A 72,089-nucleotide genomic window follows, 5' to 3' on the forward strand; every position below is an offset into this window, starting at 1 on the left:
GATACTTTGCCACACAAATGATGGTTCAACTAATATTTGTTAAACAGCTTGATTCTAAATATATCTGATGAATGCAGATGTACATTGCAACTCCTTTCTTCCTTCTTGTCTGAATTGTTAAATTATGCCTACAACAATAGGCACAAGGTTGTTCCAACCTTGAAGCAACAAGCCAATATCCTAAGGATGATAGAGCAGAAAGACGAAAAAGATATGGGTCCTTGAAATTATTGAGGAACTTCTTCCTCCAGATGTTTTGTTATTTGATATCATTAAATGTTTTATTCTTTACTTCTGAAACAATTGTTATTCAGGTCATTTATTACTTGCATCAAAAATCATTCCTAATTAATACACTTCTAAAAGGAAGAATTTATATTTTTTCAAGATCCTCAAAGAAATTGTGGTACATATATACAATGGAGTATTAATAGTCATAAAAAGAATGAAATCCTACCATTTGCAACAAAATGGATGGAACTGGAGAACATTACATTAAGTGAGATAAGCCAAATATAGAAAGACAAAGCTTGCATGTTCACATTCATATGTGGAAGCTAAATATGAAAGCAATTGATTTCACAGAGACAGAGAGTAGAATTATGGTTACCAGAGGCTTGAAAGGGGAGGGTATATAAAATGGGCATGGTTAATGGGTGCAAAACTATAGTTAGATGGATAGAATGAGCAATATTTGATAGCACAACAAAGTGACTATGATCGACAATAAGTTAGGTTATACTGTAAAATAACTGAAAGATTGGAATTGTAATGTTCCTAACACAAAGAAATGACAAATGCTTGAGGTGATGGATACCTCAGTTACTCTTATTTAATTAATACACATTGAATGGCTGCATCAAAATGATACATGTACCCCATAAAGATATACAATTATGTACTCATAATAATTACAAATTATATTTTAAAAAATGCCCAGTCTGACTTGAAGGATCCTTCACCACAGTAGCCCCAGACAAAACAAACAAGCAAAATCACTTGCTTGCTGTTATCTGCAATTCTTCATTTAATAGAACACTTTATCTAGAACATGTGGTATTGACTCATACTTGATCGTATAGTATTTACTTTTGACATTGTCTTTGGGTCTGCTCCAAGAGAGAATTTCCTGCTCTGAAAAATTTTTGTCTCGTAGATTCAGATAATCCTCAATATATCTATTTTTTAATTACTACAGGTTTCCTGGTTCAGTCATTACTAGGCTTTCATCCTCACGCTATTACCCTGTATTGCTAAAATAACCACTTCTGACATTTTTCCTCATAAACCATCTTTTTGCTGGATTCTGCTCTCAAATAGTCACAAATCACCATCTGTGCCAATTATCAATTGATTCCCTCTCAGTTCCAAATCCACCTTTGTCTTGCTTTGTGATACAGGAGCTGGACTATGGAAACTTTTTCCCTTTGTCAGTGATACAATGTTGGGCTTTGTCAGCAAGGGGTGTGGGAGGGATACTGCAAGAGGGAGAGGCTTCTGGTTTTGCCATTCCTGGTTTCTGGTTTTGCTCCCGTAGCTCTTGACAGCAAGCAGTTATGGGAGACACCCAGTGCCATTCATGTGCCAGCAAGTTTCACCAAGTCTTTTCCTTTCATGGGTACTTGGCCTCAGCTGTTGAGGTAGTTGTAATCCCCAATATCTGCTATTTTTGTTTTTCGTTTGTTTGTTTTGCTGTGTTTTGTTTTTTGAGACAGAAGAGTGCCATGGCATCAGCTTAGCTCACAGCAACCTCAAACTCCTGGGCTCAAGCAATCCTTCTGCCTCGGCCTCCTGAGTAGCTGGGACCACAGGCATGTGCCACCATGCCCAGCTAATTTTTTCTATATATTTTTAATTTTCCAGGTAATTTCTTTCTATTTTTCAGTAGAGACAGGGTCTTGCTCTTGCTCAGGCTGGTCTCGAACTCCTGAGCTCAAACGGCCCTCCCGCCTCAGCCTCCCAAAATGCTAGGATTACAGGCATGAGCCACCATGCAGCCTGCTATTTTTGTATTCTGTAGAGTACTCTTTATTGCTTAACAGTTAATCCCCTGTTATTAATGAATTATTAGTTTATTATGAGATAATAATTCTTTATATTGAAATGTTCCATTCAAATTTCTGAGTAGTTTCTGTCTCCTGACTAGACCCTGATTGATACATTTCTCTACGTGGTTCATAGGAATTCTGCATGGAGGATCTTTATTTTACACACATGTCAGGAGCTTACCAGACTTCAAAATAAATTAACCTATCTGTTGTAATGTCAGGCATATAAGGCCAGATTTCCAAGCCTGGTAACCTAGAACTTAAATTTAATCAATGTATATTATTTTGCAATGGTCCAAAAATCAAGAAAGACTCAAAGAAATTGAATTTCTATTGTAGTGGACTTTTGTTAAACCAATTAACATTTATTTTAATTGTGGTTCCAAAGTAAGATTCTGGACATCACCCTGAGAACTAAATTGTATATCTAAATACTTCAATGTTTGGGGGGAAGTGCTTAGATATTAGAAATGGACTCTACTTTTGCCTACAACTCAAGGATTTGAAATATTTTTTACTTCTACTACTATTGAGCCTACAAGTAAACTACATTTTTAAAAACCACACTTTCAACCCACACAATTTAATATGAGGATATTTGAAATTTTTAAGCTTTTTGCTATCTTTTCTCAAAAATGACCAATAGGCCAGGCGCAGTGGCTCATGCCTGTATCCCTAGCACTTTGGGAGGTTGAGGAAGGAGGACTGCTTGAGTCAAGGACTTTGAAGTTACAGTGATCTACGATGACACCACTACACTCTAGCCTGGGTGACAGAGCGAGAATCTGTCCCCCCCCAAAAAAAAAGAATGACCAATAGTGGAGAAAATATTAGCAAATATTATAATATATCTGATAAGGAGCTAGGATTGAAAATATTTTAAGAATGCATACTCCTCAACAATAAAATGACAAACAACCCAATTAAAAATCAGCAAAGTATTGAATAGATAGTTTTCCACAGGTATCTTCCATAGATGATAAACAAATGGCCAACAAGCACATGAAAAGATGCTCGATATCATTTAGACATTAGGGAAATGCAAATTAAAACCACAATGAGATCCCATTTCAAATCTACTCAGATGGATAGAATTTTTTAAAAAAAGAAAATAACAGGTGTTGGTGAGGACATGGAAAAACTGGAACCCTGATACATTACTGGTGGGAATACAAAATAGTGTAGCTGCTGTGGGAAAGAGTTTGGCTGTTCCTCAATAAGTTAAACACAGAATTACCATATGATCCAGCAATTTCACTCCTAGGTATATACTGTAAAGAACTGAAAACAGGTGTTCAAACAAAAACTTGTACACAAATGTTCATAGCCACACTATTCATAATAGTCAAAAGGTGAAAACAACCCAAATGTCCATCAACAATGAATGGATAAACAAATTGTGGTAGATCCATTCAAGGAAATATTATTCAACCATAAAAAGAAATGAAGTACAAAACATGCTACCATGTGGATGAACCTAAAAACCGTTATGCTAAGTAAAAGAATCCAAACACAAAAAGGCACATATTGTATGATTCCGTTTATATGAAATATACAGAATAAGTAAATCCATAGATAGCAGTTGCCAGGGGCTGCAGGGATGGGAGAATAGAGAGGGATCACTTAAGGGGCAGAGGGTCCCTTTTGGGATAATAAAAATATTGTGGAACTAGACAGTGGTTACCATTACATAACATTTTAAATGGACTAAATACCCCCAAATTGTACAATTTAAAATGGTAAATTTTATATTAAGTGTGTTTTACCACAACACAAAATAGATTATGAGAGGGGAGGGATTGGAGGCAGAAAGCACGGACAATTCTCTTAAGAATTTTTGCTGTAAAGGGGAGCAGAGAAATGGTTCTGTGGATGTGGGGTGAAGGGAAAGGCTTTGAAATATTGAAAATAGTGCCATTATATAATTATTAAATAGACGGTGTTGAATGAATGAATCGCTGTATGGTTACCAGACAGGCATAGAGGGCATCAGAGTTCACCTTAGGACAAAGAGATGAAAATTGCCATTGAATCTGTTAGATCCCTAACAGACGATTATCATGACTTACTTTTTCCAGTGATACTCACGGACTCCCTATGTCTAAAGAAATGAATGATGGCAGTAGGGAAGCAATATAAAATACAGAAGATCGTAGAGACTAACTGATGCATTGCTTCAAATATCGAGACAATGCATAAAACTCATTAATTTGTGCTAACAGTGAGATGTGTGCATGGCAAATCCTATTTACAATCAACACATTGTTGGTGAATATAATGGATGAATAGCTCATTAAATTGGATGGTTACATATAAATACACTTTAATAAATTCCAAATGATCTAGAATAAATGCTAGTTGAAAACATTCTGTGAATCTTTGGAAATCTGCTTATTTAAGGTTAAAATTATTCTTCATGTCTCAATCTCTTTTTTAAAAAACTTTATTATAGAGAATTGCCATAATAAACATATATTAATACAAAAGTAGAGAGAGATATACACAAAGGTAGAAAGAGGATTAAAATGATCCCCTATAATACGTATCACCCAACTTCAACAACTATTAACTCACAGCCAATCTTGTTTTATTTATTCTCCCACCCACTCTTCTTCCTTACATCTTGGGGATTATTTCGAAGTAAATCCCAGACAGTGTATCATTTTACCTTTAATTATTTTGGTATGTATCTCTAAATGATAAAGACATTCTTTAAAAATATAACCACAGTATCATTTTCTCCCAAAACATAAATAATAATTCCCAAATATTATCCTTTTAAACCTGACCTTCCACTATCTAGTCAATGAAGAGTTTGGCCAGTGTGAAAACTCTTATACTGCAATTTAAAATCTTATCAGTGGTTGAAGTAACACTTTAACATAAACCAAATCCAGTTAATTCAGTTAATAATCCAGATAATAAATACACAGTGTATAAGAAAAGAGTTTTATTAATGTATCAGATGCAACTTTGCCAATGAAGAGTGATTGATTCTGGACCATCCAGAGAAGCAGCCATAGTTACCCATAGTCAATAATATGCTAAAGAGGAAGAGGAGCTACTAGAAAACTCTATCCCAGAAATAATCCATGCACCCTGTACCCTGCACCCTGCACCCTGCTCATTCTTCTGAGGTGCGCAGTGACTTCCCTACCCAGAATTGACATGACCAAAGAGAGATGTTATTTGGTTTTAAAGGCAGCATCTTGGAGACAGATATAATGGAGAGCTTTCCAGGATTCATCAAATCCATTAAATACTAACCATTTCAGATAATATTGTCAGGAAGACTAAAATCACCAGACTTTAGGTAACTGCAAGTCCTGAGATTAAATATGTAAATTCTTCACTATGGAGCTAGTGAGTCTGAAAAGAAAAGAAGGTGGGTAAGCTGGCTATATAAGTATTGATTTACAGTCTTGATTTTCCCTCCTGATTCATTAATAATATGCTATGTTTTTAAAGAAGAAACAAGTATATGACAAAGACTTAGCAGAACACATTTGGTGAAAAACTTATCTGTATGTTCAAATAATAATAATGATGATAAGGTTGGAGGAGTGTTTGAAAGTGACGTTTATAGGAGAGATAGTTTCCCCAATAAAATCGTAAAATGGTACTCTATGAAAGACAATTGATACAGCAGGGAAGATCAGGATACTTAAAGTTACAGACCAGGCATTGATTTTTGTATCCCCTGAATCTTGCCTTTACTTAAACCAAAGAAGTACTTGTATCAGTGAGGATTAGATACAGTTACATGTAACAAAAACAAAAACAAAAAAACCAAAGAACAAAAATATCAAGACAAAACATTCCCTTTTACATAAAAGGAGTCTAGAAGTAGCAGTTGTGGTCTTACAGGATAACTCTACAAAGTTATGAATTCAGGCTTTTCCATCTCACTGCTTCTCTATTCTTATTTTAACCTTTGTCCTCATTGTCCGGCATGGCTACTGGAGCACTGGCCATTACATCTATGTTACAAGCAGCAAGATAGAAAACAGAGAAAAAGGACAGTGTGCTCTTTTTAGAAATCTTCTAGGAATGTTCATATAACATCTGAGTAAAACATATTCACTTGGGCAGGCCTAGATGCAAGAGACTAGGGGAAATAATCTTTTAGCTAGGTGCCATGTACCAAACTAAAGAAAAGAGGCAAAGATACTGGGAAGCAATTCTCAGTTTTTGTCATAGAACTTAATACTGAATAAAGATCAATAGTGAAAAAGAGAATGAGTAGACCTCAGAAGAAAAAAATAGTAAATATGTTGAGGAAAATAAGTATGTGAGTAGATATCTAAATATCAATAATAGTAACCACAATAACATTAAAATAATAACCATTATTTACTGAAATCAAACAATGTGCCAAGCACTATTCTATATGCTTTATATATATATCATCACATGTAATGAACACTACAGCACTGAAGGGGTAGATATAATTAGCCTGATTTTGCAGATGAGAAAATTTAACTTTACAGAGGTTGAGCAACTTGCTAAATGGAAGTTTCTAATGAGAAGAGCCATGATGCAAACCCAGGTCTACCCAATTCCAAAAAATCTTCAATGTGGTCCACACACCAACAGCCTTGGAATTACCTGAAGCTGTTACAAAAGCAGACCCTCCGGCCCCACTGCATACTACTGAATTCAAACATGATTTAAGCAAGGTCCCGAGGTAAGTAGTAAGCCCACTGAAATTGGAGAAGTATCAGTGCCACTCTGCCATGAATATCTCAGACCCCACTAATAATAAAATCCCAACATTAGTCTTAGGGACTAAAGTACAATGTGAGTTTCTATAATAATGCTAATTCCTCATATATGATTAGCAAATAGGAGAATGATTTCCAAATAACATGGAAGTTACACTGACACAGGTATGATTTCTTTTCCCAGTATGTTAATTTTTTGACCCCATCAAGTTAATGCAAAGCCCATGTACTGAGCTCAGCTAGCCACGGAGAACAGAGTGTTGTACATGATGTCCATTCACTTCAAGTCAGCTCATGGCTCAGTTTAGCTCTGTGCTGAAGTTCCTGCAGTAAGCACTTAATCTCTGCATTTTGCTCTTTTCTCATAACTCCGCAGCCTTTATCTGTGTTTACACCCCTTCCATCAAGCACCTTCACCTTCTTGGTAGTAAAAGTACTATATTTGCTATATTACTTCCTTGATTGGTGGTAATTTAAAATGTCTTTTTAAGTTTGCAATGATTTTTATTAGGATTGTTAGTATTTTTGTTAGCTGTATTGGTTTTGAGAGATCTACTTCAACCCTATTGCCCCCCGGTTTGCACAATAATTTTTCTAAGCAATTTTCACAGGATGAAAGGAACAGTGTGTATTGTATTAAAACAACAACAAAAAAATGCCTGCATTCTGGAATGGCTAGAGGGTTTCAGAGGAAACACTATCTGCTTTTAGTGAGCACCCATTATTTTTCTTCTTTTTTTTTTTTTCTTTTTGTTTTTCCTCTGTTTTTAGAGATGAGGGGGTGGCATATCTCACTACGTTGTCCATGCTGGGCTTGAACTCCTGGGTTCAAGTGATCCTCCTGCCTCAGCCTCCTGAGTAGCTGGGACTATAGGCATGCACCACCATGCCCAACTAGCACCCATTATTTTCAAAGATGCAGCACATTTACAGAAGAGATGATGGGCTTGAACATAGAGGAAATACATGAAAACAGTCACTAACAAAAATCCCCAGCTAAAGAATTAAACGTGCTCCCAGTACTGAGATGTTGTTAGCATAATGACATTTTCTGGAAAACGTCCAAGTGATTAACATAGATCCTGACCCAGCTTCTGCCTCCGAGGCTTCGCCTGGTCTCCACCATCAGTAATTGACAAACTCACATTCCCCTCTGGCCCTGAGACTAGCCCTCTATTATCCCTGGGCTCAATCCAGGCCCCTGGTAATGTTTCTTTGCTGACATCTACCTGCCCGAGCAGACCCTCAGCCCAACCTTGACAGGAATGTTTGCAGTCCCTCTCTAGAGTACTGACTTATTTAAATCCCACAGCTTCTACCTGAAGCTGAGGATGGACTATGAATGAAATCTGCCATTTCTAAGGCTTACAAAATTTTCTTCCTCTCTCTCTCTCTCTCTAGCGTGCACACACACACAGACACACACACACACACACCATTATCACTCATTTACTTAATATCTAGTGTAATAAGAATTGCTGGGCATGGTGGTACGCACCTGTAGTCCCAGATACTCAGGAGGATTGATTGAGAGTGGGAGTTTGAGACCACCAGCCTGGGTGACATAGTAAGACCCCTATCAAAAAAAAAAAAAGAGTTGATATTTCAAATAATGATGTTTTTCCTTAATTCCTCTATTTCTCATACATTAGTAATTTCTGTGTCTGATTATGACATTTTTACTATGAATTTTGTCCTTAAAATGCATTCCCTTTTTGATCAAAGCCCCTTTTATGGAAAGACAAGATATTGTTGGCACTAAAAGGAAAGCTGGAATCTACAATTCTTTCTCAGTCACTTTCAATCCATTTTCCTTGGCTTAACCCAAAACCTTAAAAAACTATTTGTTCTTTTTGGTCTTTTCTTTGATCAACTTTAGAAACCTCATGCAACAAGTATTTTACATTTTGATTTTTTTATAAACTTTTAAAAAAAATTCTGGTGTAACATATTTAACATTCACCTATCACTAACATTGAAATACTCCCAAAAATCTTTTTACCTTATTCTTTTCTTCATCTGACCCATCCTACTTACTATAATTCTTTTAATGTTATAGAGAATCCTCTTTTAAAAATTGGCCAGTTCAGAGGAACAAGTCTACAAAACTATGTGTAAATCTTAAACAAATCTGCTATTATGTGTTTTATCATCTCTTTCTATATGGTTTTTAAGTCACAAAAAAGTCTCAGTTGTGTTGGGGAAGTTGTCATCATAAAATAATATGACATAGACAGAACATAGGTATTTTTATAGACATACTCATGACATTGGCAACATCCAGTTTCTCAGTCATTGCCCAAAATCATACAAGTTATCAGAAAATGAAAGCAGACCATTTCCAACTGAAAGAAGACTAAATCTATAATTGAAATCTGTCCTGTTAAGGTTTTAGTCAAACAAATTCACAATTACTAAATTTGACAAATGCACATTCATCAGATAAATATGCCCAGGTAGAGGAGATACTGCAGCTAACTCCTGCAGTAAGAAATTTAACTTGACATTTTAGTACAAGGAGATGAATGAGTATGTTGATGAGATGGGACTCAAGTCAGAACAGAACATACACCTGTTCAAAAGAATCAAATCCAGCAGGTTTCAGGGACTAGGGCTGTATGTGAGGAAACTATATTAAAATCCATGAATGGGAAGGTAGGCTCAGAAATAAGAGCTATTGAGTAAGAATAAATAGTTCAAGAGAAAAGAAATGTAGTACCTTGGGAGTTGAGTACCAACTGGGGGAAGATGGAAGTGTGCAAGAGAGAGAAAGAGAGAATAATTTTCAAATATGGGCACAGAGCAAAATATAGTCAGGATGGGGCATTTAGAGTATCCAGGTATTTACTGATATTCTTAAAAGTTGAAGAACTGATAAATATTTGCCATACTTTACTGGCAATTTAATAACTCAGAAAGTAGAAGGAACTAGAGTAATTGCCACCATTTATTAATTACTCATTTCCAAGCACTATACTAAGCACTTTGTATATGTGATCTCATTTAATTCTTTCAACAATCATAAGTATTATCCCCATTTTATAAATAAAGAAATCAAAGCCCAGAGACATTAAGTAAATTGCACGTGGTAAAACAGCTGTGAGGTAGAAGAGAAGAATTTGAACCCAAAGCCCATATCAATAACCATCCTTCAAAGGTAAAGAAATGAAAGTGTTAAAGAAAAGGTAAGCCTGTTGACTTAAATGTTAGAATCAGACTTGAAAACAGAATTTTGTTCAAACTCAGAGAAAATACGTGTGATTCCAAGGACAAAAACTCTAAAAACTAGTGTAATATAAGAGAGACAGGAAGTGGCAATGCATATTCATCTGACCATTATTTGAAACTGAGATATTTAAACTGTGATCCTTAAGCTGACAGGAGACTTTAAATTTTAGGTCATTTAGCAGCTGATACACTTAAATTATTTTGAAGAAAAGAATTAAATCCTTCACTGACATAAATCAAATTTCCTGTTGTAAAGAGTTTAATTGTTAATGAGACAGTGTGTGTTTTTTTTAGATGAGGCAACAACTGTCAGTGTTGAGTCTGCTTAAAGCCACACTAGCAGAAAGGATGTAAATGTTTCAAGCATTTAATCTGTATCGGTTGAGAAAAAGCATATTGAAAATAGTAAAAATGCTTGCACCCCTTCTCTCCCCAGCTTTGGATTTTAACCACTCTTAATGACAACTTCTTAGAATCTCCATTAAAAAACAAAGAAAATAATAAAAAAATTGTCAAACTAAAACAGGAATTCACTTGATGAAGCTTTGAGTTCTGGCTACCATGGCCACGTGGCTAATGGACTCCAGTCAGTGAGAACTCTGATACAAGCCAAAAACATTTAACCCAGAATGAGTGTAGCACAAGACTGCCCACTTTCTCATGCACCTGTTATAGCAACATAACAAGGGTAAAAATAAGTTGTTTTTTGTGTTATTAAAATCCTGGAAGGATACAGCACTTAAGGGTGGGGGTTGCTGACCACGAGGAGCACATGTGCTTAAATGTCTATTTTTCCTACATATTTTACTTTAAAAATGAATCTAAACCCAGAAACTGGACACAAAAGTAAACTATTCCCTCATCTATATCTGTTATCTGTCACTTTTTTATGCTACAAAAAAGTATTTGTAGAAATTTTAAGATTCCTCCCTAGCTATACTGCAAGTTTGATGACAGCAGGTATTATCTCTGTTGTATTTATCATTATATCCCAGAGTCTAGCTAGCACGTTGTGCGGCAAACAGAATACCCTCTATTATTAATACAGGTTGACTGAATGAATAAACTCCCACATTTTAAGGAGCTAGTTTGAGGTTTTTATGTTACTTTCGTCGCTGTAGAGGCATTAAAATGATCATTTTGTGCGTCGGGGGCACACAAAATTGCACAACGACAGTTTTTTTTAAAAAAACAAGCATAAGAATAAAGCTAAATCTAAAGTGACTGTACTGATAGGCACTGCGCGTGCGCTATTTGCCAACTCCGCCACTCTCGAAGACCCTCTAACAGGAGGATCACCTTTGCGCTTGCTCAGTTGCGGGCTCCACAACCGGAGGGCTGGTTCCAAAGAAAAGGAAATAGTCATTGCGCCTGCGTCGCTCCGTCTGAGGCTTAGGCTGGCTGCGCAGGCGCACAGGTACCATTTTGACCGTAAACATCCTGCCGATTTGAACCGAGGATTTGGGCGGCAGGAAGAGCCGCGGCGTAACGGCCGCCATCTTGTTTGTTTGAGTGAATCGGAAAGGAGGCGGCGGCTGTGGCGGCAGCGGGAGCTTCTCCGAAGCTACACTTCATAAGGGATTCCCCCTTTCCCCGCCCCCTCCCCCGACCCTTTTCCCCTCCCCGGGCCACCCAGCCCGCCCAACTCCCAGCGGAGAGCAAGGTAAGAAACTCGGCCGACCCCTTCTTTTCCTCCAGCTCCCTCCCCCCACCCCTGCCCCGCAGTGCTGCCTTCGGGGAACCGGACCCCGGGGGGGCGGGAGCAAAAGGGAGAAGGCCGCTCTCGCCGCGCCCCCGCGTGCTGCCACCTTCCGTGCCCCCGAGCGGCGGCGCAGCCCGTCCGGGCCCTCCCTCGGCCGGGACCCGCGCAGGCTGGGCCCGCATCATCCCTTGCTCGGTAACAAATGGTACTGATCCTTTTTAACACCTACGAAAGCCATTACGTGGCCAGTCCCTCGGGGAGCCGGCCCTTATCATCTCCTCTAGGAGGCCGAGGAAACCCTGGGCCGCGGAAGGAGGTTTGAACGAGCCCGCTCTGGCGACCGGGCCGCCTACTCCTCGGGTAAAAATGGCTGTCTTGGAAGACGCGGGATTCCGGGCGGGGGGAGGCGGTGGTGGGCCCTGCGCCCGCGATGCCAGCTCAGAGGGGGCAGCAACCGTCCGCAGAGCTCGGCTGCGAGGATCGGGGACGTGTGGGCCCTGCTGTTGCGGGCACGGGGGTGGCGGGGGCCCCTTGGCCAGAGACTGCTGCTATCCCCCCTTTTTTTAAAGGAAATTTTTACGTTGGGAGTACTAAGTATTGGGAAGACCAGTAGAAAACGGGGTGAAGGGAAGTTGCTTCTGATTCTTAGGAAATTAGCATAATTGGTTTTCCTTTCAACTTTTCCAATCAATTTTTTTTAAATGATTAAGCATGTCGGGTGTTGTAGAGACGGTGGGAGGTGTGTGTTTCTGGTAAATGCTTGATGCCTTTTTCGTCGCTGAAAAATGCTTTGCGAATGATCGGCTCTGATAATGTGGGGTGACACCGTCCCGGGGTTGTGCTGCCAGACTTAGCAGCCTCCTTCAAATTTAAAAGAAGGAAGCGGTGGGCGATTTGTTTGGTCACTCTGGTTTGTTTTGGCTGTCTTGAGCGTTCAAAAACGCGTTTGTATTGTAAAGGGTTTCTGGTAAAGGCTTTTGTTTATCGGTTTGTCTTTGCAATCCAAAGTTAATATTTGCTTTCATTATATGCTGTTTAGAATAGTAATTGATTTCCGCGGCGGGGGGACCCTATTTTCTTAAAATGAGTGTAAATGCCAGTGAGCCATGTGTCTGCAGAATTTTGGAGAACAGGCTGAAGAAGCTTTCCTAAATTGTAGTCATTAAATACTTTTGTTTAATGTTGGAGGCAACTAATTATTTTTGGAAAGGCATTGATGAGGACATATGCCATATCCAATGATTAAATTACTTAACAGGTTGTGTAGTTGAGGTGACAGCAGTGCATAACTAATGGGCTGTATAATTGAGCTGACAGCGGTGCATAACTAATGGGCATAGTGCTTTTTATACACAAGTCAGAAATTACATTGGTGGAACATAACCTTTACCCTTACTGTGTTTATAAAGGCCATAGGCTAGTATACTGTAGAATTAAGCTTTCCACTTGGAGTGGTATATGATTAAAGTATTCTTAAAATTGAGAATTTCTTTCCTAATGAATTCTTATTTAGCAAAACATACAAATTAAGAGAAATTTTATCTTATACAGTTGGGTATAAAAGGGAAATTTTCTAATTGAGAAATAAAGATTGTGATTTTTGTTTAAATGTCAATGTCAGAGTTATTAAGCATGACATGCTGGCTGGTTAATGTTTTACTGCAAGATTGTTTTTAAAGCTACTGTTTGTATTTACGGTGGCACTGTGTTGGGTATGCTGTTCTATTTGATTTTCAAAATCCTTATTGGTGAATATTATCGGCACTTTACAGTTGAGAAAGCTAAAACTCAGATGTTAAATAACTCATTCACCGTTGTACAACAACTAAGTAAGGAGGGAGCTGAATTTGAACCTGGAACTGTCAGACTGTAAAACCCTTGGTTCAAAAGATGTTAGAACCAAAAGGGAGGAGAGCTCTAGTGTGCAGAGTTGGAAATAACTTCTGTCTCTGAGATCCGTCTTCTACCCCCTAAAGAGATAGTTCCATTCTTATCTAAGTTAGATATTGATGTTTTCCAAGGTTAGTAAATCACCAGACTTCAACTTTTCAGGATTTTATAGTAGGGAAACCGAACTATGTAGAGGTTAAGCAGCTTAACTTGCTATTTAATGGCAATGCAGGATTATGTCTTTACTCCCAGTGTAGTAGTTTTTACTTTGAAAGGTGTTATATATGAATGCTAGGAGTTTAAATAGAAATCAAACAGTACAAAAAGGAAGGCCTCACTTTCCCTGCATACTCTTTCTCTATAGAGGTAACAGATGTCCCCCGTTTTTTCCCCGCATTACCTTTCCAGAGGTAACCAGTGTCACCAGTTTTGTGCATACTGCACAGATATTTTGAACTTCAACTGTTCTGCACTTATCCTGGAGATTTTCTATATTAATACAAATTTTGTATCCTTGTTTAAGACTACAATGTACAGTTGTCCTCAGGGGGATTGGTTCTAGGACCAAAATCGTGTGTATTCAAGTCCCTTGTATAAAAAGGTGTAGTATTTACATGTAACCAACAAGCACATCCTCCTATATACTTTAAATCATCTCTAAATTAACTTATAATACCTAGTACAATGTAAATGCTATGAAAATATTTGTTATACAATATTTTTTATTTGTATTTTTATTGTTATTTTTGTGTAGGGTTTTTTGTTTGTTTTTTTTTTTTTGCCTCCTAAATATTTTCGATCCCCAGTTTAGTCCTCAGATGGGGTGCACATGTATATAGAGGGCTGTGTTCTATTGTATTGGCATATTAATTTTTCATGGTGCTTATTGATGTTTTGCTGTTCTATTCTGGCAAGGCAGCAGCACGGTGTTGTAGTTAGAAGTATGGGCTCTGAACTTCAAGCTCCACTTCCATTAAATACTAGTGACATATACCTGACCTCTCCTTTGTTCTCTCATCTGTAAAATGGGCCAGTATTTACTTATAGGATGGCCATGAGGAGATTGGATACCTAAAACACATAGTGCTTAGTGTTTTCTTTTGGTTCTTCGGTGGGTTTTTTGTTTTTCTTTTGTCTTTAGTATGATACACCTCCGATTATATCTTTTATATTGATTACTGGAAGTACAATTTCTGGCTGGAAAATACGAGTTTGAAATGTCCATAAGATGTTGCCAAATTGTCTCTTCAGAGAGTTCATACCAGTTCACATAACAATATCCGACCATGCTTTCTAGTAGATGTGTGAAATATTGGTAATGACTGATGTTGTCCTGGAAACGTGAGCTTCAGTTGGACTTTGAGTCTTTGGAGTAATCCTGAAGAAATCGCCTTTTTTTTTCATATTCCTGAATATGTTTTAAAATATCAGTCTTTTCGCCATTTCATATCAGACTTTAATTTTTTTAGGATCAGTTGAAAAAAGTTGCTTGCTGCTTTAGAAAAAACTGTTTCAGAAATTATGAAATTGCTAAGCTATGCTCTGGTATCAAATGCAGGTTTTCTGCTAAGGTCTTTTGTAAAGGATTAGAAGAATGTAGAATCTTCAAAACCTACAGAAATTAGTCAACCTTTCAAGGTTGGATAAAGTTTGGTATTATTGAGGAAAAAATTGGCTTAAAAGACAATAATGATTACACTTTCTCTTTGTTCAGATAAGAACCAATAGTTGATGCACCATAGCTCCTTTGACTTCCTTTAGTTATTAGGGTGATTTCCTCTTGCTAATTATTTCCCAGATTAATTTTAGCACCACTCTGCTTTACTTACCTTCCATCCATGCCAAGAAGGCATCTATTTAGGAATCTCTGCCTCTGCATAGCTGGGATATTTTGGGCTTGGTGCTCTGACCAGCAGCTGAAGTGCTGGCCATGAGCTACTGACACCTGTTGAAAAGTGCCATTAGTTTTAATTTCTAAAACTTCTGAAGTTTTTTACATATGTTAATTATGAGATCACTTAGTATATCCTGTTTAATTATTCGTTAAGCACAAATTTAGTAATTGTCATGTGGCAGACAGTATTTTAAGAACTAAATATTAGGGAGTTTTTTGTTTATTTGGAACACAGTTGTTTGCTTCCATAGTGAAACTTGGGGTTTGTCATGTATTAATACAACAGTGACTGTATTTCTCAAAACACTCTGCCATATTGGGTTTCTATAAAATTCTCTAAATTTTATTTATAACATTGTAGGGGCAGCTCAAGTTTTGCAGTAACAAACTTTTTTGAGGTCTGAAGTAGAAACTGTTTGAAACTTAGGAGGCGCTCTTTGATTATGGGAAGTATATTTTGATCTATAAAATAATAAGTGGCAAATAAGGTACCCTTGAAGTGTTGCTATTAAATGCTTCTACATTAGAGAGTTTGATCTGAATTATTCTTAGTATAATATTCCTTAATTCTTAACTCCAAATTTAGGAGAAAGAGTTTATAATGTTAGGCAATTGAAACCTGTTTGTTTGTTTGTTTTCTTTTGAGAAAATTTTCCTAGTATAAATTAATGGTCCCCTGGGAGCATTATGTTCAGAGAATGAGAATTTCAGGACCCATTGTTATTAAGTGATGGAAAATGGAGATGAGATGAACCTGACTGCGTTACTCTTGCACCACCACTCCCTACTCTCTCAGATATTTTTGACATGCTTGAAATCTCTTGCCTGTGATATTTTTAATCAAAATATATATTCTGTACAATGTTGGGAAAAATGGGCACTTTGAAAGTACAATAAATGCAATTCTCATTTTAAAATTTACAGTCTCTGTGAAAACATGAAAATTAGAGTTACTCTATATGTTTTTTAAAAAGTTAATTCAAAAGAGATTTTACATTCCCACCAGCAGTGTCAGAGATCCAGCTTTTCTGTATCCTTGCCAGGATTTGATGTTGCCACTATTTTTTTTTACTTTATCTCTTGCAGTATGTGTGGGGATAACTTGTTTGGCCTTAATTTGCATTTTTCAAATGGCTAATGATACTGAATATCTTTTCATGTTTATTTGTTATTGGTAATCCTCTTCTGTGAAATTTTTCTTCATTTCTTTGCCCGTTTCCTAATTGGTTTTTGTTTTTTTTTTTTTTTTTTAACTCTTGAGTTTTGGTAGTTCCACACATATTCTACATCCAAGTTCTAGTCAGATGTGTGGTTTGCAAGTATTTTTTTCCCAGTCTGTAGCTTGTCTTTGCATTCCCAATGAGGCCTTTTGTAGACCAGAAGTTTTTAATTTCATGAAGGCCAATTTATTGGGTGAGAACTTTTTCTTTGTGGGTTGTGTTTTTGGTGTTGTGTCTCAAAATTCTTACCATGCTTTAGGTACTGAAAGTTTCCCCATTTTTTTTCCTAAAAGTTTTGTAGTTTTACATTTAAGCCTATGATCTATTTTGAATTAATTTTTATATATTATGTGAGGTGTAGGTAGGTTTTTGTTGTGGTTTTTTTTTTTCTTCTGTCCATGCATGGTAGTCAATCAGTCCAGTACCATTTGTTGAAAAATCTATACTTCCTCCTTTGAATTGCTTTTGCATTTTTGTGAAAAATTATTTGAACCTGCTTGTGTGGTCTATTTCTGGGTTGTCTATTCTGTCTCATTGATTTATGTGATTTTCCCTCTGCCAGTTCTACAGTGTTGAGTATTATAGCTATATAGTAAGTCTTGAAATTGGGTGGACTAATTCTTCCCACTTTCTCTTTTTCAAACTAGTTTTAGCTTTTTCTAGTTCCTTTGCCTTTCCATATAAATTTTAGAATAATCTTTTCTATTAGGTGTAAAACATCTCATTTATTTTGATAGTTGTAGTGTAGTAACTAAACATACAGTTATCATAGTTACCAGCAGTCACAGTTTGGAACATTTATCCCACAGAAAGGAAAACTTGTTCAACAAGTCTGTACACGAATATTTATAGCAGATTTATTTGTAATAGCCAAAAACTGGAAACAACCAAATGTCCTTCAGTAGGTGAATGTCTAAATCTAAGCAAATTGTGGTATATTCATCCCATGGAATGCTACCCAACAATAAAAAGGAACATACTATTGATAAATGCAACAACTTGTATGGATCTCAAGAGCATTATGCCGAGTCCAGAAAATCACATACCATATCATTCCATGTGTAACATTCTCAAAATGACAGAATTAGAAATGTAGAACACAGTGGTGGTTGCCAAGACTTAGGAATGGTTGGGAGCAAGGGATGGGTGTGACAGAGCTTTGTGGTGATAGATTAGTTCTGTATCTTTTTGCACGAATCTGCACATTATAAAATGGCATAAAATTATATGTACACATTGAACCAATGTCAGTGTCTTGGTTTTGATACTCTTTTGTAGTTATATAAGATGTCACCATTGGGAGAAACTGGGCAAAGGGTACATGGGACCTCTCTACACTATTTTTATGACTCCTTGTGAATCTATTATTATTTCAAATTAAATTTTTGAGTACTTTTATGTCTTGTAGGTGTACTTGATTTTATTTCTGTAAAAGCAAGACATACCTTAGCCTAGTCATGAACGTTTTAGAAATAGGCAGAATTCATTTGGTAAAGTAGATTTCTTTTAAATCTTCTCTGAAAGAGGGAAACTAAATAATATAAGGGAAATATCACACAGTTAATATACTCTTCCAGATGGGGGTTTTCAGTCTACCTTTCTTTTCTTAATGCATTAGCCTGCAGAAAGAAAAGTAAAATGTCAGTAACATGCTTGTTATTCTAAGACTATTTCAATCATAAGATAAATTTTATATTGTACCGTTGTCCTGGATTTAGTATTTAAATTGTAAGTAGACAAGAGCTTTTCAAGTTCTTGAGTTAAGAAAACTTTGTATATAATACCTTTTTTTGAGCCTCAGTGTTTCTAAACTACCCCTCTAAAATGGAGGCAACCCACCTACTTAGCTTTGCCTGATTGAATGTGAAATACTTAGAACAGTGCTTGTCCATGTGGTAGCAGTTTTACAAAGTATTTAGCCGAGAATCTCAATTTTTAATGAGATTGTAAAAAATGGAAATTTCCACATGGATTATCATCTGTGCCTGGGTATCTTTCTTCTTAGACATTCTTTTGCCGTGAAAAATACATTCTCTAGTTTGTGGCCAGTAAGCAGTTTCCACCATCAGTAATCAGGATAGGGACAGAATAAGGCATGAAAGAGATTAATCTTCTTGTCCTTTTTACCTTTAGCCCTTAGTATTTTGGGGACTTTTTTTAGCCCTCTCAAAATTAAAACAATAGATTGTTTTTGAAAATGCATATTACACATTTACTCAAGCTTTTCGTAGTTCTTGTATTAAAAACAATAGGAAACTTTTCAGATTTCTTATGTTTTGTTAAATATTTCAATTCTCATATGATACTTACGTTAACTTTTTGTTCCTCTCAGGTTTCCTTCTAATTCATAGTGAACCAGAACAATGTTCTACGCACATTTTGTCCTCAGTAAAAGAGGGCCTCTGGCCAAAATTTGGCTAGCGGCCCATTGGGATAAGAAGCTAACCAAAGCCCATGTATTTGAGTGTAATTTGGAAAGCAGTGTGGAGAGTATCATCTCACCAAAGGTATGTTTGATGTTATTTCTATTTACTTTGTTGTTGGTTTATTGATATGTGAAATAGAACTTACAAAACAACTTTTTAAGTAGACATCTGTGTATATTGGAGGCAAGAAAAATCCATGGATTGATTATCCAAAGTTTTGCTCTATTATTATATGAAGTCTTTATCACTGCTAGATATTTGTTACGATCACAGGTTGATTTTTCTCTTTAAAAATTCTCTAAATGCACAGGTATTTTCATTTGCCTGTTTTAATGGCAGATAAGCATAAGGTGGGGCAGTGTCCAAATATTTTATATTTAGCTTTCTCGGTGTTAGAAACATGTACTTAAATATGTGTATAAGTGTTCCTGATTTAGGAATTTACAAAATATTCAAAGTAAGAGACCCATTAATTAGAAAATGGTTCAGGGGCCAGATCTAACTGTCTTATTCACATGGCAAATACTATCCATATCACTTGCTTTATTACATCAGTTTCACAGGCCTACTTGCTTTTTCTTGAAGATACTAAGGTTTTTCCCCTATCTTAGAGCTTTTGGACTTGCTATGTCCTTTCCAAGGAGCACTCTTTTCCTAATATTTGCTCCCTTACTTAATTACTATCTGTCTCCAACTAGGATGGAAGCCCCATGAATGTCCTTATCTGCTTTGTTCACTGATCTGTTCCTAGAGGAGCATTTATTGACATCCTCTGAAACTGTTCTGAAACAGTGGTTTCCACACTTAAGTGGATTTCACAAATATTAATAGTATAACTTAAAGTAATAATTCATGGGGTTTTTGCTTTGCCAAGAAAGGACTTTTAAAACACACAGATGCAATTATCATCTACTATCATTAGCATTTCATTGAAGAACAGACATAGAAGGACTAATCTCAAAGGAAAAACCTTAAATATAATTTGCATGTATATTTACATCTGCATTTTAAAGGTTTTTTTCCTGTACCTTGTATTTACATATACATACACACTTGTGCACACGAATCACATGCATGCACCAACTATTGTCTTGTGAAAATGTTCCATATCACAGCTACATGAACAGGATTGGGAACTACTCATCTTAGGTCACTTTGGACAATGTTGGCATACTGTGTTAGATGAAAAGAGGAGTTTTTATTGCTGGAAGAGCAAGGGAAATCTCAGCAGAATAAAGCTAGGGATGTAGCAGAGACTTATTCAGAAAAATTATGTGGAAAGTGTATTTTTTTTAGGTGGGGAAATAAAAGATTGTGCTTGGAATTACGGTAGAGTTTCCATTTGCATATGAAATTTTGCCTGGTTTTAGAGTTATCACTAATGGAATTTGCTAGTATTAAAGACATTTATATCATTCTTTCTTCCTAAGAATATTAATTTGAAAATTTTAATAAAATGAAAACTTTACAAACAAAAAGAGGAAAATACTTAGTCTGTAATTCTGTTACCTAGAGAAATCTCTAGTGATATTTTGGTATGCCTCATAGACTTTTGTATGTGCATGTATAATACACATAATTTTTTTTTATGTATGTGTACTCAAAAACTGCATTATATTGCAGTAACAAGGCTGTACTCAGGAACGGACCCACCATCATTTTTAATGATTGGAATTTACAATGTCATAGCCTCTTATCCACAGAACTTATATAAAATTTGAAATAGACTTGACCTAAACTGAAGTAATTTAAATATTTATAAGTTTACTATGGAAATGCTTATGTGCGTGATCGTGGGGGGCTGCTCTGGCCCATCTTAGGAATATTGTGTGTATATATTTGTGTGTGTACACACTGCATTGGCTTTACTATAATCAGAAAGCTCTGAATTCTAAAACACCTTTGGCCCCCTAGGATTTCAGGTAAGCAATCACAGACCTATTAATCATTGTTTGGGTTGTACATGATTTATTTTACGTTTCTCTTCTCTTTTGAGCAGTTTACATTATTTCTAATTGTCTGAAATTTGATTCTTGTCCTATACTATGCAACTGTTAAAAATGATAGAAGAATAGTACAACAGAGAAAAGATAGTCTTTTCAACAAATAGTGCTAGAATGACTGGACGTCAACATGCAGAAAAGAAAGAAAGAGAAGAAACAAGCTAAAAAGACCTTGTGCCCTTCAAAAAAAAAATCAACTCAAAATGGATCATAGACCCAAATGAAAAACACAAAAACTGTGAAACTCCTAGGAGATCATATAATAGAAAATCTAGATGATCTTGGATTTGGCGATGACATTTTAGATACAGCACCAAAGGCACTATTCGTGAGGAAAAAGATTCATAAGCTGGACTTCATTAAAATTAAAATTTTATACTCTGCAAAAGACACTGTTAAAAGAATGAAAAGACAAGCCACAGACTGGGAGAAAATCTTTACAAAAAAACGTATGTAATGAGTGTTATCCAAAATATGCAAAGAACTAAAACTCAAGAATAAAACAACCCAATTAAAAAATGAGCCAAAGACTTTTAACAGACACCTCACCAAAGAAGATACACAGAAGACAAATAAGCATATGAAAAGATACTCCCCATGATATGTCATCAGGGAAATGCAAATTATTAGGTCATTAAATATGAAATGTCCAATTTCAAATCAATAGTGTAGTTTATTATATATCAAAGAAGAAGCAGTACGGTTAATCAAAGTATGCACCTAAACTATCAACACAGTTTTGCCTTCTTAATGGTAGCTTGTTCATGCCAGCAATGAAGAAACCTGGAGAGCAAGTGGCAGTGAAATCGCCAAAGGCTTTTTCCACAGCTTGTGGAGTTGAATATTTTTCCTTGCAAGAAATCGTCCAAAGCCTGGAAGAACTGGTAGTCAGTTGGTGCAAGGTCTGGTGAATACGGTGGATGACAGAGTGTTTCCAGGTCCCACCTCTGTAGTTTGAGCAGCATTGTTTGTGTGACATGTGGTTGAGAATTGTCTTGCAAGAGGATTGTCCTGTCTCTGTTGACCAGTGACTACTTAATTGCAAGCATCCCCATCATTTCATCCAGTTGGTTGCAGCAGACATTCGCTATAATTGATTGACCAGATTTCATGAAGCTGTAGTGGATAATACCAGTACCGGACCACAAAACAGACACCATTCGCTTTTTTTGATGAATATGCAGTTTTGGGCTATGTTTTGGCTCTTCATTTTTATCCAACCATTGCACTAAACACTTGCAATTGTCAAAAAGAATCCATTTTTCATCACATGTAATAATAAAGTGTAGAAATGGTTCGCCTTATGGTTCGCCTTTATGTCATGACAGTAAAGAAAGGCGAGCTTCAAAACGATTTCTCTTCTGACACTCATTTAACATGTTAACTGCCATGTGAGTTTTACTTAACACACACTAGTTTTGAGCCTGGGGCCTCTTGAAGCATATATAACTCACACTTCTCTTCACCTCGGGAGCCTCAAGAATTGTAGCATATAACTCACACACAGAAAACAATAAAAAATAACATTTCTCATTAAATTAGAAAGTATCATTTTGTTTTCGAAGTTTTAATTCTATTTTCGTAGTAAAATACCATGGCCCCAAGAAAAAATATTTTTTTCTAGTTTGGCAGTCAGTGTGTTAATTCATGCAGTACCCAACGATCCAGCTTCTTTTCCTTGCCAGTTTGTTTCAAATGATCCAATATTGTTGGAATAGTAACATCAAACCTTGCTGTTAATTCACGTGTACGTTGAGGTGGATTCACTTCCACTACAGTTTTCAGCTCATCATTATCCACCTTGGTCTCAGGTTGTCCATATGGCTCATTTTCAAGATTAAAATCACCAGAACAGAACTTTTCAAAACATCAGCTTACTATGCCTTCATTAGCCACATCCTTTCCAAACACTTAGTTGATACTGTGAGCTGTTGGCTCTTCATTGGTTCCACTACAGAACTCATATTCAAAAATAACTCGAATTTTTGACTTACCCATGGTTTCACAAAAATTGCTCTAAAAAAATTTGAAAGATAATCAAAAGCCAAACTGCTTTTGAAAGAATGAGGGTGTGCCTTCACAATAAAAGTAAAACAAGTGTCAAAGTGAAATGTCAGAGATAACAACCATCAGTCAAACTTAGTATTTAAGGTAATCGGACATTTCATACTTGATAACCTAATAATGCGATACCACCACATACTTAATAAAATGTCCAAAATCCAAAATGCTGACAACAACAAATACTGGCAAGGATGTGAAGAAACAGGAACTCTCATTCATTGCTGATGGAAATGCAAAATAGTTCAGCCATTTTGGAGAAGACATTTGGTGGTTTCTTACAAAACTAAACATAATCTTACCCATACAGTCTAGCTCCTTGGTATTTACTCAAAAGAGTTGAAAGCTTATGTCTATACAGAAACTTACAGGTGTTTATAGCAGCTTTATTCATAATTGCTAAAACTTGGAAGCAGCTAAACAAGATGTCCTTAAATGCATATTACTGAATAAAATAAGCCAATCTGAAAAGGCTACATACAATGTGATTCCAGCTATCGTACACTCTGGAAAAGGCAAAATTGTAGAAACGGTAAAAAGATAAGGGCTTTAGGAGGCAAAGCATAGGATTTTTTTAGGGCAGTAAAGCTATTCTGCATGATACTGTAATAGTGAATACATGTCATTGTACATTTGTCCAAACTCATGAATAGGCGTGAACTCCTGTATAAACTATGGGCTTTGGGTAATGATGTCTCCATGTAAGTTTATCAGTTAGAATAAATGTACCACTCTGATGGGAAATGTTGATAGTGGGGTCAACTGTGCATGTAGTGGGGAAGGAGGTATATGGGGAATCCATGTACCTTCTACTAAGGTGTGATCTCAACCTAAAACTGCTCTAAAAAATAGTTCATTTAAAGAAATGGTGGTAGAGCTTATGAAAAGAGCTTTTCTTGAATGCGGTCTTGCAACAACCAGTATAATATATTTTAATACAGTTTTGATGCATATACACACATACATGAAAAAAATTACATGTATATGCACTTACAAAAACATAAATATAGGAAAGCCTAGAAGGCATACCAAGATATTATTAATGATTTCTCTAGATAATTGGATTACAGGTTGTTTTTATTTTCTTTTTTAAACCATTTACTAAACATTTGTTAAATCTTTGTTCACATCCTTAAGTCTTTCCTTAAGATTGATGTTTAGGAATGTAATTGATGGGCTAAGTGTTACACATATTTTTCAGATTTCTGATATACATTAACAGTTTGCTCTCTGGTGATATTGTACTAGTTAGCACTGCTGGTCAAATTATATGAGAATGTGTTATTTTCTGTTTTTTTAATAGGTATACTTAGGTAAGTAAAGGGAAAAGGGAGAAGTTGTATACTCTTTTTTGGAAATTGATATGTGTGGCTAATGTTTAATATCCTAAGCAAATATTGTGAGTGTTTGGCTTAAAAGCATAAATTTTTTTTGTAGTATGTGCAGAGTGCTTTATATGCCATTAGGCTACTACAAAAGGCTATGAAACAATCTCATATATGAAGATTTGCACTAACAGTCACAAAGCAAAGCATACAGTTCACGAATAATGTAAAAGATTGTAGTGCGTATGAGAGAGAGAGTGAACAACTTCAAATTTTTTAAATTATTTCTAAGTTTTTATTCGACTTTTTTTTTTAATTGTAACAGGATGTAAAGATATTTCCACAGACTGAACTAACTTGAAAATTTCTAATGTTTGCTTGGTGTCCCGTTATTGTAGGAAATGTTGATTTATTTGTTTAGAACAATTGTCATATATGTGACTCGATTGCAACTATAAGCTCGCATGCTTTTTCTCTTTTCTCTCCCCTACTTCCCCATTGGAAGAATCCCTGGCACCCTTCGCAGAGCTTTCCCTGAACATGTAACCTTTGTTCTTTATTATACTTACACTCTGTAACACACACTAACTGAAAAGCAAATTTGCTTTTTACCTACTCCTAAGCTAAATTTGCATTTTACCTACTCCAAGGCTAAACTGTGAACCAGACTAATCCAGAAAGAAAGCCTCTGCCCAAACACCACTTTTCAAAAGTTACTAGTTCTAGACAAGGTAATGGTGAACAGAGATTTTTTTTTTCTCTTAGGTGAAGGTGCAGTTAATATTAATTTTAAATTTCATAAGACCACATAAAACTAGATTCTGTTTTTCCATTAGAAACAATATTTTAATTGGAAATTTTTTGTATCAGGGATTTAGCATCTGTTAAGTCCTAGATTTGATCATAAATTTGGTATAACTTTGGATATCTAAAAATTTATGGCTATAAACTTCATAATTTATAAGTCATATAAAATACCCATAAATGTAGAGCCTGAGAGTCACAAGTGGGGTCCAGAATGCTATAGAGAGTGTACATATAACTTAAAATATAGCATTTTATTTTACATGTAATACACTAATCATAATTTAAACTTTAAGCAAATGTTTAACAATTTTCTTGTTACCTTAGCATTTTATAAGTTTTATGGTGTGATTTGGGAAACTGTCTGGGGAAGTTTGAGTTTGTATTACTTTGATCTTTCAATAAAATTTTCTTATAATAACCAGAGGAATTTTGAATACTTATGTTCAAATTAGGCATGTGTCTCATTTTTTTCCTAACTACTGCCTCTCACCCCATATACTAGAACCACATTAGCATCGATCAAGATCAAGATCTACCTTGAAAAAAGGCTAAGCAGTGTATTTTCTGGTTAAAAAAGATGGGTACCGTTATCCTTTATCAGTTAATACACTTTCCAAACTGTTATTCTTTATCAGTTGGTGTGCTTTCCAATTAAGTAATAGAAACTTAATTAAAAATGGCTTAAATGATAAGGGAAATAACAGTTTTACTTAACTAAAAGTTTGGAAGCAGGAAGAAGATCTGAGATTGATTCAGCAACTTGATGATGCTATCCAAGGACTCACAGTCTTTAGCTTGTGGGCTTTTTGTCCTTGTACTTAAGGTGTTGTGGTTACAGAGTGACTGCATACAGCACCACACCAAGCGCTACCTACTCACAATGCAGGAATGGGTGAAGAAAAGAGGCATTCTTTTTTTATTGGGAAAATTCTCAGAAGCCCTTTGGCATAATTCACACCCGTTTCTCAATTGGCTGATCTGTGTTACATGCCCACTTAAGAACAAGTCTTAGCAGAGAGGAGTGAGATATTTATCTTTCAAGGCTGGAAACATTTGCTTCTTAAACAAAATTTGAGTTCAGTTAGCCAGCAAGGAGCAGTGGCTCTGGATTAGCAACCAAAAGTGCTTCCTAATGGGCTGATGACACAATCCATGGAATGGCTTAATACTACCTTCAGGTTTATATTCATGCATTACTGCCCAGTCTATCTTTTGGTGATACTCAGGGAATTTATAGGTAAAGACAGTGAAAAATAAAATACAGGTGATTATGAGGCAACTTTAAAATAAATGATAAAAAGGTATGAAAAAATAAAGTAAAAATTCCTATAGACAGTACAAAATGCAAGCTTTGAAGTATGATTACCTCTGAAACTATAAAATTTATAAATTAGGTTAATGTTAATGTTCATAGGTGAAGATGGCATTACGGACGTCAGGACATCTCTTGCTGGGAGTAGTTCGAATCTATCACAGGAAAGCCAAATACCTTCTTGCTGACTGTAATGAAGCATTTATTAAGATAAAGATGGCTTTTCGGCCAGGTATTGTTGCACTTTTTTTCTTTTTACTGTGGAATTTTCATGTTTTCTGTGGAAAATAGCTAAACACATATTCTAGATCAACATGTTTTGTTTTATTGCAATATAATAAACCCATCAGAGATAGGGCAGGGCTTGAGGAGGTAATGGTTAAAGGGAGGAAACCTACTTTACTTGCCATCTGTTCTACCTATGAAGTAATGGAAATCACCCCTTTTTTGATCTTCCTTTGGAGCTACCTTTTTCTTTTAACCCTTTTTTCAGCGTTTACGTAGAACTAAGTCATCGGAGGTTGAAATGTTGAAAGCTAATTGTTAACATGATGATGATTTTTTAAGAAAAGAATCTTGTGATTTTATATTTTTTCTGAATAATTTTAGTGTACTCTTAAAATCAGATTCACTTGTTGAGCCTTTTCATTAAATATTCTTTGTAGTTATTTTGTTTTAGGTAATGTTTGGCTCTAAAACTGGACTCTGCTAACCAAACTTCCCTCTGAGTATGGTTATATGGTTATAATGTGAATTCAGCTATCTTGTATTTTTTAAAACATTGATGAAATTTTATTTTAATCAAAATAATCTGAATGTATAGGAGAGATAGCTTATACAATAGATTCTACTGAGGATACATTCTAGTACTTCAATTTATTTTAATATATAAACAGTAAAATGTTTGAGATATAAGATTTTTTGTAAAAGCAAAATATTTAGGCAAAGGCCATGACACTTAGATGAATTCTAACATATTTGGCCACTAAGTGCCTTTTGTTTAAAATACATGCTTTTTTTTTTATTTTTATCTTTCTCTTAAAGTAAAGTGGATATATTATAGCCAGTTTGAAAAATATAGGAGAGATAGAATATTAAAGTTTGTATGATCCTACTCTCTCTAAAATAACCAACTCCTTTTAACATTTAGGGTACTCCTTTGCTGTCATTCTTTGTCCCCCTCGAAAATATCATGCTTAATTAGAAAACTGTTATTAGTATTGTTGGTATGTCCATTTAAAGATTTATCAGGTTAATACATAAGTAGTGCTTTGACCTTTATTTGTAAAGCAGAGAGTATGGGTTATGATGATGGAAAAACAGAAGTATTTGTGCTTCACGGTACTTTTGTATTCTAGAATATAAACCCCTGAAAAGTTATATTGCCTCTACCTCCCTTTGGTCCCTAGGTAATCTATAGTGTAGCTAGACATTCAGACTTAGCCTTTCTTTTCCAGGTGTTGTTGACCTGCCTGAGGAAAATCGGGAAGCAGCCTATAATGCCATTACTTTACCTGAAGAATTTCATGACTTTGATCAGCCACTGCCTGACTTAGAGTATGTGTCTGGTTTGTTTGGTTTTGTTTTATTTTGTTTTGTTAATTGTTGGTGTATAATAAGTAATATTAGCTTCTAGATGTATAGTTTTCCTTGGAATGTTTTTGACACTGAGTTAAGATGTAGCTAAAATGTATATGCTTTCGTTTAGGGTAGTGTATAAATATGAAGCATATAACCTGAAAGTTTTTCTTCTGTAAGAAAATCACGTGGGTGTGAACTTTAATACACCTAAGAGATGAGAATTTCGATGTGCTTAGGCCAAAGCTTATGTAAACTAGTTTCCAGGTGTGTACTTCATTTACATAATATCAGTAAATGTGCAGTATTGCTTCGTGATACTTCTCAGTTATATGTTAAAAGTCGGCTAATGATTATCTTCTTGGTCAAGCTATACTTGGAGCCACAATTTTGAGTTTTTTTATTTTATTTTTAATAAACATATGAGATAACTTTCTGAGAAGAGCAAGAAAGGGTCATTGTCATGACATGCATTTAAGATGAAAGAGTTATACAGAGATGGCCATTGTAGCAGAGTACCATAGTGTGTTGTTTCCCTCTTCTCAAGTCATTAAAATCCAGCTATCATACCATGATGGGGAATGTGGCTGTAGCTTTCCAAGTGTTTGAATAGCACAAATGACAACCAAGAAATTCCCTATGTGAAACCCCATTTACTTTATGATAGATTACTCTGTATTTTGAAATTATCTGACTTCTAATTAGATTAAATTTATAGCCTATTTTGTGTTATGTGTGTGTTAATTCTGTACTCTAGCTATTTTACTTTTTTTCCCCACTCCTTATACTTTTGTCGTTTTATTTTTAAAATTTTTTATCATGGAAATTTTTAAACATAGCTAAAAAGTATTATGAATTCCATGTGTTCCATTATTCAGCTTCTTTAGTTATCAATATATTGCCAGTTTTATTTCATCTATATTTCCTCAGCTCACCTCACAACCCCCACTGGATTATTTTAAGTTAAGTAACAGATAATCTTATTTCATCTCTAAATACTTCAGTATTGTCTCTTAGAGGTAAGGAAGTTTTAAAAACATCTATGATAACATAATTTTAGAAAATTACCAGTAGGATACAAGTAGAAGTACCATTTGATCCAGCAATCCCATTACTGGGCATCTACCCAAAAGAACAAAAGATGTTCTATAAAAAAGACATCTGCACTCAAATGTTTATAGCAGCACAATTCACAATTGCAAAGATGTGGAAACAACCCAAGTGCCCATCAATACATGAGTGGATTAATAAAATGTGGTATATGTATACCATGGAGTACTATTCAGCTATAAGAAACAATGGTGATATAGCACCTCTTATATTCTCCTGGATAGAGCTGGAACCCATTCTACTAAGTGAAGTATCCCAAGAATGGAAAAATAAGCACCACATGTACTCACCAGCAAATTGGTTTCACTGATCAACACCTAAGTGCACATATAAGAACAACATTGGGGGCCGGGCACGGTGGCTCACGCCTGTAATCCTAGCTCTCTGGGAGGCCGAGGCGGGCGGATTGTTTGAGCTCAGGAGCTCGAAACCAGCCTGAGCAATAGCGAGACCCCGTCTCTACTAAAAATAGAAAGAAATTAATTGGACAACTAAAAATATATAGAAAAAACTAGCTGGGCATGGTGGCTCATGCCTGTAGTCCCAGCTGCTTGGGAGGCTGAGGCAGGAGGATCGCTTGAGCCCAGGAGTTTGAGGTTGCTGTGAGCTAGATAATGCCACGGCACTCTAGCCCGGGCAACATAGTGAGACTCTGTCTCAAAAAAAAAAAGAATAACATTGGGTGTCGGGCAGGTGGGGGGGAGGAGAGGATGGGTATATGCATACATAACGAGTGCGATGCGCACTATCTGGGGGATGGACACGCTTGAAGCTCTGACTTGGGGGGGGCAAAGGCAACATACATAACCTAAACATCTGTATCCCCATAATATGCTGAAATAAAAAAAAAATAATAATTCCTTAATATAGACATACATCAGAGATTCTGTGAGTTTGGTTCTAGACTACCACAATAAGGAAAATATTGCAATAAACTAAATCGTACAAATTTTGTTTCCAAGGACATCTAAAAGTTATGTTTGCACTGTATTGTAGTCTATTAAGTGTGCAATAGCATTTTGTTTAAAAAAACAATATTCATACCTTAATTTAAAAATGCTTTATAGCTGAAAAGTGCTAACCATCATCTGAGCCTTCAGTTATACTCTTTTTGCTGGTGGAGAATCTTGTCTCGATGTTGATGACTGCTGAATGATCAGGGGGGTGCTTGCTGAAAGTTGGGGTGACTGTGGCAATTTCTTAAAATAAGACAACAATGGAATTAGCCACATCAATTGACTCTTTCACAAAAGATTTCTTTGTAGCATAGAATGCCATTTGATAGTATTTTACCCACAGAACTACTTTCAGAATTGGAATCAATCATATCTCAAACCCTGCTGCTCCTTTATCAACTAAATTTGTGGAATATTCTAAATAATTTGTTATTTCAGCAGTGTTGAAAGCATCTTCACATTCCATTTTGAGAAACCACTTTGTTTGCTCATTCATAAGAAGTAATTCCTCATTCATTAAAGTTTTATCCTGAGATTGCAGCAATTCAGTCATATCTTCAGGCTCCGTTTCTAATTCTAGTTTTCTTGCTATCACCACCAAATATGCAGTTACTTCCTCCACTAAAGTCTTGAACCCCCTCAAAGTCATCCATGAGGGTTGGAGTCAACTTCTTCCAAACTCTTGTTAATGTTAGTATTTTGAGCTCTTTCCTTAAATTGTGAATGTTCTTAAAGGCATCTAGAATGATGAATCCTTTCCTGAAGGTTTTCAGTTGACTTTACACAGATCATCAGAGGACTCTGCATGGCAGCTGTAGCCATACGAAATATATTTCTTAAGTAATAATACATGACAGTCAAAATTACTCCTTGTTCCATAGGCTGAAGCATATCTGTTGTGTTAGCAGATATGAAAACATTAATCTTTTTGTACATCTTCATCAGAGCACTTGGGTAACTGGGTGCATTATCAGTGAGCAGTAATGTTTTGAGAGAAATCTTTTTTTCTGAGCAGTAGGTCTCAACCATGGGCTTAAAATATTCAATAAACCATGCCGTAAACAGACATGCTGCCATTCAGGCAGCATTGTACCATTTCTAGAGCACAGGCAGGGTAAATTTAGCATAATTCTTAAAGGCCCTAGAATTTTCAAAATGATAAATGAGCACTGAATTCAACTTAAAGTCACCAACTGCATTAGCCTCTAATAAGACAGTCACCCTGTCCTTTGAAGCTTTGAAGCCAGACATTGACTTCCCCTCTCTAGCCATGAAAGTTTTAGATAGCATCTTCCAATATAACGCTGTTTCATCTGCATTGGAAATCTGTTGTTTTAGTGTAGCCACCTTCATCAGTGATCTCAGCTATATCTTCTGGGCAACTTGCTTCAGCTTCTTCTTCAGTACTTGCTGCTTTACCATCCACTTCTGTGTTATGGAGATGGCTTCTTTACTAAAGTCTCATGAACCAGCCTCTGCTAGCTTCCACCTTTTCTTCTGCAGCTTTCTCACCTCTCTCAGCCTTCATAGAATTGAAGAGAGTTAGGGCTTTGTCTCCGGATTAGGCTTTGTCTTTTAAGGGAATGTTATGGCTGGTTTAATCTTCTTTCCAGACCACTGAAACTTTCTCCATCTGAGCAATAAAGTTGTTTTGCCTTATTCTTGTGTTCACTGGAGTAGCACTTTCAATTTCCTTCAAGAACTTTTTGTTTGCATTCACCATTTGGCTGTTTGGCTGAAGAGGCCTAGCTTTCAGCCTGTCTTGGCTTTCACCATTCCTTCCTTACTAAGCTTAATCATTTCTAGCTTTTGGTTTAAAGTAAGAGATTTGCCACTCTTCCATTTACTTGAGCACTTAGTGTCCATTGTGGGGTTATTGACTGGCCTAATTTCAGGGTTGTTGTATCAAAGGGAAGGGCCTGAGTAGATGGAGAGAGATAAGGAACATCCAGTTGGTGAGCATAATATGTATCAAAAGCACGATTCGTGGCACCCCAAAACAATCACGGTAGTAACATCAAAGATCACTAATCACAGATCACCGTAACAAATATAATGAAATATTGTGAGAATTAGCAAAATGTGACACAGAGACATGAAGCGAGCATATGCTGTTGGAAAAATGACACCAATAATCTTGCTCAATGCGGGGTTGCCACAAACCTTAAATTTGTTTAAAAAAAAAATCAACATCTGTGAAGTGCAATAAAATGAGATATGCTTGTATATTACCCAATCATCACTTAAATGTCCCCAGTTGAAACATAGGCTTTTTATTTCCTTCAGTTGGAGGCTACATAAAGTCTACAAACTACATTTGATTGATAGGTCTCATAAGTCTCCTGAGAATCTATAACAGCTCTGCATCCCTTTTATCTTTTGTTCCTCGCCATTTATTTGCTGTACAAACTTGCTCATTTGTTTTGAAGTATTTACATTCTAGATTTGGCCAATAGTATTCCAGGTTGGTGTTTAATGTTACACTTTTTTTAATATTTTTAAACTATATGAGAGATTATTCTTATCAGAAGAAGAAACTGAGCCTCCAAAAAGTCAGGTAACTTCAGAATTCACACAGCCTATAAGTTGTGGTGCCCTGATGAAAACCCATGCCTATCTAGCTTATCATTTCTAATTTTTTCCCACTATATTTACCTTAGTGATTTCTGTATTATTATTAATGTATTTTATTTGCTGATCACTAATGGCTTTGAAATTTAAATACAAATTAAATTAACTTCCACATTATTGGCATTCTTGGATTATATTGGAGTTATTAAATACTAAGGCTTCTAAAACTTGGTAGGTTGTACGCGTGTTTTATTCTCATAGAATTGAAATTTTTTCCTTATAACTACATTACAGTGAGACTTGTGACTAAAATGTCTTTGACTTTCTTTTAAAGTGACATTGATGTGGCCCAGCAGTTCAGCCTGAATCAAAGTAGAGTGGAAGAGATAACCATGAGAGAAGAAGTTGGGAACATCAGTATTTTACAAGAAAATGATTTTGGTAAAAGAGAAACAAATTGGTAGCCACTGGATAATAATGTTATAGTTATGTTGTGGCACTACTAGCAATTTCAAAAGAAAACCAGACTTATGTTGCATTCACACCGACAGAAAGACTTAAAATTTCATCAAATGGATTTTCATCAAGAAAAAAATTTGGCTTACCACCATTATATTAAGCATCATTTCCATACTTAGAGTTCATTCTTTGCCTACCCCTGCTCCTCACACACAATAAAGAACCTATATATTGATTGTGTGAAAAGTCACGATACTGAAACAATGCTCACTTTTAAACTAATCATTTGGAACATTATTGTACCTACTATACAAAAACTTACGTGTTCAAAACTAGTAGCAAGCCAATTTTTTTTTTTTTTTTTTTTTTAAAGAGAGAGGGTCCCTGCTATGCTGTCCAGGCTGCAGTGCAGTAGCTTTTCACAGGCAGGTTTTAGCATACTACAGCCTTCAACTCCTGGCCTCAAGCTATCCTCCCACCTCAGTCTCCTGAGTAACTGGGCCTACAGGTGTGCTGTTGGGCCTGGCACCAAATTCTTTTCGTGATGAACCACATTATAACAAAGTTTAAGCTGTGAATATTAATGTAACTTAATATATATACATATTTAGGTTTACTTAACATATTCAGGATAACATAAATTTGGATCTAAGTTTGAATTTGCTAGTTGTGCCCCAGAATCGTAGCTGTGTAATTAAGAGTCCATTTATGAAATTTAGTTGCTAAAGATTTAAAGTTTAAACTAGATGTTTTAACATTTGAAGATAAGACTTCAATAAGCAAGTGTGACATAATTGTAATAAATTGCTAGTTGTTTTCTTTTTTAGCAATGGTATTTCTAACCTTTTTAAACTAATGACATACTAAAATTTTTAGGCGACTTTGGAATGGATGATCGTGAGATAATGAGAGAAGGCAGTGCTTTTGAGGATGACGACATGTTAGTAAGCACTAGTGCTTCTAACCTCCTATTAGAGCCTGAACAGAGCACCAGCAATTTGAATGAGAAGATTAACCATTTAGAATATGAAGACCAATATAAGGATGATAATTTTGGAGAAGGAAATGATGGTGGAATATTAGGTATGTAATATATATAGGTGGTTATTCTAATATAAACATAATTTCTTTATTCACTCGTGAGGTTTTGGAGCATTTGCTAATTCTGGATCTTGAGCAGCTGTCTAGGTTCTATATGTGAATTGTGATCGTTCAATAAAAGTTTTCAGTAAAACTAGCCTCTAAAAATATAACAAAAACTAAAAGATGTTTGTCTCTGAGAGCTTAATTTTACTAGTCCTTAAAACTACTCTATTTGTGTTTGATAACTATGTTAAGCAAGTGTATTTTTAAATAGAGACTATAAATGAAGAATGAGAAATTGTTTTCATATACTGTTTTATACTTTTCTAAACTACCTTGAAGGAAAACAGATACAAATGGAATATACCTTTAAGTTTAATCCATTTTAACATAATTTTATTATTCTAGTGATTGGCTTTTAATCTTTTACCATTTCTCTTTGAAATTATAACTAACTTACATTTTCTATTTCAGATGACAAACTTATCAGTAATAATGATGGTGGTATCTTTGACGATCCTCCTGCCCTCTCTGAGGCAGGGGTGATGTTGCCAGAGCAACCTGCGCACGATGATATGGATGAGGATGATAACGTATCAAGTAAGCATTTCGTGTTCAGTGATTCTGGGGATGATTGGAAAGACACTACACGTAGAAGACTGAAAACTAGAAGTTCTAGCTTTTAGTGAATTGTAAATGTCCTCAAATACAGTGCTTCTGATTACTCATTCTGATTCTCTTTTGTGTTTAATCCTCTGCTCCTCCCCTCTTTGGCCTTTGGGTTCAACTCTGATGGGACTTACTTATCCATAGAAAAATGGTTTTTTTTCTTAGTACCAGTGGGGTTTCTTTCAGTTTCACAGGTGGATTTTTTTCCCCATTTGTAGGGTCTGTATTATATATCCAAGTCTTTTGTGACTGTATTTGTTTTTATAGTGGGTGGGCCTGATAGTCCTGATTCAGTGGATCCCGTTGAACCCATGCCGACTATGACCGATCAAACAACACTTGTTCCAAATGAGGAAGAAGCATTTGCGTTGGAACCTATTGATATAACTGGTGAGCAAATAAACCTTTACATTTGTACAACATAGAACATAAGGTCCTGTTTCTGGCACTTGCCTGTTTCCTGATCTGCTACTGTTTCAGATAACTACGTTTCTGTCTCTTATGTCACAATCATTTGTCATTGTCTTTATTTTATCCAATTAGAATTTGAGTATTTTGTAAAGTACCTGTACAAGTTGCTGCAAAATATTAAAGTCTACAACAAGCTGTCTGCTAATATGTATCTTAGTCTTTTGGGTTTCCCAAAATGTTTGCAGCTCACATGTGTAACAGAAAATAATGCAGGACATTTTCTAATAAAGTACAAGATTGAGTAATCAGTTATCTTTCAAAGTTCTAGATTCTGTACATTTGGGCCATAATCTGGAAAAACCTAAAAATACTTTAGATGGTTTATGGGGACAATAGAGTAGAATACTTGAAATCAGTCACAGTATAATTTAGACATAATTTTCACTTTTGCGGGGGGCAGGGTGACGCTTTGTCATCCAGGCTGCTGGAGTGCAGTGGCCCAGTCATAGCTTAGTGTAACCTCGAATTCCTGGGCTCAAGTGATTCTGCCTCAGCTTCCTATACTTTAATATTTGACACCATCATGCCCAGCTAATTTTTTTATTTTTTGTAAAGAGAAGGGGTCTTGCTGTGTTGCTCAGGCTGGTGGCCACAAGCAGTCCTCCCACCTCAGCCTCCCAAAGTGCTGGAATTACAGATGTGAGCCACTGTTCCTGGCCAGTTTTCGCTTTCAAGTAGAACAAGATTAATTTGGGGGGTTTTCTACTAAGGGTAATCTGATCACCAAAAATTGTGGCTTTGGCTTCTGGTCCCTAAAGAGTGCTTATTATGAACCTAGTTCTATTTAGGAACCTAAAAATATAATAATGAACAAATCCTTATCCTCATACAACTCATACTAATTAGGGAAACATGAGTAATTAAGTAAAATATGTACCATATTAGATAGTGACAGATAATCAGAGAAGAAAACTGAGTAGCTAGAGGACAGAGGTTGAAGAGAGACCATCACTATATAACGCCTTTTTGTATTTTTTTAATACTGAACTTCATGAATGTTTTATATATAAAAACCTATGGGTTATAACATGTCTGACAGGGTGAAATCTTGAGAAATTTATTTAATCTCATGAACTTTTCTCCTTAAATTGAGATAATGCTACCTACTTTGCAAGGTTATAAGGATTAGAAACAATATAGAAAAGTGTCTAGGATGGTGTTTCAGATCCATTTGACTGGGCTTGTGTTTGTTCACTTTATCAAGTAGCTTCTACAATTGCCATGTATGAATTACAACCTTTCCAAATAAAAATAATAGTATATGTTACCATTTATGGAAAATTTACTCTATGCCAGACACTATGCTGAGTATTTTACAAACACTATAAGTGGTTGGCCCTATTTCAAATGAGAAAATAATGAGCCCAACTCTGAATCAAGTGTAGTATGTTCATTGTTTACAATAGAAAGCTATATGGGCAAAATGTATTGGCCCTTGCATTATTTTACTCATTTTGTACTAAAAGTCTATACATATTCATTCAGCACATTTATTGTGTGCCAGCCTCTGTTTTAAATGTGGTTAGAAAACATCACATTCTGCCCTCATGAGGTTTAACTTTTCTACTAGGGTCTGTGTGTAGAAAAGCAAGGGATACCATCAGGCCACGTCTAGTAGCTATATATTCCAAGCCGGCCTCTCAAAATAACCTTATTTTCTTTTATCATTCTAGTCAAGGAAACAAAAGCCAAGAGGAAGAGGAAGCTAATTGTTGACAGTGTCAAAGAGTTGGATAGCAAGACAATTAGAGCCCAACTTAGTGATTATTCTGATATTGTTACTACTTTGGATCTGGCACCACCCACCAAGAAATTGATGATGTGGAAAGAGACAGGAGGAGTGGAAAAACTTTTCTCTTTACCTGCTCAGCCTTTGTGGAATAACAGACTACTGAAGGTATGTACCTTGCAGAATTTTTTACTCATATACATTTTGGCTGTTTTTTTTTTTAAAAATAAACTTCAAAAACCTTTGAATCATTTCGATCAAGTATTTTTCAACTATACGGCACCTTTCCTTTTTTCTCCTTCCTTAAATCACAGTATAACGGGAATAATCTCATCTGAAATATAGGGATATGTGACACCTGCGTTTCTAAAAGCTGTATTAATAGAATGAATTTTCTCAACATTAAAAAGCCACCAACATTTTTAATAGTAGTTCTCTGTCCTCAGCTTCCTATAAGAAACAATTATGTTGCCTTAGTGTGCTTTACATCTGCATTCTTTAGATGTTGTTTTCTGAATAAAATATAAGTGGCTCTACTTTGCCCACAATAAATAATTCTGGCTTTACAATAATTTAAGGTTCAGAGGTTTCTGATGAGTAAAACAGTGCTGTTTGGCTCCTCTTCTGCCTGAAAGAGTACGCACAGAACCAATTGATTTTATTATGTATTTCACTGTATTCTAAATCTAAAGTATTTCAGAGCAGCAAGTTTATGATGAAACTGCTCTTTATAGGAAGCACTGGCATATAATCACTTTCAAGAAGGTCCTTAAAATATGTATTTTTTGACTCTGTAGTCTCATTATTAGAAATTTTTCCTAAGAAAGTAATTCGAAGTATTGAAAAAGCTATGTCTGTGAAGATACTGATTACATTGTTGTTTACAGTTTAAAGAAACCTAAAATATTTTTTAAAGAGTAGACGAATGGATCAAATATTTTCCCTCTCATTCTCCTTCTCCCTCTCCCCTCCCAGTGGATATGTAGCCAATAAAAATATTTTAAACAGTTAATAAGGTTACCATATAATATGAAGTGAAAAAGCACATTGTATAGCTATTTGGTGTGATACTAGTTAGGTTGAGTTTTAAGTTTATGAATATGAAAATAAACTGCAGGCAGATAAATTTAAAAACTTAAGAGTTGTGAGATAATGGATAAAAAAATTTTTTAGTTTAAAATGGCTGCTATCATAAGTTGAAAGCCCATATTTAAAATCATTTTTGGATGGAATAAAGTGTGAATAAGGTATAACATTAAGTAAAAATCATGTTAAATTATATATATATATATATGCTGATTACAACTACATTAGAACATACTTATGGAAGATAGAAATCAGTGGTTGATTTTCAGTTAGTTTGCTTTACTTTATAATCTCTCTCTTTTTTTTCATAGCTCTTTACACGCTGTCTTACCCCACTTGTACCAGAAGACCTTAGGAAAAGAAGGAAAGGAGGAGAGGCGGATAATTTGGATGAGTTTCTCAAAGAATTTGAAAATCCAGAAGTTCCTAGAGAGGATCAGCAGCAGCAGCATCAGCAGCGTGATGTTATCGGTTTGTTCTGTTGGAATAGTTCCCCGATGAAGTTTAAATGAGTATTTGGCTTAAAATTTACCTTTATATTGTCAGAGTAAAAGAAGTCAAGAGTGAAAGGATATGCTTAAATTTTTGGACAGGGAAATGCATTAAATCTGATTGCCTTATTTGGGTATGAAGTTTATTTTGTTCAGAGAGGTTTAAGGTTCAAGACTGGCTGGGTTGATAGTCTGCTACAGGATTGTCCTACATTGGACTGAGGGTGGGACTTGTCTTTTTAAGACCTCCTTGTCCCTTTTGCTAATATTGTTATAAATTGATCTTGGTGGAGGTAAAATTTTATCTGGCCACCTTCATTAGAGAAAGTACCTGTCTTAGTGTACTTGTTTTAAAAGTAAATGATTCTAAAATATTATTCAAAACTGTATATTTTATGTCTTCTGTTCACATGACCACTTGCAGATGAGCCCATTTTGGAAGAGCCAAGCCGCCTCCAGGAGTCAGCTATGGAGACCAGCAGAACAAACTTGGATGAGTCAGCCATGCCCCCACCACCGCCTCAGGGAGTTAAGCGAAAAGCTGGACAAATTGACCCAGAGCCTGTGATTCCTGTAAGTAAGCAAATCTGTCCATCAAGACATTTGAAAGTGTTTGTACAGTCAGTAGCAAGTAATGTTTTGAAGTATTTTGGTTTAGACAGAAAATGGCAAGGAATAGGTCCAGAGGAAGAATGACAACAACTGAGGATATATGAACACAATCTGCTTTAAGTGGGAGGAGATGTTCTGGAATTCTGCAGAGTCTTTCTGACTCTTCAAGTCTTGCTTCAGGGTGGTCCAGAGTGAGCATCTTTGGCTAATGTGGAATCCTTGACTCTGAACTTGGATCTGATTTATTCTTTAGCAAACATTCCTACATTATCTTTAGTACTAGGCAGTTTTAGGTTATCATATTAAGTAATCAAAATAAACTTGTCAAATACCTGGAAAAAAATGAAGTAATATCTGGCTACTTCATTCATACTTTGGCTACCTTTAAGTTCAGCTGGGATATAAGAAAATTAAATAAGTGTAAAGGAAGAAGTAGAGTCTGGTTTAGGACTTCCCGATCTTAAGTCTATAGAATAAATTAATTTGAGCAAGAGCCGGGTATGGTGGCTCGCGCCTATAATCCTAGCACTAGGAGAGGCCAAGGTGGAAGGATCACTTGAGGTTAGGAGTTCGAGACCAACCTCAGCAAGAGCGAGACCCCGTCGAAATTAGCTGGGCGTAGTGGTGCCACCTGTAGTCCCGGCTACTCGGGAGGCTGGGGCAGGAGGATCGCTTGAACCTAGGAGTTTGAGGTTGCTGTGAGCTAGGCTGATGCCACAGCACTCTAGCCTGGGCAACAGAGCGAGATTGTGTCTCAAAAAAATGAAAATAAATAAAATAATAATAATTTGAGCAAAGGGATTCATTTCAATAACTTTAGTCTCCTGGTTCAGCCTCCACCAAGAATACTTTGCCAATTTTTAAGAAGTAGATCTGATCTCTGTGCCCTCTGGTGGTAGGGAATTGTCAGTAAGAGCATTTTTCTGTGTATGCCCAGGGATGGGAATGGGAATAGGTAGTGAATAGGTGACTCTAATATCACTCTCCTTCTGATAATTCTTTCGTTTCTTAAAGACTTCATTTTTTAATGTTCTCAACTGTTTATATTAAACCCGAGAAGAAGGAAATACCAGAGACACACCCCGGAAAAATAATCTCCTCATTCCTATTTGTTGCCATAAGAGCTTCAAGGCTCTTAGAGTCAAAGCTTATGGCTTTTAGTTACATTATAATAACCTCACAGCAATTTTATGCAATAACAGTTGACAGTACTGGGCTAATTAATATTTTTATTTTGCCATGGGAGAAATGGGTCATTTATTGTTCTTTTTTTCTAAAATGCTACTGGAGAAACTTTTTGCTTTTGTTTTTGTTTTTACTGCTTATCATTTTTATTTGCAAATTTCTTACATAGGCTTTTTAAGTATTTGGCTCCTAAAAAGTAACTATAAATGAAACACTTATGATTTAGGATAGTAAGATAAAAGTTAGTTTCTTTTTGTAAGCTACTTCAATGTAGCTTTACAATAAATGAAAAACAAGAATTAATTTTAGATTTTTGATTGTTGGGAAGCATGGAGATACAACCCCAGTATTTGTTTCCATCCAGAAAGCTTCAACTGTATTCTTATATTTAAAAGAAAATACCTTTAAAATGTGCATCTTAAATTGTCTTTTTTTGCTTTAAGCCTCAGCAGGTAGAACAGATGGAAATACCACCTGTAGAGCTTCCCCCAGAAGAACCTCCAAATATCTGTCAGCTAATACCAGAGTTAGAACTTTTGCCAGAAAAAGAAAAGGAGAAAGAAAAGGAAAAAGAAGATGATGAGGAAGAGGAGGTAAGGAAACTATAAAAGAGATATGTGATAAGTAAATTTTCATTTCAGAGTTAGCAAAAACTTTCAACCAGTTTTTTTTTTTTGCTTTTCATATTGGGACTAAATGAATTAATACTGAGCATCAGAGTGATGAAAAATGTTTGAATTTAACCATATTCTCAGTGGTATAGATTATCATTAAGAACATCAGATTCTGTGCTGCGTTGTAACTCATTAGCTCCTTTGTGGGCTTTTGAAGGATGGGAGACTGCCCTTAAACTGGTTTCTTGCCTGGCCTCTAAATTGCTTGAAGCTGCTTTTATTATCTTGTGGGTCAATGCTCAATTCTTAATACTGTTACCGTCTGCCTCTGATATAACTTCTTCTCTATCTGTGGCCTGGAAATGAGTTGCCGTAACATTTTCCATTTGTCTGGGTTTCGTTTTTGTTCTGCAGTAGACCAGGGTAGAGCGTGACTTTGATAAAATAGACTGAGTGAAGGCTTGGATTACTTTTACTGTTTTAAAAAGTAGAGGTGCTTTAGGAATTGATTTCTTTTTCCTGGGGCATGTTTAAACTGTTTAAGGCCTCTTTTTTTTCTTCCCCTTTTTCTTATTTCTGGATCATTGAGGTTGAACTCTTAAATTTAAAATACGATGTCTTTCAAATAGCATTGAAGCTGTTTAAATTTCTTCCATAGCTAGAGGTTATGGATTGGATACATTTTCATTAGCGTATATTCTTACTTCTAATTTATCAGTATGCCAGCTGTAGATTTTATAACACTTAGTGTTTATTTTTAAGATGAACGCTGCAGTATTTTAAAGGCAAAATTACCTTCAAATCTGCTGTAACCTGTGTACTAGGGTGTGCCATTATCTCGAACTTAGTGTTGAATCAGTATTAAAATTGTTGTGCTTTCTGTTATTTGTGAAGCTGCCGACTCCTGGCTCTTTAGAACCTGGTATATAGTTCCAGCTTAGCTTTGCAGCATCTTAGCTGCTGCCCTGTACCAACTTCAGAGTGCAGAAAGCCATTTAGGCAGCAGGTCTGTAGGTGGCAGGTGGCTGGAAGTTAGGTTGCTTAAATAAACTACATATTACAGATTGTAGCCCATTTCTTATAACATACTATACAGACCAGTGTTAATTACTCAAGTTAGCTAGTCTGCAGGCTGTTTGATATTATTCTATGATAAGATTAGGAGTCTGCCAGAATATATATCATCTAGAAAATCATGCTACAAAAAATATAGTATATTAGTGACATAGTTGGTTTATATTTTTGCATAAGTTCCTTAACAAGGCCAGTAACCAAAATCTCCATGACCAGCAGCAGTCTGTGGACCATACCATGTAGATCACATCCTTATAGAGCAATACAGAATCATACATTCAGCCAAATGTTTGCTTGTGGATACAGGGGACTTTCTTTTGTAATTTAATAAAGACAAACTTAAGAATCCATACTAGATATTAAGTGATTCTTCAGCAACAAGAACAATTTATTAATCAAAGTACACAATCTAGAGCTTTCAGGAGCTATAGAAATGCCTAATTTTGCAGCAGAGTAGTTTTGTCACCTTTTTTTTTTTGGGTCATTTTCATTCAGGATGAAGATGCTTCAGGGGGGGATCAGGACCAAGAAGAAAGAAGATGGAACAAAAGGACTCAGCAGATGCTTCACGGTCTTCAGGTATTGCCAATATAGTCTTAGAGAAAAATGCTTCATCACAGACTTTTGGCATTATGCCCTCAAAAAAAAAAGGTTGCATATTATAAACAGAAGGCATAACCTTTGTGAAACCTTTTTCAAAACTACATTATTTTTAAATGTTTTAATTAAATATGTAAACTGTTAGGCCAAGAGCCCGAAAAGCATTCAGGAGAATACTTTCTCAGAGTTATCCTAAAAAGCAGAATGTGGTGATATTTTATGGAACTCGTTTGTATGCCTACACCTTCTTATTTTCAGTTGAGCAAATTTAGTGTATTGAATCATTAAATTTCTTGAGTCATTATAGAGAATCAGATGTCACTTATCCTTTAATGTACCAGACACAGGATATCTTGAGCATCTATAAAAAAACCAGGCAAGTTGCTCAAGGTTTCCTAAAATAGATTCAAAGGATAGTTGACATTTAAAACATTTTTTTTCACTTAAAAACTGTAACTGCTAGATTTTACTATTATGTCACAATAGATGTCCAAAGAAATGAGTTACTTTGGTAATACACGTCAGAACAACTTCACTTGTTTTTCTTTTGATTTTAGACATCCCATAATAGGCCTTGGCCCTTTACCTTCTTGATTAACATGAGAATCATTCACATACCATTCAAAAAAGTCCAATATTAGCCCTGAGCAGAATATACAGTGTTCTTTTTCCAGTAACCAAAATTGGCATCCTTATTAAATTGTTACTTTATTGTGCAGGTTATTTTAATTCATCCCTATTTTGGTTTTATTTCAGCGAGCTCTCGCTAAAACTGGAGCTGAATCTATCAGTTTGCTTGAGTTGTGTCGAAACACGAACAGAAAACAAGCTGCAGCAAAGTTCTACAGCTTCTTGGTTCTTAAAAAGCAGCAAGCTATTGAGCTAACACAGGAAGAACCGTACAGCGACATCATCGCAACACCTGGACCAAGGTTCCATATTATATAAGGAGCTAGAAGCATTATAGCTAGTGTTCATTTCACTAGTGCATACAAATTGCCCCCATGTGTAGGGCACACAGAACCTTTCAAGAAAATTTAGATTTTTGTCTGTACAAAGTCTTCGCCTCTTTCTTTCTTCATTTTTCCCCAGTATTTTAAATTTATCCATTTCATCTTTAAGGGAAACTGATTATATGGGTTGTTTGTGTTCTGATGGAGAAAACAACACCCCAAGGACTCAGAAGATTATTTTAACAGTTCGGAACAGATGTGTGCAATATTGGTGCATGTAGTAATGTTGAGTAGCAGTCGAAAGTCATGATGTTATCTTGTTCTCCATTACTGCATCGAAAAGGAAAACCTGTCTGGAAAAATGCCTGACAGTTTAATTAAGAGCTATGGTGTGAGTCTTTGACGGGGGAAAAAAAAATGTCTTTCCATCAGTAACACCGGCAATATTCTTGTTAACCACTGTACTTAGGGATGGTACCTAAAACAGCAGAGGTCATCCTCTCGATGTGTTTTAAAGTGTAATTCCATAATGAGCAAGGGTGTATGTGAAATTGTGTTGTGACTGATCCCCTTCAGCTATAAAAAGATAGGACTGACTTGGTGTAAAGTGTTCTATTTTGTAAATCATTCCATTTGAGTCTTTCTGATGAATTTTGCTATCCTGAAATCTGTTATTTTAGTGAGGCTCCAAAATGAGCAGAAATAGACTTAATTAGAGTAGAATGACTATTAAAAAACATTTATAACTTTCCAGGAGCTATAAATCAAAGTTTTAAAAAGATGTTTAGATATATTTGTTTGAGTATTCAGATCATGGAAATAGAAATTGCCCTGCCTACTAAAAGGACAGACTGATGGGAAATTGTACACCTGGTTGACTTAACCTGTAAGCAGACAATGCTGTAAAAACTAATGGCTTCTCTGATATTTATTATAAATTTTAGTACTGATCTTTTTCCAATGCTGCACACTCCTGTGTTTGGAACTTTATTTTAATAGCTTTGCAACTGAAATCCTATATCCAGTTTCCTGTAATTTAATTGAAAAACACACATCCAAATAAAGGCTTTATTCTTAACAGACCAGATAGCACCAGAAATTATGTGACTATTATGATTGTCAAAACATGTCTTAACTTTTTAGGGCAAAATTAACAGTGAAAGTTCTAGCTTAAGTGTTGGCACTTTTGTGGGAAAAAAGATCACTTTTAAAACTCAGACATCAGTGTATACCCAATAATTTTAAATTATGTGAAATGTTTTAAATTTGTGAACTCGTAATTACTGTTTTAATGATTCAGTTTCTTGAGAGTGATAATTGTATAAAATTGCTGTTGCAGCTTTATTTTCAATGATGTGCCTGTAAACCATGGATTTTTCCCCTTTTGTAAAAAGACATTGTAGATAATTGAATGTTTGATTATAGAAAGGTCATTAGTTTCTTGTTACACATTTTGTTAGTCTGGTTTTTGTTGCTTATCGGGTTTAATATTGTTCTTGAAAATAGTTGATGCTATGTTATGTATAACTTTTCTAATAAAAGTTGTGTTATAAGCTGTAAATTTTGGACTATTGGTTATTCAGTGGGTGTTCCCCTGGGAAAAGTTGACTGAAAAAGTTAACAGCCAAAGCCCTCTTTTCTTTGCCTAATCTAGAACAATTATCCATATAAATGAAGTGAATTTTTCAAAAGAGGCCTCAGACTGAAAAATGGAAGACTAGAATATTTTATATCTTAACCTCTGTTAATGGAACTACGTGATCCAAAATTTTTAATAAATGTGTAAGTTATAATGTATGTAGAATGTATTAAGATTAAAATGAAACCAACAGATGTCTGGTGCTGAGGAAGCTTTGGGGCATGAATATATCCCTGTAACTGCCAAGTATATACAAACCATGATATGCTTATGGATATACGTCCTTGGCTCTAAACAAACTATGTGGGTGGGCAGGTGCTGGAGATTTCCTACGTTGCTCTGAGAAGCCTGACTGAAAGCCAGCGCATTCAGTAACTTGACGTGTAACCACCTTTACAGTCGAGCCTCTGACCGTCCTGCCCTTAAGTGTGAGCTTTAAAACACCTAAGATTTTATGGTTTAAGCCTGATGTATCTTAACCATAAATAGTTTGATGCTGTTCGTAATAGGAAAGCCAGTTTTTATTAAGCACCAATTATCCTCAAACCCAAAGCAGCTTTAATTTGGAACTCACTGCCATTGAGACAGACTACTGAGGAATTACAATTAATGTGAAGGTGACAGGAGCCTCGAATACAGCATGCCAAAGTACCTGGGGAAAGACCAGAAACAAAAGATTCTCAGATGGTAAAAAGCTTTTGCTAAGATGTACAACATGCCTCAGTGTAGTAAATAAAGTGTAATGGTGTTGTTTACATACAGCAGAACCAGGAGTGTTTGACTGGGAACTCAAAGGCCTACGTGGAGACTGACAGGAGAATCTCGTTTTGTCACTGTCCTTCCCAAACTTGGAGTTACCAGAGTGGTGCAGTGGAAAAAACAAAGGGCCACAGTAGAAACCCAGGCTCTAATCTTAATTTGATTATGGAGTCTAAAACTTGAGAAGCTTCATTCTGTATCTGAGCCTACATCTAAAATAAAATGAAAATCAAATCCCACCTGTTTCCAAGAGTTGTGAAACTCTATTAGCTAATTAAAAGCAATTTTAAAAGCAGCTAACATTTGTATGATGGAGATAACATTGGCTTTGATTCAGGCCACTTAGGTGCATGTGCTTGATCAAGGTTTTTAACCTTTCTGATCCTAGGGCACCTCATGTGAAGTGGACATTTCTACTTGGAGGGGCTACATGCACCTCAACCTAATTTATCTAAAACTTTAATAATTCTACTTTACTCCTTTAGCTTTACTCCCTAAAGCTTCATCTTGGTGAGTGGTTCCTTCACCTTCTGTGTCCCCATTACCTGGTGACTCAGTGTTCTTGTATTTCAAAATATTCATTCTCTTGCTCACACTACTGTTTAAGACTCTTACAGAGATTATTGCAACAACCCCATTCACTCCTTCAGAAGATACTTAGTGCTATCGACAGTTCTTAAAATGTTAACAACACTCATATAGCTATCACATATCAAAGTTCTGTTTAACTCTTTTTCTCTTTTTAAGGCAGGGTCTTGCTATGCTGCCCATGCTAGGGTACAGTGGCTATTCACAGGCTTGATCACAGTGCACTGTAGCCTTGAATTCCTGGGCTCAAGCAATCCTCCCACCTCAGCCTCCCAAGCAGCTGGGACTACAGGCACATGCAACTGTGCCTGGCTCTATTAAGCTAGTTAGTGAGGCAACCAGCAAGATAAAGTTCAATAAGAATTGAAGAAATGGGATTTTTCTTACGTTGCAATAAGAAGGGGAGTGCTAAAATAATAAGGTTGCTGTTTTAAATACAAAACTGGCTAAAGTTGGCAGGGCAATGAAACAAAACTGAGTTATAAGTCATTTGGGACCTAAACAGTTGTGAGTCCTACGTTTATATTATAGTTTCAGTGCTGTCTAATATGGGCCACATATATAATTCTAAATTTTCTAGTCACATTAAAAATGACTGAAATTAATATATTTTATTTATTACAGCATCTCTGGCCATAATCTGAGTAAAGTTGATGCTTCTGGAAGGTGTGTCTGATGTACTGTGTGATTGGGAGTAATTCCTGATGGATTGCCACTGGTACCTGAACTTGAGAAATACAGGTCAAAGAGAAAAAGGACTGGTATTTGCAGTGAAATGGACCAGGGTTTGAAGCTTCACTGCCTTTTACCATCAGAGTGGCCTTGGGTCTGTTTTGTCTAGTACAAAACCATTGGTGCCAAACTAGTAGAGTCTTGTGACGATTACATGAAATAAAGAATGCATGTTAAAGTGCCTAAAACAGTGAGCACTCAATAAATAGTGGCTATTATAAACATGATGAAAGCGAGGGAATCGTAATAGAAAAATGGAGTTTTCAGAATATGGATTTGACAGAGTGGGATGTTAAACACAGAGGAGAATGGAGAGGCTAAAGGCTATTGTAAGTACTGGGGACTCTCACTGAGATGCCAGAAGGCACCTGGAGAATGGGCTGTCTCTGAACGTTCCCTCCTGCAAGCATGTTATCTTCCCTCTGCCCGCGCCGCTCCTTGCTCTCCTGTAGCCAGCTACATCCCACTCACCTTTCAGGTTTCAGCTGAAGTGTAAATTCCTCAGGGAAAATTCTGCTGAGTCACACCCCATACCATAATAAGTCAGGTTTTCTGAATAAATGTTCTTGTAGCTCCCTGAAATGAAATGAAATGAATAAAAGACTGTTAATCAACAACACTTTGGCACCATCTTAGAAAGAAATTGCAAGGTTGAAGACCACATTTAGAGATCTCTATCCAAATGATTATATAGTGCTAAATAAAGGGAAATTAACCACAAATTTTTTGAAGTCAGAAGGGGTCTTTCAGTAGTCACCTGTGAGAAAATCCTAGCTCAAAGGCAGGTTGAACATCCACACCCTCTAGAATACCCTGTATATTAAATTTCTAAAATGGTATGACCTACTGGTTAATATAACACAATCCACTAAGTAGCATTATACATGTCTCCTCTCATAACATTATGTCTCTTTAAACCATGTTAAGAAAAAAAGAGGGTATATCAAATTAGATATCTTGGTAGAAAGATCACTGACTTCACAGACACACCTGGATAAAGCCCAGCTCCGTCACTTATCACAGAGTGTGCCCTGGGCAAACCTCTTCAGCTCTCTGAGCCTCAGTTTCCCTGCCCGTAAAATTGGGTAGCAATGCCTACCTCATGGGTTTGTGAGCATTGAAGGAAACACTGCATGAAAGCCAGGCAGGCCGGGCCAACGACTCAGTACAGTAGCAGGAAGTATGTAGTTATATCCCTCTAAGCTTTTTCTTTTTTCACAAAATTCACAGTAACAAAACATGAAAGTTATTTCTGTAAGTCCTATAAGAATATTTTAAAAATCCATCTATTCTAAAAACTGGAAGCCAAGGCTCACACGCAGAGAAGCAGCCGTGTTCCACGAGGAGAAGAAGCCAGGCCTGGCCGTGGTCTCCCACGCGGAGCTGGGAGCCCAGAGCGTTAGTGGGTGGCTGACGAATCCCGAAAATAAGGAGCCAAGGAGCCACTTTTGACACCTTCTTCTCCTTTCTTACAGTTTTGCTTTCACACGGTTTCCTCTAAACGTTCTTACATTATCGTCAACTAGCAAGTCAACATAGGGACTTCTAAACAGGTGGGAGGACAGAAAGGTTCGCCCGGGAGCATCTGCGCCCCGTTCCTTCTGCTGTCCTGCCAGCGGCGCTCCAGGTCACAAGTGCAGGCTCTTAGGTGGGCCCAGCAGGTAATGGAAGCGGTGAGTGGCCAGATGTGCAGCAGTGGAGGGCGGGGAGGGACAGTGGGGAACCAGCTGAAAGGGGGTGGGAGTGAGCACAGACAGCATCTGCTGACATTTCACCAACTGCTGGTTCAGAAAAGAAGGTGGAGCACTGCCACATATGGGGACCTGCCAGGCGAGGCCAGGGATCCAGATTCTGGATCCTGATGTGAACACTCCTGATTTTTAAATATGATACGTGATTTAAAACTGTTTTCAACACAATGCAGGCCACACACACATCTGCAGACAGATCCAACCCATAAGCCTCAGGTTTGTGGCTTCCGTTGAGTCGACTGTGAGGCCTACAAGGAAAGCAAGTTGTGCCGCTTAAAACAGGGCTTCCTGGGCTCTTTCCTCCAGCACTGCTCCAAAGGCCACAGACTTGCTGCTTCCTCTGGAAGAAGACTGTCTTCCTTTTTTCCCAGGCCTGTATTTGATTCTCCAGGCCCACAGAGAGAATTCATACCTGACTTTGTTCATGCTTCAGGTGTGCCGGCTAATGCTTTGTGTGATGACTGTTTTATAAGCATTTCCAACCCAATGGAGATGTCTTCTGCAAAGCAGGACTTGAAAAAACGTAAACCTAGAGACAAAAATCTCATCCCCTCAAATCTCCCAAAACCAAACGATGCAGGCATTCGCAGATGTTTGTCAGCTGAAAGTCATATGGAAGACTGTGACTCTGTAGGCCTAAAGTTTGGCCCAGGAATCTAAATTTGTAACAAGCACTCCTGTGGTTCTCAAGCAGGCAATTTCCAGATGACATTTTCAGATACCAGAATTTATCCTTATCCTCCGAGTTGCCATTGCAAACACGGGGCCAGCGTCTGGAGCCCTGGCCAGTGGGAGGAAGTGCCCTCTGTGATCAGCCATTACTTATGCTCTAGGACTAATTAGTTCTCAACTGGCCAGCAGCTGTTCGGTGGGAAATTCAGCACGAATGAAGCTCTCCAAGTTGAGCAAACTGGTGCAGTGTTATTTCCAGAAGGCATGTGGCCAAAGGGGTTCTCATGTCCTGTTGTAATTTTCCCAGCTGCTGACAGTTTCCTATGTGCTGTGACAATGAATAAGGACACGAAAGGATGGACGGTAATCCTATCAACAGTGATAATCAAAGCAGCAACACAGCTTATCTTTATTGCGTGAGTTTGGCCTAATAGTCGAGAACATGGGTTTGGAATAAAAGACACGTGAGTTCAATATTAGTTCTTCCTCTAACTAGAAGCCGTGGTGAACGTCTTCACTTCTCCAAGTCTTGGTCTTTCCTGAGGAAACTCATAAGGCTCCTGTGAGGAGTAGTAACATCATGCAAGGAAAGCACTTAGCACAGTGCCTGGCCAGCTGTAGCTGCTCTCTAGTAGCCGTTTTTCAGACAAAAATATTTATTGAGTGTTTTAGCCTGAGCAAGGCATGATTCCGATGCCAGGTGTACGATATGAATGCAACAGACACTTTTGGGAAGTTCAAGAGAATCAGGACAGCTTTTCCAAAGAAGTAAACCTTCCCTCAATTTCCCCAGAGAAATTATTCTCCCCATCTTCTCTATTTCCATATTTTATTCATACCCCTTTGATGAAGCTTATCACAATATACTGTACTTTGCCTGCTTGCTTCTCATGTCTACTTGACTATGAACTTTTGGAAGACTTGTCTGTGACCCCAGAACTACCCAGCCCAGGGTGTGACTCCGAGTTGGGGTGTGATCAACTTTTATTGGCTTGAGCATGACCAATGGTAAAGGATGAAAATAAAATAACTCCTATGAAGTCAATGTCTGCAGATATTGATCTTGAGAGTAGAATATGAATTCTTACGGTTTTTAAAAGCTCATTATTTTGCCTTAAAAAAACAAGGGAAAAAAAAACAAAAAAGAAAGAAAAAAAAATTAACCAACAAATTTCCATCTCCCAGCAGTCACAGGTTTGCCCCATGGACATTAGTTACCCATCCCTTCCAGGACCACCAAGCAGATGCCCTGCCTTACCTGTGAAGGCAGGAGACAGAGGCCCTGGAGGGTTTGCCCTTGTGCAATTGGTTCAAAGCTCACCTAGCGGAGGTGGTTGGATCAGAACAAATGGCCAAGGGCCCCAGATTCAGATGCTACATTGATCAGTTTGGATGAGAGCCCTTCAGTTTAAATATGGTAAATTATAGGAGAATACTTGATTTGGAATTCCAAATGCCCACAATAATTCTCAATATGGAACCTTGCTTTCCAGGAAACAGTGTCATTTTCTTCATGCCATTTGGAAGGTAATAGCAGTTGGTAAATTCTGAGTTTCCTTCCCCTGAGCCATCCCAAATCTGTTTAGATTGACTCTGCCAAAATAACAGAGACTGGCAGCTTCGCTTGATTATAGACATTGTGTATGAAATGTTATTCTCTGCTTTACCTAACCCCACGATCATGATGAGTACTAAATGAGGTAATGTATGTGCACCTACTTTGCAATCTGGAAAGCTCCACAAAAGTAATTATAATAATAACAACATAGCTTCCTCAGGAAGAAGAGTCACCGTATGAGGTTTAGATAATGTTAGGCCTTAATCTGAAAGTCAATTTCAGCAAGGTAAAGAGGATACAGCATAGTTAAAGTTGATTTCTTGGGGGAACCATGTCAAGTATTATGAGCTTCAACATCTCAGAAAATCCCAGCATTTAAGGCTTTTCTTGATGGGATTCTGAGGCAGAAGCAACTTTCCACTGACTTTTCGAAACTTTGTCACGCAGATGGTCTCCATAAGAATAATGCTAAAGGATCAAATTAATAAAGAAAAGAAGGGGATTTCAACTCAACAAACATTTATTGCACCAGACACTATGCTAGATGCTAATATCATACAAAGACATAATCCTTGCAATTATATCTTCAAAGACTGTAAGGAAGTCATGAGGGCATTTTAAACTAGACCTTGAAGAATGAATGGGTTTTCATTCAATAGGTAGAGTGCAGGGGACAAGAGGGAAGGGTGTTCCAGGAAGAAAGAACAGCGGGGCTAAGGCATGAAGATAAAAAGGAATGGGGTTGATTTGGAAACCCAAATATAAGGAGGCAAAGCCCAGGTAGCAGTCCGAGGACAGAATTAACTCTTAGACTAAGCAATATTGCTAGATTTTCTACCAGATACTAGGTTTGAAGACCACCTCACATTTCTCCTTCCTTCAGCATAAAAAATCTGCTATAGGCCAGGCGCGGTGGCTCATGCCTGTAATCCTAGAACTCTGGGAGGCCAAGGCGGGTGGACGGCTCAAGGTCAGGAGTTCGAGACCAGCCTGAACAAGGGCGAGACCCTGTCTCTACTGAAAATAGAAAGAAATTATCTAACCAAAAAAACATATATAGAAAAAAACAATTGGCCGGGCATGGTGGCGCATGCCTGTAGTCCCAGCTACTCGGGAGGCTGAGGCAGGAGGATCGCTTGAGCCCAGGAGTTTGAGGTTGCTGTGAGCTAGGCTGATGCCACGGCACTCTGGCCAGGGCAACAGAGTCAGACTCTGTCTCAAAAAAAAATAAAATAAAAAGTCTGCTATACATTCTTAAGTTTACTAACAAATTTGGCCTCCCTTACAACAACGTTTTCTGCTTTTAATTAGATCATGTGGGGTCTTTATTCCTCCACAAACCAAGCACAGAACAGAAAGCTGAAAAACATTTCCAAATAAGAGTCTGCTTATGGAGTAGGGCCATTTTCATAAATCCTTCTGGTTCCAGCTCTGTTTGAGCCTTACTGCCAGGAAATCTGAGTCCACACATCATGACTCTGGTGGCCACTTCAGGGTCTCACATTGACAGCCTGGGACTGTAGGAAGACCACTGGGCCCTGGGAAATTGTGTAAGAGGAGAAAGAGCTGGAGGCTTCCAAAATCCTCAGACTTTTCCCTGGGTTGCTGACAGGGGCATTCATGGCCAGGAGTACTAGCAAAACGGGTAGGCCAAAGGCAGAGGATGAAGAGCGGCCACCTCAGCAGTTGGTCTTCCTGGAATCTTTTGTCAATGGCCCTTTTCTTGATCCTGAAGCCGAGCTCAGGACAGAATGCCTTCCTGATGGCCCAAAGATGACAAATGGTGGAGATCTTAGGGACAGTCACTTCTGCTCTTAGGAGAATTAGAATTAATTATTATTAATGATAATAATACTACAATTTATTACCCATTTAATAATAATAATACATTTATCACAGCTAGAATTTGTAAAACACTTTCTACAGGCCAGTCTCTATGTTAGTTATAGCTCGTATGTTATCTCATTTAATCCCTCCAACATCTCTATGAGGTAAATGCTATTAGTAGTAGTATTACTATTATTATTAACTTTATCAACAGATGTGGAAACTGAGTGTGGCCTAGACTATAATTGTCATTGAAGACTCCATTTGTTTCTCTACATTTCACAGCTCAACTCTAGTTAGGTGAGGCCATGTGACTAGTTCTGGCCAATGAGCTCCAAAAAGAAGTGAAACATGATGGTTCTGAATCGAGGCAGTGAAAAGCCCATATGCATGTCTCCCCCATCCCTGTCTTGCCCTGACCTCCAGTGATTAAGGAGGGTAGGAATGCCACAGAAGCTACTAGATGGTGGAACCTCCATCAGGCTGGGTCCCTGAATGACTTTAGGGAGCAGAGCCTTCTCGCAGACCTGGGAGAGATATACACACCACGACCAAGACATACATCTTTATTGAGTTAAGCCACTGAGATTTCAGTGTTAATTTATTACTGATACATAACCTAGCCTATCCAGACAATACATTGAGACCTTAAGAAGTTTAGTAACTATAGAATGAGTTGAGTGATTGAGCTGGAACTAAAGCCAAAATTTCCTAATGCTTTTTACTACACAAATTCAAGTCTATGATAAGGGCCATAGTTTCTGTTGCACCATCCACTGCGGTGCATGGAACTGACTTCAAAATGCTATCCATGAAAGACCAAACACATGTGGGATGCCCCTTAAAAACAGCTAATAGATGAGCTCTAACAGGGAAGGGTGGTTAGGGGCAGATGTGTAGGCTGAATTTTCAAGCAGACTGACCATGTGAAAAAACTTAAATGTCACCGAAACCAGAGTTTAAGCAGAGTGGTCACCAAACAGCCTCACGAGGGAACAGGAATTTACCATGGTCCAGGCCCTGAGGCTTGTCCTGTTTGGTCAGCAAACCCAAAGCAGATTCATTGAGCTGCGTCCAATTTGTAGTGCCCAGCCCACAGAAGACTTAAGAAGACTTAAACTAGAGATCCAATTTATTAATTTGTAATAAGAAATATGACGGTCACACGGCCCACAATGATTTTCTTGGCCTGACTAATTAGCACATTCTCACCATTGACACGATTGATCCCTAGTTCAATCTTGAAACAAACTTTTGTCCTGGCTTCTGTGACATCTCACTCTTAACCTCTTTGAAATTTGTTTGTTTTTCCTACCTCACTGGAAGCTTGTTCTCAGATTCCTTTGTTGGTTCTTCATCTCTCAACCCTTAATATTGGAGGCCCCAAGGTTCAATCCGTGAACTTCCCTTTTCTATCTTTTTGCATTCCCGTGGTAATTTCTTCCAGTCTCACGACTCTAAATACCATCTACATGGTGATGGCTCTTAACTTTATGTCTCCCTCCAGCTGTGACTTTTCTTTTGAACTTCTAGCTGCCTGTTTCATATCTCCACTGGGATGTCTAATAGAATCTCAAATTGAACGTGTCCAGAGCTGACCTCCTGATCTTCACCCACAAACAAGCTCCTCCTGCAGCTTCACCACCATAGTTAGTGGCATCCTGTCCTACCAGTTACTCAAACCCACAACCTTGGAATCACCCTTGACTCACAAGTTTCTCTCACACACACCACTTCATACCCTCCAACAAATCCCGCTGCTCTATTTTCAAAATATAGCCAGAATTTAACCACTTTTTACCATCTTTGTTGCTACTACCCAAGTTCAAGTTACCAGTCTCTCTTTCCCTAGACAATTGCAATAGCCTCCCAACTGATGTCCCTTTCCCTGAGCACACTCCCGTCCCCTAGACTCTTCCCAGTGCAGGAGTTGGAGGAGTGATGGTGTTAAAACCTTGGTCAGATCACATCACCCCTCTGTTCAAATCGTCCCAGTGGCTTCCCGTCTCACTCAGAGTAAACGGCAACTATCAGAGTGGCCTATAAGGTCCCAGGCAACCTTGCTCTCCCACCCCCATTACCTCTCTGATCACATTCCCTACTTCCTTCCCCCTTGCTCAGTCCACTGTCACTCTGGCCTCCTTGCTAGGCCTGGAACAAGCCAAGCCCGTCCCACTTTAAGAATATTCAAACAGCTGCTTCTTTCAATTGGAACGGTCTTCCCGCAGACAGCCGCATGGATTGTGCTTTCACCTTTTTCAAGTCTGTGCTTAAATGGACTTTCTTGAAGAGGCTTTGCCTGACCATCCTAACAAAAATTGAAACACTCCCAGCACTTCCTATCCCTTTCCTCTGCTTTATTTTCCTCCATAGCCACAATTAAAGTACTATGTATTGCATGTGTGTGTGTATCTCACCTAGAATAAATGTAGACTTCATGAGGACTAGGAGTTTTGTCTCATTGATTCACTTCTGTATCTCCAAGACCTAGATTTTAAAAACTCTGAAGCATAGTAGATGTTTAGTATTTATTTTGGATGAATGAATGATTATTCTACAGCATATACATATAGCCAAACTATGTTCAGAATATTGCCTGGTGAGCATGGACTTGAGCAAGGGACAGTATCTGATTAACTAGTTTAATGACATCACTTTAGAGTGGGAACGTACTTGTCATAGGGACCAAAGTGTTCCAGACTGTGTAACCACTCCTCCAGTGCCAATGTTAGCTTTTCCCACCTCCATGGCTGATAAAGTAATTCCCCTGACATATCGACTTATTTTTTTCCTTCAAGCATATTATTGTCACCAACCCAGTGATAGTCGAAGCTTGCTAGGAACCATTCTGCCTCTTCTGTAGAGTCACATTATGTCCATTATGTGCTGATTGTATAATGTAAATCTCTAAGAACAGCTCCATCTGAAATCCTGTTTCCAAGTTCTTGAGAGCACTGCCCCTTTGTGGGGAGTTCATGCTCACATTTTTCACCTACATTCTATTCAGTTAAACTGAGCTCTTCCTTATCACACCATCTAGCAAAGATAGTGATGGGTGTTTAGATAGGGGAGCAAGCGCTCTTGTGTTAGCATCATTTTATTTGGGGGGGCAGTCAAATAGATGTTTGTACAAATTTTAATCAGCAGGACATCCTACAGTCCAATTCTCCCCTTCTGTCCTCTGCTTTCCTGAGTTGGGCGGTAGAACTTCATGATTTGTGATGATGGGGGAAACCCCCTCATTGCCACACACACAGAATTATTCAGGTTGGTTTCTATTACCTTTGGCGCTAGTCAATACTACTGGTCAATCCCTTGACTAGTGGTTGTACTTTTAATGACTAATGCAAAAGACTTTCCCCAAATCGTCCACTCACACTCACCTCCTCAGCCTCCTTGAATTTAGCAGACAACTTGCTACATGCTTATAAGAAAACATTTAAGCCCTCACTCAAGGCTGTGATCAGCTGGTGGTTGACAGCCTCACTCACATGTCTGGTATTTGGTTGGCTGTTGTCAATGACAATTAATATAATTAGATCATGTGCCACTTACAATCTAGCAGGCTAACCCAGGCTTAACAGGGTGATCAAGAGCAGCCAGGGAAGACAAGCCCCAGTGAACAAGTATGTTTCAAAACTGCTTTGCATCATGTTTGTTACTGTCTCAATGGCCAAAGCAAATCAAATTTCCAAGCCCAGGGTCAGTATGAGAGGGGACTACTCAAGCAGTGTAGATTCAGGGAGAGAGATTATTGTGGACATTTTAAAAAGAATGTGATACAGTGTTGTTTTTTTAAAAAAAAAAAAAAGCTATTTGGGAACCCCCTGTACTATAATTCTCCTCCAAGTAATTTTTAAGATCATAATAATTCAAGATAACACCAGAAAAAGACTTATTGCTTGTACACTTTTGTAGGAAAACAAAACTATTTAAAAATTTTTTTTTTATTCTGCGCTGCTTATGCGTTGTTTTTGTCTCCCTGGCATTCTTTCCTTTGGAAAACCACATTCCTCCATTCAGTGGGTCCAGCAGGGTTGTCAGCCAGTCACAGTGCCACATACTAGTCCTTTCTGTCCCACCTCCTAACTCAGGTCTGGGTAAGCCTCACCAGCTGGTCCAAGAAGAGAACACATGACCAAGAAGAACCAATCAGATGCTTTCCCTGAGAGTGCTATATGGGAGTGGGGTAGGGGTAGCCCTCTGTCTGCTGAAAGATATGAATCTGAAGCTAAAAGTCAGTTGTCATATTTCCCAGCACATAGGGAAATCCTGTCAGCAGAATGAAACAAATCAGAAAGAAAAGAGGAAAAAGAAAGGCAGTGACCCAGTGTCATTAAATTCTGATTCTAGTTTATGAGGTCCTGGTTCCTACAATAATTCCTCCCATTCTTCTTTACAGCAATATCCTTTTTAAATGAGTAGTGACCCAATACGTTCTCTTTTCCTTAAGCTAACTTGAGCTGAGTTTTCATCATTTGCAACCAAGAGCCCTGACTGATTTGAAACCCTGTAATAGCTATTAAATCAACTCATCTTCTCATTCTGGCCCAATCACCATCTTCAGCTATCAACTCCCGAGTACTTTAAAACTGCACTAGAGAAAGTGCTGTCATGAAGAGGGCATGGAGGAGGAAGGAAAAGGAGCCTGAAGAAAATGAATGGACCACTGGGATAAGGAAACAGACAGGATGAAAAATTACCTCTCAGACAGAAGAGAGAGGAGACAGATAAATGGGAGGCTTTTGGCAGCCAAGAAAGTAAATGAAAGGATAAGAAAAATGACATAGAATACGAAGAACAGTATTACTTAAAGCACTCGCTGGAGTAAGAGCTCAGAACAATGGCTTCAGGGTTGTCAGTGGTTGTTTACTGAAAAAAAAAATACTTAGGATGGTCATAAAAAAGAAAAAAGACGGGAAAGAGCAACGAACAAGCCAACACCCTGCACATTAAAATGAAAAATGGGTTGTGAAGAGAATTACTTCTTGATAGAAGCACAGCCCTGTTACTTTAAAATTTTGGTATTCTATCAAAAATTCATTAAAATGACACAAGCTTCTCCTACCTACAGAAGCTATATTATATACAGCTCTCCCAAAGGATCACATTGTAAGTGTAATCTATGGTAATTATGTTCCAGTAGTCTGTTCCTTTTGGCATATAACTAAATTCCTTTTCGGCTGCCTATCTTGTTTTCTAACGCCACCTTAAATTTTGTGCTCTCCAAATTTTACATTTATTTGACAATGTCTCCCATAATCTCAGTACCCTCACATTCATCTAGCAACCAGGGCCACCCCAAATTCTTGTTTTCAAACACAGCACCCTTGCTTCTACCAAGAAAGCATTTATAAAAGGATGCATATATAATGTAAGTGCTCCACTCAACTATTTTCAGTAATTGTACTAATATCTATGTGGTTTGCTTGTAGTGTTTTAATTGGAGATGAAAGGGCTCTTGAGAGACTATGGGGAACATTACTTATGGTAGTTGTCAACGATCTCTGACCCACTGTAAGTACAGAATCTCTGCTATGCTACTGGGTTTATTTGAGCATGCAATAAAATCATATATGTGAAAATGTTTTGAAAAGTAACTTCAAAAGGTAATCATAATTTTAATTATAGTTGGATATTTCCTGTCTTAATTTGTTCACTCATTTCATTCAAACTACAGTTTGTTTCCAAATTACATGGAAGTGTGGGTTGACTAGTGACCCGCTAGATTTATGGCACAATGGTCCTTAACAGATCAATCCTGATGTTGTGGAGATGTGTCCAGCACAGCTGTCCCAGCGCGGCAGCCTCCCTGTGGCTGTTTCTGGTGCCCCAACATCCAAGTCCCCATAGTCCTACCCTTCCCGCCCCCTTGGACCCCAGCCCATACACTGGCTCCAGCCTCAAGAGACCTGGCCTGGACAGGATATTTCTTGAATAAATAGATTAATATTAAGAAAGAAAATGTTATGGGAGCCGGAGTTGGAATGAGGGCCAACTTGGGGCCCAAGTGAGAGATGGAACGAAGTCCCGAAAAACAGAATGGTCCCATGGGTTTGAGAATCAGAAGATGAGATTCAAACACCAACTCTAACGGGTACATGCTCTAATGACATGAGAGCTCTACCCAATACATAGTAAACAAAGTTACTTTATTTTCAGAGCTCCAATTCCAACTCCTCGTATGTATCATAAATATGGAAGTAAGTACTTACTGCAGAGGGTTGTCGTAAGGACTAAATAAAACAGTGTATAAAAAGTGAATAGGAGAGTCCCTGATATAGAATTGGTGCTCAATAAAAGGTATCTACAACTACTTCTATCACAATTATTATACTAAAAAGTCTGAAAGAAAACATATCTTTGATTCCCCTAAATACTTGGCCCAGATAGTAGGGTATTTGACGTTATAACAAATTTGTCTTTGTCTTTGGTGTAAGAAAAGTGGTAGCAAGTAAATTACAAGAAAGTCCCAATTTTTCATTTTTGCCCTGGGAATAAATATATATGATCTCCAAATATATATATTAAAATATCCAAATATATGTGTGTATATGTATGTATGTATATGTATATACATAAAATCTCCAATCTAGACTATCATGATCTTTTAAAAAAAAAAGGTCTCAAAAAAAAGTCAGTTCTATGAAATTAAGTACATATTGTAATAATGATGTCTAGGACTTAGGAAACCAATGTTCAAGCCCTGATTTTTATCTTTGACTATCTCTTCCTACTTTTGTTTTTCAGATGAAGAAGCTAGAGGCAGGAAAGGGGAGTAACTTCTCAAAAATGCTGAGTTCTAGGTCCCTGTCTCAGTCGGCTTTGTACTTCTGTAACAGAAAACCATAGGTGAGGTCATTATAAAGGACAAAAATTTATTTCTCACAGTTCTGGAGGCTGGGAAGGCCAAGATCAAGGCACCAGCAGCTTCCGTCTCTGGTTTCCAGAAGGCATCTTGTTGCTGGGTCCTCTGGAGGGGAGGAATGCCGCGTCCTCACATGGCAGAAGGCAGAGGTGGGTGCAAATTCACTCCCACAGACCCTTTTATAATCAACATCAGTCTATTCACGAGAGCAGAGCCATCATGACCAAAACACTTCCCGTTAGGCCCCTCCCAACACTACTGCATTGAGGATTAAGCTTCCCCCATATGAATTTTGGAGGACACATTCAAACCATAGCAGTTCCTGTCAGTGTGAATGAGAATATGGTTCTGTGAATTAGCCACAGGTGGGAACCAGCACTGATATGATCTCCCGATGCCTTTTTCTTGGTCACCTGATAAGGCCAAACCAGTGAATCAACCGATGTTCCATGTATTATAAGCTCCAGATGGGTTGTTTCCACCTGACTGCCCTCAGCTGCCAGTCAATTTCTGCTTTACCTGCGTTTCCTAGCACAGGATTGTTGAAGGAGCCTCAGGGGGAAGTGGGGTCTGCTTTCCATAAGAGGGCATCCCAAAGAAAGGGTTAAATCAGTGATTCTGATCAGTGATTTCCTGATCAGAATAATCTGGGAAGTTTATAAAATTACAAATTCCTGGGGCTCAGGAATTCCTTAGGCTCACCCCTAAAGATTCTGACTCAATGGGTCTATAGGACAGCCCAGAGAGATGTATTTTTTCAAAGGTTTCCAAATGATTACAGTGGACATCCACATTTGGGAACAATTGTCTCTACAAGGAATCACAGACTCAGATGCCTACAGGACCCAGGCAAATCAGTCTAAAAATAAACGTGAATTTTTCTAGGTCTGTATTTCATTTTCCTACTTTTGAGACAGAATTGAGGTCTAGAGCTGTTTTCTTTTCCTCTTTTAAGTCCACTATAAGAAAAACAACCACATGAATAATAAATGATAACTGACAGTCTTAATGTTGGGATCAATAAGGAGTGGTGGGGACTGTGGCATCTGGAAAATTCACACTCTGTCTAGAAGGAGCACCACTTCTCACCTCTAGCTAATGGATGACTTGTGGTTTATGTGTACCCTGTATAGTCAGACCTTTTAATTCATCTGAAGGGAAAAACGATCAGGAATCTGGATTTCAATATGAAATTTCCAAATTTTTAAATGTTAGGAACTCATATGAATTCTTTAAAAACATTGTTTGAAAGAAACAAAAGCTATATGCAAACCATAAAGACCAGACAAGCCAACAGACTGAGCTGTCTCATGGGTTAGCACATTTACCTCTTCCTAGAGCAGGAAGTACAGGGCCTTGGAATGAGCATTGTCTCTGGAGGCAGGAGTCCTAGGTTAGCTCCAGTTCTAGTGCATTATAGAACTAGCCTTGAACCTTTCTGGGCTCAGGTATCTTATCTGTCAAATAGGAGCAAGAAAACTTGATGTACACAATTGCTCTGAGGATTAAACGAAATGCTAACTAAGAAAGCGCTTCATAAACTATAAAATGTTACTTCTCATTACTACAGTTAAACCAGAAAATGGAGATGCGTGCAGTAAAATGTTCTCAGTTAACAGTGACTAAAAAGTTTTGTCTTTGAGTTAATCTTAGGAAAAGAGAGTTCTGGGTCAGCGAGTTTTATGGTCAAAGAATGACAAGATCAGAGACTTCAATTCCACATGGCCTTTGCTTTCGACTTGATTTTGTTTCTGTTCTCTTTTTGTCAAATAGTGAAAGCTGCTAGCTTGTGTCAGCATGGGCTTGCAAGGCTTAGATGCTGAAATCCTCCAGTTTCCTGGCATCATCACTTCACAGCTGGAGGGAGTAGGGACAGAAAATGAGTATTGGGAGGGCAGAGGCAGCGTTAGAGGCGAGTGAGATGACACAGATCCTGTGCCCTGAATGTACCGGATTCCAAGACGGAGAAGGGAATTGGTGCTGATTAAATGAAAGGAGGCCCCAAGCTCAGAATGTCAGATTTTAAGCTCTTTCATTGATGTGGAAAGTCATCTTGGCACCAGCTCACAAGGAAAGAAGAAAGGCGAATCTGTCATCAGCCAAGCCTTGCAGAGAAGTTTCAGCCCCCAGACCCCGGTGAGCCCTGCTCCTGGTGGAAGCTATTACAGCCGGTGGAGAAACTGCTGGGCTCCTGCAGTTCACTGAGCCTGCAATGAGTGCAGGAGGTCACATTCTCTCAGAGTTAGGTTACATCCTCAAATCTTCCAGCTGTGGAGAAGCTGGAAATGAAAAGCTAGGAACTGCCTCATTGCTACCTCTTCTCTTTTTGAGGTGACTCCAGCCAGGAATTATACAAAGTCTAACTAAAACAGGAGCTCATAGCCTATTTTATCTGTCAAAGCCTATTTTTGTCAGAATAATGTTTCTACATGCACAAAATAAAATATATGATTACAGAGAAAACTAATTATACTGTAATATAATTACCAAAATATTTTTAAAACATATTTGTGATAGTTATAATAGTGCTTCTTATTAATTGAATAATAAGACCTAGAACAAAGTGTAAAACTACCATAATTTTTATCCATGAATAGTAATGAACATAAATAATATTTTCACATATCTGAAATAACCATACTGTGATATAAAACAGTATGTGGTTCCTTATTGTTGACAAAGTCACAGGTATTACTAATACTCTTAGGGTTTGTGGCCTACATGTATAATGGAAGGAAATACTACATTTCAATTAGAAGTTGGTAAAGATATAATCTTTTTGCTTTCAAATTCAGACAGCCCTTAGGAGTCTGTGGACCTCAAATTAAATATCTCTATTATAAGTTGAGAGAAACTAATTCAGTTGATTCCACCCCTCCAACCCACCCCACTCTAGCAAAAATGAAAATGATGTAACTCTTCAAATCCCTCTCTTTGGAAAGCTACAAATTTGTTAACCATTGGTCAAAATATTTGTAAGAAGGGTGGATCTCATGTGAATATGTAAGATGTCCTTATTTTCTATAAACTGACTTAATTATAAATTCAAGACTCCATATAACCAAAATACTAAGGAACCTCATGTCAGTCATTCTTGGTGTTTCTCCCCACAAGCTCTGGGAATTTGTCATAACTCCAGAATCTTACCCAGTCTCACGTTATTTCTTCAAGGAAGGGCCTCCAGGCTGGTTGTCCACACAGGCTACCAATGTGATGTCCACTGTCACTCTCTAATGACTCCCTCCAGTTCAGTGGTTCTATGTTGCTTAGGACACAGAAATTTTTCTTTATGTCTGCCTAGGGCCTTTCTTCCTAAAGGCACCACATAGCTATTCTTCTCTGGAGCTTTCAACCTCCCCATGATAGCTCGCCACATATTACCTCTGAGGCAATAAAGTATAGAACACACTACCTGCTCACATGTGGAAAAGGGAAAGCCTACAGTAGGAGGAAAGGGATATTTATTACTGAGCTATATATTTCTAAAATTCCATTTAGGAATCAACTTTGGAAGGCATGTATGCATTTGATATAAAAACCAATTGCTTAACTACACAAAAACTTTATGATTTAATCAAGAAGATAGAAAGATTGTCCCACCTTATTCACCAGATTTTTATTCCAAATAATTTTATTCTATTGGCAAAATTAAAATTCATTCTCAGCAAGCAAACAATTTTGGCTCTGGGGATATTAAAAATATGCCACAGGAAGAGTTTGTAAATATAACTGAAAATCCAAATGCAATAAAAGAAAACATTAATAAATTTGAAAACATAAAAACTAAAACTACATGCATGAAATAAAAACCACCATAAACAAAGTGAAAACACAAATTAGAGACCAGAAAAGGTTTATAAAAAAGAGGGCTAATCTCCATAATATATAAAGAACTCCTAGAAATGAAGAAGAAAAATCTCACAATTCAATGGGAAAAAAAGGAAAGAATAAGAACATACAGAAAAGAAACAGAAAAAAAAAAATGGTCCTTAAACATAATAGAAGATTTTCAATCTCACACATAATGGAGAAATACAAATTAAAACATCTCTGAGAAATGTCCCCTTTCAGCCAATATGAAGTACAGGAATTGGGTTTATCCTCCTACGTAAAACTTTAAAAACAGACGAAATGTCGGATACAATGGTTTTCAGACATCAATCATCAGGCAGCACAGACAGTGGTCCTGAGAGAAAGAAAACTCATTTGATGAGCCCTCTGATTGTCCAAGATTACCACCTGGAGAAAGTTTCCAGGTTGCAGTGAGGAAAAGGAAAACCAAAGCAGAGGCTGACAGTCTCCCCGAGTTGGGAAGATGGAGCTGGGGGTCCGACAAGTTCAAGATGACTAGAATTCACAGGATCACTTTCGAGAAGAGAACTGCTCAAAGAAAGAACTTCAGCATTCTGAAGAGGGTCCACCTTGAATCTTCAGCTGAATACTAATCATATGCAAACTGCCTGAGCCTGGGGAAAGAACCACACAAGGGAGCAGGGGGTCAAGAGCACAGAGGTGAGAATAGTTTTTGTTACACCATCCACAGGAGTGAATCCGGTAATCAAGGGAGATTGAACAGAGTCCTCAGAAGGTTATTGCCTCCATACTGGGGAAAAGTTAGCCTGACACTAAAGATTGTTCTGCATCTAACAAAGCTTAAAGGCAAGATTTGACAGGAGCAAACTATATCTAAGGAACATAACTGCATCCCATAAGAAAGCTCAAAAATATAAGAATATGAAAATATCCAGCATCAAGCAAGGTAAAATTCATAGGTTCTATGAGCCAATCTAAAAATTTCAGACATGCCTAGAATGAGGAGAATGCAATACATAAGGAGCCAGAAATGACAAATTATAGAATTAGTGAACAATGATGATAAAACTGTTATTATAACTGCATTCCATATGTTGAAGAAGGTAAACATTGAACATGTCAACTAAAGACAAGTAAAATATTTTTTAAAAGATCAGAATGGAATGCCTAGAAATAAAAAATACAATGATTGAAATTTTAAAATGTCACTGGATGGGACGTGATTAACATACTATTAGACACTGCAGAAAAAGAGATTAGTGCACTTAAAGACATAGCAATAGAAACTATCCAAAATGAAACACAGAGAGAAGAAAGACTAAAAAAAATTGAACACAGCATCCGTGAATCTCAACACAAAATTTTATCCACTGAATTTCAAATTCAACAATGTAATATAAAGTCTGACTCCATTTTTGGTGTTTGATTGCTGATAACTTTCAAGCCCTACCACTTCCCTTTCCCCTTTTGCCCCACATCTGGAAAAGCTGATAAGAAAGTCTACACATGCCATCCATTGGCTCCAGCAGGCAAGAACACAAGCCCTGGCCCACACACAGGAACTCTCATCCCAGCCCCAGGCCCTAACCACCATGAAACCCCAAGCTAGTCTTCTTTCCTTGCTCTCTCACTCAATTTTTGGACCAGCTTGGGAGCCAGCCCTGCTCTCCCCAGAAAACCTCATTATTTGAGTAACAGACATTCTTATATCCTCTTGGTGCATGTGTAGAGCCATCAGTTTTAACAATGTAAATTAAATCTGGGGCAAGGGTGGGAAGAGTCCATCTCATCTACACAGAGTGACTTTAGCAATCATGTTCAAGATAGTATCTGGCCATGGTTATCTTTGACTCACTACTTACAGGAAAATAAATATTATAGCTAGCATAGAATGGGGAATACAGCCAATGTGAGAATGGTAGGCAGCCTCTAAGGTGGTCTTCAAAGATTCTCACCTCCTGAAATCCATGCCTTTCGTTTCACCTCAGTGTGGGCTGGACCTAGGACTTGCTCCTAATGAATAGTATATGGCAACAGTGATGGGATGCCACTACTGAGATTAGATTACAAAAATATTCTGACTTCCATTTCGCTTGCCTTCACTTTCTCACTCTTAGGAAAGCCAGCTACCATGTTGCGAGCTTCCCTATGGCAAGGCCCATCTTGGAAGCTGATCTTCCTCCACTGGAGTCTTCAGAGGAGATTGCAGCCCCAGCCAAAACCCTTATTGCAGCCTTGTAAGAAACCCTGAACCAAAGTACCAACTAATCTGCTCCCAAACTCCTGACACAGAAACTATGAGATAATAAATTTATTTGTTTGTTGTTTTAAGCCACTAAGTCTGGGGATAATTTGGTTACTCAGCAATAGATAACTAACAGAAGGAGTGAGTTCCTAAGTAGGAGGATTCCTAAAGAATGCAAATAGTTATCAGTGAGAGAAGAAAGATGAAAGATTAGTGCCTTAGAGAATATTGGGAAGAGAAAGAAGAGAGCATAAGCAAGTTTCAAGGAATAAACTGGAAGCAGGTGTCACATTGACTAGAGCAATGTAGTCAGAGATCTAAGTGAAGCAGATGATTGCCCCCAGTTACCAGGAATCACACGTGTCTTCTCAGTCTGAGAAAGCCCATGACCTCATCACCTTGGAAGGAAAACCATCCCTTTCCCTTTTGTCTATGACATGAATCTTTGGTTGATCCAGTAAGAACATTAAGACATGAAGCAATTGCTTTGCTCCTGTAAAAGTGGAGTAAATGAAAACAGCTTAAGCCAGTGCTCCTTCATCATCCACGACCTCCTTTTACTAACAGTTTCTCAGAGAGCAATTTCACGCTGATTACAGCCCAGTCTTGATTTCCTGTCATTGTTACTGATTGCATACAAGAGATTTATGTCTTCAGTGAGGTGAAGTTCAGTCCCCCACACCCTGTTTCACTAGGAGCAAATCATCATTTTATCTGACATCATTTTTTTTAAATCAGGATTTTCTTCAACATCATCTGTAGAGAGCTTCACCCTGCTATTATCCTGGGATGAGCAAGGCCATGAAATAGGAGCTCCTCAATTGCTCTTCATTTCAAATCCCTCTTCATAATTGTCAGTTATCTCCTCCCTTTGCCCAGTTTCAGAAGCAACAACAGCTCTCCTTTTTTGGCAAGGTTAGCCCATTTCCTAGAGTTCTTAACCCAATTCCACTCTCGCTTCACTGATCCGTCAACCACCTCCACTCAGGTCTTCCTTTCTGCTTGCTCCTTCCCCTTAGTCAGCAAACCTTTCCACCCACAAATGTATTTCCCCTCCACAAATGCCCCTTTTAGCTACCGTCCTACATCTTTCCTCCCTTCATCTGAATTACTTCTTGACTTTTCATTCACTCTTCAGCCTATGACAATTTGTTTTATATACCTACCACTCTACTAAATTGGGTTCAAGATCACCACTGCAAGCAGAATTGTAGCAGGATGAATCCTAAGTAGGTGTCAGTTCTAATGAGCTTATAGATGTACCCACGATTCAATCATTCTCCCATTCTGCCTACTATGTGCCAAGCCAGCACTGTTCTATATTTATCAGTAGTTTATAGATGGGCCAGGAAGTACAACTATACCAACTATACCAGAGAAACAGCAGTAAACAAAGAAGACAGAAATCCCTGCTCTCTTGGAGCTTACATTTTAGTGTGAAAAGACAAACAAGAAAAAACAAACAAACATAAGCAAATGTAAAGTATGTCAGCTACGAGAAGTGCTATGGTAAAAATAAAGTAGGGAAGGGGGTTAGGCAGTGTAGTGGAAGTGAAGAAATGTGAGGCAGGACTTTATAGAGAACCTCTAGGACACAATGGTTAGGGGAAAACATTCTAGAGCCAAAGGACTGAGGTTCTTATCCCATCTCTCCCATTTTCTAACTGTCTGTCTTTAGGCAAGTCATTTAACCTCTCAATGCCTTCATTTTCCTCATCCGTAAAATGGGAAGAGTGTTAGAACCTACCACATATAGCTGTTGTAAGGATTAAATGAATTTAATACATGTAAAGTATTTAAAACCATGCCTGGATTCACAGGAAGAACCCAATAAATGTTAGCTATGACTCTGTACAAGCCTGTATTTGAATCAAGAACTACTGATTAACCTTGTTCTCTCTCTGGACAAATGATTTCCCCTCCCAAAGCCTCAGTTTTCTCATGGACAAGATGAATACAATTAATTTTAGTTCATAAGTTTCATGCAAAGGTAAAATTAAAAGATGTATATAAAGCACTTTGCAAAACATTCAGCCCATAATAAGTACCTAATAAAATGGCAGCTTTAAAAGAAAAGACAAAGCAACACATCTCCCTCAGTTCTATGAGTTTGTCTGCAACTTGGTGAATATTTTGCAGGAAGCCTCCAAGTCACCTTCAGACTCGTGAGACAACATCATGCACACATCAGTGTATACAGAAATGAAATACAGGAACTACCCCTGAGTCCAGGAGAATGAATACATTTCTTCCCATATCAATAATTTAGCAAACTTCTCATTTGCTTATAATCTCTTTAGTGACAAAGGACCATATTTTAAAAATATAGATATGGAATTTTCTTTTTCTTTTTTTTGAGATCTGTATTCAAGTCATGATTGAGGATTTCAAAACACTAACTAATAGTGTTTTGCTTAAAATATGACCTCTTGAAAATTTCATGTAAATTGGATTTTGTAGATCATCTCAAAGGCACAAGAGAAGCTTTCAATATAAACAATCTTGGGGCCGGGTGCAGTGGCTCATACCTGTAATCCTAGCACTCTGGGAGGCCGAGGTGGGCGGATCGTTTGACCTCAGGAGTTTGAGACTAGCCTGAGTAAGAGCAAGACCCCATCTCTACTAAAAAAATAGAAAGAAATTAGCTGGACAACTAAAAATATATAGAAAAAGTTATCCGGGCCTGGTGACGCATGCCTGTAGTCCCAGCTACTCGGGAGGCTGAGGCAGGAGGATCACTTGAGCCCCAGAGTTTGAGGTTGCTGTGAGCTAGGCTGATGCCATGGCACTCTAGCCTGGGCAAAAGAGTGAGATTCTGTCTCAAAAAAAAAAAAAAAAAAATCTTGGGAATGAATGCTTTAGAAAAGTAATGGATTATTGCTATGTTGACCCAGTTTATCTATTTTAACTGCTTTTAACGTGACGTTTTTCAAATATCCAGCTGAGCTAAAGTGGCACACCTGACTTGGGTGAAAGCCAGGTTCTTTTCTCCAGGAGAGAATAACATTCGAGACTGGTGTTGTCTCAGAGAGCGGGGAAAACATGTTTGTTTTCAGCAGCAGATGCAAAGCTTAGGAGATTCAACTTCCAAAACCTTGTGAAAGCTGTCTGTGGAAGGCATTTTTGGCTCAAATATGTCCTAAGAAATATGAGTCTGCTCTGAGATAATAAACAACGACCTGCGATGGAGAGAAGTTCTCAGATTTCAGCACCCTAGCAACAACCTACATCAATAACTTACTCCTAAATTCCCCCTGAGTATTCCAGCTTGCAATTGAAAAAGACAGGGAGATTAGTAATATTTCACACTTGTATCAAAGGACCTGTGATCTTTGTGCATCAGAGAAAGCTTCATGAAATATGGCAACATGGTGATCAGTACCATCAGCAGCACGTACAGGAACCTGAGAGGCAAAATGAAAGATGAGGCCCGAGATCTATCAAGCTCCAGCAAGACATGAAGGCTGTGATGTGGAAATGGATAAACTGAGCAGAAAGGCAATGTGGTTCTGGATGTATGCCTTGGTTACAGATACCCTTAGCGTGGTGGTTTCTCTGCTGCTAGTTGTTTGTAGGCTGTAATAGTGGTGAGCTATATGTGTGGGAAGATACCCTATCTCTCGTTAATGAGGGAGGATGGAAGTCTTTGAAATCCTTTCTCTTCCCCCAGCTCTGTGGTCTTCTTAACAGCGTGAATTGTGTTGGCATGCCCAGTTTAATCTCTGAGATAGTAGGTGGTGCTTGTGGTTAAACATGAACCACACCCTGTATGATTGAGTCAGTAAATGCTGTAAAGGGCTGTGCACATTGACCTCCCTGCCAGTAGGTGGTGCTTGCCAGAAGGTATGAGCTGCAGTGTTGTTTTTGGAACCTGTGACTGGCTCTATGGAGGAGAAGCACTCAAATGCCCCAGGCAGTGGGCAGAGCCCTGGAACTTCCAGGCAAATCCTTATTCTCAACCAAAGAAAAGGCAGGAAGGAGAGTGTGGCTGGGTGGAGCTGGGTTGGGTGAGCCTGTCCTCAGACTCCACAAAATCTGGTAAGGTAGCTGTCTTGGTAGGGGTCAAAGGTCTTCTCCCAGGCCTCCAGGAAGGGGCTGAAGTTGCCCTACCCAACCATAAAGTCTGCCTGTAGGGGAGGGGCCATCTGAGATTCATGATCTGGCTGTCAGGAGTGGGTTTCACTCTTCTTCCCCTTCTCCTGCTCTACAGTCTCCCTCAGGTGTCTATCAGAACGCAGGGGCTCAAACTAGCTGAGCTCCCCCATGATGGCTCTGTGGCTGGGAACCACAGTGCACTCTCTTTTCAGTTCTGCCCATGCGGGCGCCCTTGCCTCCCAAAGTTAGTTCACAAATCTCCCCTCCATGCCCCTGAGCAACGCAGCTGAATCCTGGGGGTACAGGATCTGGCCTGCAGGCCTGTCCCCGAGTCCCTGAACTTTGGTCCCTCACTGTGCCAGAGAGAAGCACGCTTACGGGTGAGCCTACTCAAGCAGGTTTGATGTCCCTCTGCTTCAGGGTGTTCCCTGTTCTGATGGAACAGCAAAGCAAGTAGCACCAGGGGAGCTGGTGATCAGGGAGCTCATAGTCTGCACCCCTTATTCCACTGCAAGTATTTAAGAGGGAAGGTTTGATCCCCACTCTCTGTGGAAGCCTTGATGTGGTAGGCACACCAACAGGGGAAGCAGCTGTTCCTGAGAGCCCCAGCTCAATCCTTTCTATCAGCAGCTGTGGATGGTGGAGGTGAAAGGGAGGCAAAGAGTCTGGATGGAGGAAAGCTAGCACTCTGGTCATCTCTGTCCTTTTCTCTAGAAGGCTGCCCACCTGGAATATCCGGGCTCTGGGGTCATGCAGATCTCCTGGGACCCACCAGCCCCTGTGGCTCCTGTAGTCTGGGCCTGAGTTGAGAAATGTTTGTGTGGGAATGACTGAGATGAAAACTGAGAGGCTGAAGCTCCCTGGGGAGGACAAACGTGTATAGTGGGTAGAGAAGCAATATGGTGCCTGCCATCTCAGCTCAGGTCTGCAGTGACAGGAAGTGACCCTGAGGGTGCTGGCAGCCTGGTGCTTTGTCCTCAAGAAGCTCCCAGTTGACTGGTGGCAGCCGCTTTTGGGCTTGTGAGGGTAGAAAGGCTCTCCAGCAGTTTGGGAGCTTGCTGACTGCCAGAGATGTGAGGGAGGGAAAAACGAATTGCTCCATCTACCCTTTTCGCTGGACTCTGAGCCCCATGAGGGTTGACCTCTGCCAATATCTTGCTCCTTCTTGTTCTGCTCAGCAACTTCTTCCCATGGAAGCTCTCGTAGGTTCTGGCACTTCTCCCTTGGAATTATACCTGATCTATGTTTGTTTGTTTGTTTTTCATCTAAAACTTTGCCTTCTTTCTGAGATGATCTGGCAGCTGGTGTCTCTGGGCCGCCATTTTCCCACCTAATCCACCTAAAGCCTATTTTAAAAAATATTGAGGTTTTTTTAAACCTCAGGCTCCATCCAGGCCATTTGGATTAGAATCTCTAGCATAAACATTGGTCATATTTTGAAATTTCCCTGAATTATTCTAATCTGCAGCTGGAGTTAAGAACACAAATAAAATCCTTAACAATCAATGTGTAGAAATCCTTTAAAAATGTTTACTTCTTGGATCATTGGTTAGTTTGTTGTAGATTAAATATGACCCAGGATCTTCTAAATTCATTCATGAATAGTCAAATAGGTATCTAATTGCTTATCATAAGTGCAGATCAGTTTAGCACTGGTACTG

At 37.9% G+C, this 72,089-nt stretch overlaps 1 protein-coding gene across 1 annotated transcript; it reads left to right on the top strand.

Annotated features, from left to right (window-relative positions):
- The first annotated feature begins 11,407 nt into the window (after positions 1-11,407).
- RAD21 (RAD21 homolog (S. pombe)) lies at positions 11,408-45,442 on the top strand. Its single transcript, XM_012648618.1, has 14 exons — positions 11,408-11,663; positions 19,039-19,213; positions 26,743-26,872; positions 28,098-28,197; positions 33,190-33,296; positions 34,191-34,397; positions 34,872-34,997; positions 35,334-35,456; positions 37,211-37,434; positions 38,664-38,823; positions 39,268-39,416; positions 41,084-41,233; positions 42,824-42,907; positions 43,685-45,442. Exons 2-14 carry the CDS (start codon positions 19,070-19,072, stop codon positions 43,874-43,876), a joined length of 1,896 nt encoding a protein of 631 aa, XP_012504072.1. The 5' UTR covers positions 11,408-11,663; positions 19,039-19,069; the 3' UTR covers positions 43,877-45,442.
- Positions 45,443-72,089: the final 26,647 nt, after the last annotated feature.

The sequence above is a fragment of the Propithecus coquereli genome, unplaced genomic scaffold, assembly GCF_000956105.1.
Source record: "Propithecus coquereli isolate 6110/MARCELLA unplaced genomic scaffold, Pcoq_1.0 Scaffold290, whole genome shotgun sequence".
Taxonomy (NCBI): domain Eukaryota; kingdom Metazoa; phylum Chordata; class Mammalia; order Primates; family Indriidae; genus Propithecus; species Propithecus coquereli.

Bases quoted from the DNA above. Each gene is read 5' to 3' on its own strand.
- RAD21 (XM_012648618.1), top strand. From the start codon at position 19,070: ATGTTCTACGCACATTTTGTCCTCAGTAAAAGAGGGCCTCTGGCCAAA. The intron at 39,417-41,083 runs GTAAGTAAGCAA...TTTTGCTTTAAG, and splicing joins ACCCAGAGCCTGTGATTCCT to CCTCAGCAGGTAGAACAGAT. The intron at 42,908-43,684 runs GTATTGCCAATA...GTTTTATTTCAG, and splicing joins AGATGCTTCACGGTCTTCAG to CGAGCTCTCGCTAAAACTGG.